The sequence below is a fragment of the Echinococcus granulosus genome, assembly GCF_000524195.1.
Source record: "Echinococcus granulosus chromosome Unknown EG_S00054, whole genome shotgun sequence".
Classification (NCBI taxonomy): domain Eukaryota; kingdom Metazoa; phylum Platyhelminthes; class Cestoda; order Cyclophyllidea; family Taeniidae; genus Echinococcus; species Echinococcus granulosus.
The window spans coordinates 131466-202034 of NW_020170434.1; the positions used below are offsets into that span (position 1 = coordinate 131466).

Genomic DNA, 70569 nt, shown 5'->3' on the forward strand with positions numbered 1-70569 from the left:
CCCATCCTCCAGCCACATTTCCTTCATCCGGGTCTTCTATCTGGGAATGAGGGATTCTGGTCCCATGGAATATGCACGCAACAGCAGATCCTACTTCCAGCTGCTCAAAGTGCTAGTGGACCTACAAAGACAAATTCCGCCAGTCAGACTAGTCCCAAGATCTCAAGGTCATTTTCAGGGTATTGTGATGGCTCCGATCGTGATCAGCGACGGAAAGCTTTTAATGAAATAACAGATGACACACTTTTAAAAGATGACGTTGGGGGCTCGTTGAACGCATTCGATCAGGGTCTTGGAATGTGGTGTCTCAACTCAGCCCGATGTTTGAAGGCCTGTAGTTCGGGAACCTGTCTAGATCAGCATTCCATGGGTGGACTTCTAATCCACAATCAGGAAATGTCTGCTTCTAGACAACAGATGGCTTCAGAGATCTCGGATGGTGAAAGTCAACAGGCTACCATATTGGCTAAGCCTTCAGGAGATAATTTCGACCATGATGAAACCGCCTCCGGCGTCCACGAGGGTGGGTTGACGATTATGAAGGAGGCGTCGTGTGAAAGCTCCTCTGAACCGAGTGTGAGCAACGCGAACCTGCTAGCGCTGTCCAATTCATCCGCCAATTGGCTGCTTCCACGATCCCAGCAGCTCACCTCGACGTGGAATTTTCGACCTCCTCTTTGGAATGACATGCAATTGCCACCTACAGGATTCAGTCTCCCACCAAGTTTTATATTCCAACCGGCTTCCACAACCACCTTTGATCCTGTTACTATGGAGCACGCGATGGGAGGCTTTGGATATGCATTTCCAGTCCTCTCTGAACGTCAGTCCTTTCGAGATGAAGGAACGGTCATCAATGAGCCTACCTCAAATCCCCTTCTTCCAGCAAATCCCACTCTTATCCCCTCACACTTTCAGCCTATATCAACAACTGGAAGCCTTCGACAACGGCGATGGGAGTCTCCCGAAGCCCCCAATCTTGTTGAAATGCATCAGCGTCCAGGACCCAGACATCATGACACCATGGGCAGATGGATGCCGCAAATGCACATCAACATATCATCCACGTCGGAGGTGGGTAAAAAGACGACGACGGACGAATTTGGTGGCAAGGGTGGCACGAGAGGCGGAGGTAGAGGCGCGGGTGGTGAAAGTCTGTGTGCCGCGGAGAAGACCTCAGTGGCAGCTGGTGACCACCATGCCAACAATTTCAGGAGCTTCCGCATTTAGAGACGTCAAAAGAGGCTTGTCAGACTAGCGTCGGCAGGAAACATCCGACGTTGGCTTTTTGCACACTTATCTTTCAAATTGGAGTAAATTAACCATCCAGTAGCAACTGAAGCAGTTGTATCCGCCTTATTGGATGGAGTAGCAGTAGTAGGGTTGAAGTGTGTTGTTTCGCAGACCGGTTAGTGGTGTACCCATATAATCAGTTGATATTGCCAGTTACGGTGTTCCAGGACTTAGCCTTTATGCAGTAGATACCGTAGAATACCTCTTCTACTGCAGACAAGAAATACATTGCTTTTCAACGTACACTGCTTTCTTCCATCTGTCTAGAGGAAATAGCGTCACAGTTCATCGACGAGTGGGTGGATTTTGAGACCACCTGTTAGGGTTAACTCATTTGAAAAAGAAGTTTTGAGAGAATTAGTAGGTCCGAACTGTTAAAGTGATTTACCAAAGATGTGTCTATAGCGGGATAGACGTTTCGCCCTTGGGCAACTCTACTTGTGCTTTAGAAATGGTGGAATATTAGTGCACCAATCAGCAAAGTATGAAGCCTAAAGGCTGCATTTTATTTAAGTTTGGAGGGTAAAAACCTCGGTTTCCGGCTGTAGTTACAAGCTTATTTTTCCCGTTTTAACCAATGCTAAGAAAGCTTTGTCCTAGAGGGATTCAGTAGTACTGCCAAAGCAGTCTAGAGTTGGCTGGTTGGCTTTCCCAGTGCTCAGCATAAACCAGCCTTCCTAAATCTCAGCTATACGTGAACTAATCACTAAAAAAATTAGTCCCTTATGCAATCTCGGGGTAGACTACTTAATAATCAGCCAGAATTAATGCTTCGCAGATCGGAGAGCACCGCGCTGGGGGTCATCACTGACATATAGCAGGGCGTCAAACGCATGTCTAATTGTGACTGAAAGTCTGCGCAACACATCATGCAGCACTTGAGGGCCCCCTCTTGAGGTGATATCCTCTAATTACAGATTTTGTACCCTTTTGCTGTTCTATTCACATGAATGCACCTGCTACCACTGGTCTCCTGCCTTAATTACCGACAGGTGCTCCATCTGTTGTCAAGTTGTCAGCTGCCACAATTTTAATCCACCACCTCAGCTGCTTGTCTTAGACAGCACTCGTGAACCACGGAAATACGAAAAGTCAAAACCAATGTTTACAAGTCCACAGTTTTTTCAAGGTCATTGAGTCAAAGGGCGTGACAATTTCTAACTCAAGTTTCAGAAGACCTGGATGACCTAGGTAACAATAATGAATTTATTTTAGGAATAAAATCCACTATTCTTTCTAGCTGGTTAGCTTTCCTTTGAAGCATCAAGCAGAAGCTAAACCAAGGTGCATTGCAATGTGCTTTTCATGGTAGATTTTGCAGTCTCAAAGTTGCAAAAAGCCGAAGTAGTTGGAGAACATATATTAGTAGCGTTTAGCGTGGATGAGCGGCTGCAGACGTGATCCGAAAGCCCTGTTGCAGAGCGGATCAGAAGTCCGACCTGCGGAGAGGGCGAAGCGTCCACGTAGGTTAACACGCAGCATCAAGCCCCTGCAGTTCCATTGAAGAAGCTGGAAAAGTTATGATATTTGTTGGCATTACGGCAGCGATTGGTTGATTGAGACCAGTCACTGGGGCATTTTATTATAGATAACGTGATTAAGCCTATCACTTTAAACATTTTTGTCCCTACTTTTAAATTCAACTTTGTTTTTGCCCTAGAGTTCTTTAGAGAAGCATTTTTAGTTATGAATTGTGTGTGTAGATTAAAGAACCTAGAAAATACTCCTATGTGGGTTATTTGTTCATCTCTTTCCCCTTGAAGTTCGAAAAAATGGGAGAACGTCATTGTTGTGAGTAATCCCTTAAGTCATACAACAGAGGTGGCTTTCTCCTCCCTTATAATTGCATAAGCTGGATCAGATTAGGACGAGGAAGAAGAGGGTCAATGGAAGGTCAATGTCTGGGACTAAAAGGTGCACGAGTGCACCCATTTTGGGAAGTCTTTTTATAACATTGTGCCTACCTGATGTCTTTTCTAATTGCGTGGGTATAACTATGCAGAAACTCTGATTCCTTCCACTCTGTGGCCTGGCTTTTGGTTCATGTTTGTGGTCTTCAAGTCCCACTGCACGTCAGGTAGCGGTATCGCCTTCCACTGCTACCTTGGCTTATTAATGCTCTGAGGAGGACCGGAGGCGGTACATCATAAATTTTTCACAGATATTTTCATGTCTAAATCGTAAAATTTAGGACTTTAGACACTTTAAAATTTTTTGCTATTGATGCATTTCAAAGTATCAGTGGATGGTAATGTTCCCTTCGTCAGATTTAGTAGCTAGACATAAAATTGAATTCCCGCAAAAAAAATTGCTAAGGATTTTTTAAAATTTAGACCAAGCTGTAAAAAGGAGAGAAGCAAAGTCGACCCATGTGTAGGGCGTGTTGGTTTAAAGAATTATTTTTAGGTCCCTGGCGAGCAGGTTACTGCAGGTTCTTGGTTTAACGAACGTCAGCGCTCGTCAAGGAGGCGACGAGCATTAAGTCCTCCCTCTGCTGTCAAATTACACTTTTAAATCTCCCCTTTCCGTTCCTGAACAACCATAAAATGCCCTTTTTAAGTCAGCCCTCTCCAACCCGAGATTTGCAACCCGGAGTTAAGAGTAGAACAGTGAAAATATTAATGACGGTCGTGGGCAGCCGATTTCTTTTCTAGAAAATGAGGAATTTAGACCTTTTTATTTAGATAGATAACCCTATCTACCCTCCGGCTATTGCGGATATTAATCAAAGAATAACTTCTCCCTGCCTTTGTCAGTGCCAAGTGGCATGTGATAAACAATGCCGCTTCATGAATATCGTCTCTAATCCAGTAACCATTTATCAAGGTCTGCCAATCTTGACTGGAAGCTATCAGTCAGAGCATCGGAGCAACAACAGTAGCAAGGAGTTGCAAAGGTGCCCTCGAGTCAGATTCACGTGACGATTTTTCTGGCTGGGAATTATTTTGGAGGAGTTTTAATTGGTTTAACACTTTGAACACGTGATTGCTGTGGAAATTCGTTGCAAACCAAAGTTGACGGAGCTCTCCCACACAAAAACATCGAGGTTTGATCATCGCAAGATGCCCACACCTTGTTTTGAGATCTCTGTCCAGTGTTTCCAGCATGTACTCTTCAGCTTAGGGGTGGGACGACATTCAACAGCAAGGAGAACTTGGTCTTTGCCTACTTTCAGTAGGTCCACTTGTACACTAATTTCTTTTCCCAAATTTGTTTTTATCCTACTACTGCACTGCCTTCCATCTAGAGTATTCTGAACGTCCCGCAGGGCAGCAAGAATACCACAATTTTGAAGATTTCTCAAAATCTGCTCTTATGTGTAAGTACTGCAGCCATACCTGTCAAAACAATTTTGACCCATTTAATCTTAATCGCCTTTCGTCTCTAAAACTTATTTTGGACCGTCTAAAGTGACTCCAAGCAAATTTTAGCTTTTCATCCAATTAGTAAAAAGTTAGGACTGTTGTTTAATTTGTACCGCATTTGCTTACCTTTTATCATTAAAATTAGCGTCCAAGTCCTATCCGGAGACGTTACAAGATGCACAGCATTAATTGCAACTTTATTAGAAGTCAGTCGAAATGTTGGCCAGCTGTTAATGGAAAAGCCATGGAGGGAACATCGAAGCAACAAATTGAGAAGCCCGCGTGTCCGAGCGTATGAGATAAACAAGCACCGTCCATCGTTTGTCTTTTACTTCAGTCCCAGCAGTCCTTTGAGGCATAGCGTCTAAAATATTCCCCAAAATCGTAATAAGTAGGCGATACTACTTGCCTACAGTAGGTCCAGCTAGCTATTAGCGTGACCCGAAGGCCATACCACACAGTGGAAGCACAAACTATGGATTCTACAGTCTCCGCTTAGTTATTCAGGATGTTGATTAAAGAATTTGAATACAGAATTGGCATAAAAGCGTACGAGTTTTATAAGTCACCCCGTCAATTAAGTCGATGTCAGAATAATTGCCCACTTTTGTATTTTGATGAAGGGCTTATTAAAATTTAAGTAAAAATTTTGGAATGCTTAAAAAAATCATAAAAATACAGAGTTGGAACATTAATTGATTCTGTCAAAATACATTGGATACCCTAAACCATAATTGTACGTGCTTACCAGAACAAAAGTAGAATGCTACTGAAACTGTTTCAGTAAGGCAAGGCTACACCACAGCACACTTTAGACAACTTTTACCCTCTGGACACTAAAACTGACCCCACCCACTTCGCACTGTATCTCACTTTGATTTCCAAATTGTCTGATGGCGTAGTTTTCGGGCAACACTAAGATGAGATGTTGTTTATAATTTGGAGAAAGCTGAAAGCAATGGGGAAATTAAGGCTGAGTATAAGGACGAGGAGGTATCGCACTAACTAACTTTTCCCTGAGTTAAGAAAAGCTTTAGCCTGTTTACGCATAAGTTTTACTCCATTGCGAGGTATGACGCCTCAGATTATCTACAAAGTCTAGGAAGCGGAATTTCTTTCATATCAGTCAGTTGATAACGCAGTCAAGCTCCAATCGCATTAACTGTAATTGGTTGAAAAGTAATAGAGTGGACAAAAAAGCGCATTAAATACGAGGCACGAATCTGTTTTTATTGCTTACAAGCATTTTGCGATTCTCTGCTAGCAGCAAGAGGCGAACAAAGTCCGATGTTTCGAAATTTTCACTAATTGTCTTGGACACCTGATAAAAAGCCGGTTTCTACTAACTGTGCTGTTTACTTGCTATGCAATTTTTTGCAGATTTTGTGCTTATAAATAAACAAATTTTGGTCTCTAACACCAAATAATCAAAACCCCACTACGCGTTAAACATTTGGTGGTTATTTTTACCAATTCGCGTATCACACTGACAGACAAGTGCCAATTCTTAAATTAAATCCATTTATCAAATCGACTTTCTCGAAAAAACACAAAAACTCACATGGAATCCAAAATCTCTCAACGGATACAGTCGAATTCATTGCTTCATTTAAAACATCATTTTTTAATGATTAGGACATTTAGTTAAGTGTACCCTTAATTGCCCGGGATTTTTGGCTTTCTAGAAGTTTTAATTCTACCTTTCAGCATGATATTCAGGTGCGGTGATGGCCTCCTGGCTAATTTGTGCGTTAGTAAGTAGCACAAACTTCGATAACACTTTGGCTCGTTGTGGCTTCTGAAAAACTCGGTCAAAGCAGACGAAAGGCAAAGTAGTGCTTTCATTCTCTACATCAAAATATGCTATAAATCAGATATAAGAACACACGAACGCGGTTTATACGTGGATGAATTTCTAGATGTTCTTAATCCATACTAAACAAACCTATTTTAAAACAAATCCTTGTGTATTCCAGCAACAATAATGTGCATTTGAATAGCAATTGCTCCTGAGAATGTTGTTTAATCAAAGATAATCTTCATTTTAGGCAACTTTCTGGAACTTATCCACAAATTTGTGAGTATCGACAGAAGATTCGGATGTTTCATTCCTTTTAAGCAAGTGTCCAAGGACATTCTAAAAAATTATACTTCATTTCTTAAACGATGGATGCATAACCTTTCTGAACTGTTTTGTGACTTTTCAATATATCCAAAGTTATTTTATTTTCTGATTCAACCATTTAGCAGTGCATCGATGTGAAATAGATATAAGCTGTGGCATAATTAAAATTTTTGTCTGTACCTTGGGCAGATTTTTGTATCAATGCTATCATTACAAACATTTTTACATTTTTACAAATGCTACCGATGATTTAGGAGGTCGTGGGCTACTCTCCAGCCTCTCGTCGTTTTGGCCTGAGAGTTCATTTGCCCCTTCTTGATGGCACTTTCTGCTGTTAGAAATACGTTAGAGAGGGCCTTAGACAAGGACCTTTCAGATTTAGTTAGGGGAATAAGGTCACACAAACATAATGAGGTATGCGATAAAGTGCATCGCTTTTCTATTTTCAGACCAAATACATCAATGAGTGCATCGATGAGATTAAAAATGAATTGAAGACAGGGAATATAGTATCTAAGGCCAATGCTATAAATAAACTGGCATATGTAAGAACTGTTTGGGGGCTAATTCTTAGCTTCAAATGCTCGGATATGACATTTCTTGGGCTGCCTTCAATATCATCGAAGTTATGAGCAGTTCAAAATTTTCACACAAAGTAGGTTGCTTAGAAGGCGCCTTCATTTTTTTGTTAGAGAATCGGTTATTTGGCTGCGTCTCAATGTTTTGGAGAGCAAATTGATGTGTTAATGCTCGCAACGAATCTCATACGGAAGGTAAGTTTGGGTGGTTTTTCATTTTAATTTAAATTAGGACTTAAATGGTGGAAAATTGTACGATACAAGCGTTGCACTTTCTGGTCTGTCCTGTTTTGTGACGCCTGACTTGGCAAGAGATCTCTGCGATGATATTTTGGCTTTGGTAAATTGGTGTGCCTCTAGTAACTGAGCCTCTAGACTGCGTCGCCTAAGCCCTATATAGCCAGAAAGGCTATTCTTCTATTGTACAAAGTATTTCTTAAAAACCCAGACGCACTCCGGACTGCCTTTCCACGACTCCGCAAAAAGTTGGAGGATCCAGATCCAGGTTCGATTTCTTAGCTACTTTTTCATATCTTTTTATCTTCTTCAAGGCGTTCAATCAGCCGCCGTGAACGTGATATGCGAGTTGGCCCGTAAAAATCCCCAAAATTACTTGTCACTCTCACCTGTCTTCTTCAAACTTATGACCACGTCGACCAACAATTGGGTTCTTATTAAAATCATCAAGCTGGTTGGTCTTTTTTAATTAATTTTATTCACTCCTTAACTTAGTTTGGTGCTCTTACTCCACTGGAACCGAGGCTGGGCAAGAAGCTCATCGAACCGCTGACAAATCTTATCCACAAGTGAGTTATTGTACTCTTTATTTGCGTTCTCAATACCTGTCGAGTTTATTTATTCGTTTGCTACTAAGGTCTGCCTCAGGGGTAAAATGACCGCCACCCTAATATGACATCGCAATTATGCCCTAGGGGATTGACCACTTCAACTTCGTGATTGTTCGCAGGCCATGAGTGTTCTACATCTAATTTGCTGTTTAAAACACAACAAAGTTGGCTGAATTAATTTTCATGAATTAATTTACAAACTCTTCTCATGTGTGTAACTTCCAGGCCCAGATAAGAATAGTGACGTCAACTACAAACAATACTGGTAGTGAAAGTATCAATCTCGTGAATAAGGCTGATGGGTTAATTTGAACTGGTGTGAGTGATCTCCAAGAGGGCGTTCTAATTTGGATAGATGGAAAGCGATGTAGACTAAAGTTGCCTTTGTGTGTGACCGCTTTCAACCTCATCCCTTCTTTCTCCTTCTATGCGCGTACAGCACTTCTGCCATGTCACTGCTCTACGAATGTATCAACACGGTTCTAGCGGGTGAGTCAGTCTCTCATGAGTTGTGTATGTGTGTGCGCGCATCCGCTCTCTTATTCTAAACTAGGTTCAGTTAATTTTCCTTTTTGGCTTCTCATCACTTTTGGCAATTGCTACGTTTCGGTTTACTTCTCTAGTAAGACAGGCGCAATGATTTCAATGCCCGACGGAGGTTCTCGCTTGTAATGTGTCACCATAGGGGGATTTTTGATAATTGTTGCTAAAGAAGGCCTGTTATGGAGGCTTAGCTGGTCTTTTGGGTAATTAGATTCTCTTTTTAATTGCCTACACCATAAAATTTGTCGTATGTCATTTACTTTGGTAATGTTCTGACCACGAGCTTAGTTTATGGGTAAAGTTAGTTGCAAAAACAGGTGTAGAATCGCACCTCTCCGGAGTTTGTGATGCCTCTAAATCTACGCATTATTTTGGTCCCCAAATTCCGCGAAATTTGACTTATTTACTCCTCAGTTAGAAAGACTGAATGACGTTGCATCTTTTTTTGAAGAAATGGCGCAATCTTTATGAATGCCATTAGGGAGCATTGCATGTCATGGCGAAAGTCACTTGCTGACTTGATCTCATTAGATCGAATTGGGGCTTTATTAAACTAACCGCTGCCAGCACTCCTAACACTGATGCTGCCTTTTTTACCTCTGTGCCTCCTCCCCTCTTCGAATGGGTAAATCTACGACCTTGGGGCTATATCTACGTATTTGTATTCTGTGTGTGACGTCTATATTGCTGTGTCTGTTGTCGTCTTCAAACAACTAACACCCACTTGATCCTCTCTGCATGCCTTTGGTGCAAATTTATGCTTTGATTGCTCCCTCGTTTGCACGTGCATGTTTATTTACTTCCTCACCTGAAGTACTCCTTTCAATTTCTTCAGGTGTGCCTGATCATCATGCCTCTATCCAGGTGAGCATCCCCATTTGTTATGACTGCCGATAGTGGGAGGAGGAGGTGGGCGGAACGATCGGTAAAGCATTAAATGTCCGATTTTCTTACGGACTAACAGTCGTCTGGCCTTCTTTGGTCTTTTTGAGTTAATGGGTTAGTGTAAATACGACTTGCGGGATCATTGAACTCAGCAAGTTGCATGTGAAGTTCTAGCAGACGATTCTACTTGTACAAATGTGTAAGCCTAATTATGCGCATTCATTTCGTAATGCTTATTGTAGTTTATCAATCGGAACAGGGAGATTTGTAAATGAATTGACTTTGTTTCCGTGGTAAGGAAAGGCGTTTTACTCTTTAGACCTACTTTAGGTAACCTAACATTGTTGCAGAAGTAGGGACCTGAGTTAAGTATTCCTCCCAAGCCACAAATGGCTTCAAATGCCTCCATACCTAAATTTGTGAACGAAATTTGGAACTTTTGCTGTGCTATTGCTCCGGGACACATTAGGCTGTGTGGAATTCGATTGTCACATAGTCTTGCGGATTTCGTTATAGCTCTCTCTGAAATGGATTTCTGTAACATGTAGCGCCCTGTATACTGGTACATTAGTCTTGTTTACTGTTTCCTCTACTAGCTCCTCCCCTTTTGAGTTCTTGTATCATTGGAGCTTTGATTGAACCGGATAGACGTGCTTTGAACTTGTCTACTTTGCGAAATTCACCTCCCTCCTAGCGAAGTTGTAGAACCTTCTCATCATGTTTGTTGCATTAGCATTCGGAGCAGGTGCTTTGTGTGGTAGCAAAAGGCACCGCTCACAAATAATCTAGAAATGTAGTTTTGGTAATGAATCACCTACAAATACGTGGGTCGTAAAGATGAAATCAAAAGACTTCTTTTTGACAATATTGACGAAATATGGGTCTCAAGGATTGGATAGCCCAAGATTAATCTGCCAAGAACAGCCCTCACCGCATTTTTTGTCGCGAGCGGTGAAATACTTTGTTTACTCCTCAATTAACAGGCTAAGTTGTGGATGCCAAACCAGTTGATGTCATATGGCGTGCACTAACAACAGATAGTAGACAACAGACCTCAAATTCCATCAATTTTTGGTTGCCTTTTTGGAGAGGACTGTTTGTTGGTTGACTGATCAGCGATGAGAAACGGGTTTTTGTATTTAATGTTAACCTTCAGTTACTCCTAGACAACCTACTGACCTCTCCACACTTCTGCTGTGCATACCACTTCAATCCCGAAGGACTGTGCCTCTTTCATGCACGTGCATTGCACTGCCGACGCAGTTGTTCATCATGAACCGCCCGCTCGCCGAAAGTAAACTAATCACGGCTAAGTCCCACACTTGACAACTCCAACAGGCGAGGGTAGTTAATCGGAGGGGCAGATTATTCGTACGGGAAAAGACAGGACATCAAACCTTGTGGTGTGGCAAAACTTGAACATAATGCGAAATGCCTCCAAAGTGGTGGTGGTGGGGGAGGTGATGCTTCCTGCTCTACCTCCTCTTTGCATTCCTCCGTTGCCATTTCTTCGTGTGATGGCCATCCCCTTTCCTTGATACTGCGCCGTCGCATAGTTTCATGCAAGCAAAGTCAACAATTAAAGGCTAAAAGTGAGGCAGAAAGGCCGACAAAGCATTCGGTAGAAGTGGGATTCTCAGTTTGCGGGAAAGGTGATGATGATAAGTCCTAATGATGAAAATTTTGCTGAATGCACTCTTGTAAGAATCTTTCTGCACGAAAGATAAGGCCTCTTAAATATATTTACCCCCAGCCCCCATCCCCTATAGTTCGTCCCAGTCAAATTCCTTGCTATTTCGCCACGGCCGCCCATTGGGGGCACGCCAGATTCCTGTGGGTTTCATCTTTCTTCGTTGTTCGATTTTGATTTGTTCATCCCGAATCACTTCTAATGACTAAAGTAATCGCTAGATAGTAGTTCTTTTCTCGAAAGTCTTCACAGGCAACCACTGACAGCAAATTCGTCTCTCATCAGTAATCTCGCGATTATCTGCGTGCAGGCCTCTCCTCGAATCCGTGCTGAAGTTAAAATATCACTCTTGAGGAGCAAAAGGAGTCATTGTGTTGCATTATGGTTATGAAAGCAGCCTCGTTGTTAACAAATGGAAGGGTTTTCTGGGCTTAACTGCAATGTGCCCGCTTCCATTGTAGCTGCTTTCAGCTCATCTAATTTTTTCATTACTTCCTTGTTTCGAAGATGATCAACCATAACCCAATGTGATCTGAATGGAGTATTTCGACTTCAAAACTAGCCAGTGGAACGTCCGTTCTCCTCACAAAGGACTGTTTCTTTGCGGCGGGTGTATTCTTAGCTGATTCAAATCCTACCATTGTGGGCGTATTACAATCTTGTGAATTTATTAAATATTCTTCCCTATTCTTATTTGTAGCTCTGCGTTCAAAAACTGCGGATTCTCATCGAAGACTCCGATCAGAATTGTGAGTTACTTGTAATGCCATTTTACACCCCTCCCTTCTTTCCCTTCCATGGTGACACTTAGGATTTAGATTAGCTGGCACTTCCGGTCGTCAGAAATGCGACTGATCCGAAGAGGGGATAAGGTCCAGTAATGACTTAATGATCTCTCGTGTAAATTGTGCCTTCACCTTGTGATATGGTGTAATGTAGACCATTCCATTGGTGATTTTAAGTTTTTAAGCCTTCTCATTGGTCTCTCGGTTACGAGCCAATCATCCTTAAGTCGGTTTTCCAATCAGGCAGCTGATTGGCTAACTGCAAACGGATCTTTTTTTATTTATTTAACCATAGTGCCGAGCTGGAAAGATGTGCAATCTATGGATTTGGTACTCCTTAAACAGGGTCACGTCATATTAGCTTATGAAAACGCAACCATATTTTGTGATATGCCAGTCAAAATGATTGTTTAGTTGGTGCTTTTTTAAATATTGTAACTTGTGAGTGTCTCTTCATTCACTTCAATCAGATTATCAAAAAAATCCGATTTCTTTTTCACTTGAGCTCATCGCTATAAAATAATTTGTCATTACTTGAAATCCCCCTATCATGAGATGCCGGTGTGGACTTAGCTTGTCCACTTTATAAATCGGACTTGAATCGATTCCGGAAACCACGGACTCTTCTCGCTGCATTTGTATGGAACTTAAAAGACAGAAAGAACCACCCGGAAGTTATTAAAAGAAGTTGATTCTTATGATGAACTACTCAAAGACAAACGTATGGCGTTCAGACAGCCGCCCTCATCTAAAAATTACCTGTTGTCATTGGTTAAAGTAACTTAAGGTTGGCATGTGAAGCAAATTCTCCAGCAACGTCTACCATAAGTGGTGAAATTATTTACACCTAAATTAACTCGGAAGGGAAAGCTAAGCATATGAGCTACGAGTATCATGCATTATCGTCAAATGACAACAAACTTTAGGAAATCTATCGAGTTATCCCCCATTTCTTTCATGAACGTTGTAGAAACAGTTCTAGGATTGTTTGTTAGTTAAATAGTCTGTAATGGGAAGTTAGGCGAATGTATATACCATGGATTGTCTCCAAATGGTTCATTGCCTACCCCCACAATGCTAAACCACGCACCGCTTCATCCGTGCAAGACTGCTTGCTTTGTATAGATGCAGTGCGGTGGAGGTGCCATTCTTCAGACAACAATTGGGCCTGTGGTCTTCTCAATGCAACTCTTGGCCGTGCATGAAAAGCTTGTTCTTTAGAACGACTCAGGATTAGCAAGTAAACTGGGGGAATGTTTTGCTCGTAGAAGGCAATGCAAGCCCTCTTACGGCATAATTTATCCCGGCCAGGGTCCTATGGATATGGCGATACTGCTTCTTTTTTCCCTCTGTATTCCTCCAGTGTTATTTCTTCTCACAGACGGTCCTCGACAATTGCGTGCTCACCTGTAAAACAGAGTAGATAGTTGAGAGGTAAAAGTGGAGTAAAAAACGGAGGCAATTTTGGTTCTGGAGGCAAAGGCTTCCATAAAAGCGAAATTTGCATCTCCTGGCCATTTTTTGTTTCTGGATCGACCAGACAACAAGGGAAATCAACTTTAGCAGCAATCTAAATGTAAGTGAAAGGTGGCGATGCACACGGATATGCCTCTGCAAGCACAATTGGAGAGTAACCGATCCGAATTATGGTGTCTGCACTACGCAGAGTGCTTTTGTACAGGCCACGGCTCTCCCGGTTAGCTGCTGTGAGCACTGACGCTCCCATTTGCGGGTTATGTCGGCTTTGATTAGACCGCTGTTTCATGCACGTTGAAGTCGGGATAATTTGAGGTCGTGTAATTATGGGCAGCCGTTTTTGCGTCTTTTTATTAGCTCAAGGGACAATTCGGCATATTGTCTACGTGAAGCAGTCAAATAAGTAGTATCTGGCAAGGAATGTAGTGTATTTTAGGAATTCAGAAATCAAAATAGTGTTCTGCGTAGCTTTCATCAAAGGCAAGTTGATTTATTGTCTGCGTGCTACTACCTGTTAGATAAGTAGTTGCCTGCTTGCACTTCAGTGAAGTACCTGGGACTGTTGGCTATGGGCAAGATTCTTCGCCATCACCCAAAGAGTGTGCAAGCGCACAAGGATCTCATCTTGGCCTGCCTCGATGACCGCGATGAGTCGATCAGGCTGCGAGCATTAGATCTCCTCCACGGGATGGTAAGTCGAACCAATCTGCTGGAGATTGTGCGTAGCCTTGTGCGTCACCTCTCCGCACCCGAAATTGGTGCGCATTTTCGGGCCGAACTCATCACCACCGTGGTCCGTATCTGTTCACAAGGCAACTATCAGTATGTCCTCTCCTTCGAGTGGTGAGTTGCTAGCCATTTTCGGCCCGCCCTTTTATGTTTCTTGGACTTGTGGGTGTGAGTGGAATGCCGAGTAGGGCTTGAGCGAGTGAGTGACCTGCCAGATGCATAGTTCGCTGGAATTTTGGATGAATGAACTACCTATAGGGCTATTTTATGGTCCTTTAGCATCGTAGTATAAGGGATGATTCATGGGATCCGTGAGTGATCGGTTCGTTGAACCGGTTGGTGGTTCAATTTACAGGAGGAAGGAAAGGTCAATTTATACATGGATGAGCGAAATAGGTGCTAGGTAGTGAATGACTAGCCGAGTGATTATCAGACCCATTAAATACGTCGTCGCTTTTGAGTGCTGGATGGCTCTTTGCCTTTCCAGTGGGACTCAAAGCTCTTCCCCTTGTCAGATTGATGGAAGAGTGGATGAGGTGATGAATAGGCAGTCCAGATGGGTTTTAAAGATGTAATCCGTTAAATGGATAGTTCGCGCGATGGGATAGTGGCCGAGTGAAGTGAAATTGATGAATAAGTGCTTAGACAGTGAATAGTGAACTTGATGAACCTACGGATACGTGGGTCTTTGAAAGGTTGTATATCTGGCTGGATGAACGGATGGCTTCTTGAATGGTTAGTTGGGTAGTCTCATGAATGACTAAACCCTTGGCTCAGTGGTAATTCAAGTGATGGTCTGATGGATGGACAAATTAATTGGTGGTTTTTATACGCCTTCCACATAAATTGACAAACAGTTTGATGGCTTGGTAAATAAATAAATGAATGTATTGTTCAAATAGGCCGATGACTGCAAAAACGCTGGATCTCTGACCGAAGTGTAAGTCGACTAGACAGTTCTATGTATTAGGGAATGTTTCGGTTTTCTGGGTGAATATCCGGATAAATTGATAAATCCACGAAAGGATCAGTGGTAGCTGATGAATCTGAGTATATTTTTTGGAAGGTGAGGCGAATGGATGCTCTAACGTTTCATTACTTGAAGGCAGTTGATTGGACAAATGGAACATTAGACTGTTATTGCAGATTAGAAAGATAGAGACAGATTTGATGGAGGACTAATTGAACTTAGAACGTTGAATTAATGGATGACAGGTGGACACGTTCGAGCTTGGCAGATACATAGGCGGAGTCTCATTCTCGATCTGGCCTAATATTATCTCATCTCCTTACTCTTGAAGGTACATCTCCGTCCTCTTAGAACTAGCCCAGTTGAACCTCAACCGAGACGGAGAACTTCTGGCTAATCAACTCCTCGATGTGGCGGTTCGTGTAGCCTCTGTTCGGCCCTTTGCTGTTAGTCAGATGGTAGGCCACCGCACTTGCAGTATTTTTTATGCGGTTCAGCCTTTCCTGTTAGTGGAGTCCTCTCTACGGTAGTTCCTGCCAAAATGCACCCCATTGTCCGATGGAACCTCATAGTTTTATAGCGTTAGTGGTTTACTCTAGCCAATCGGAGTGAAGTTAAATCGCATCCCGTTTGATTGGCTGTACTAATTATTCCTAATTTTTCATCACATTTAGGCAATATTTTTGCGTTCCTGTAAGGGTATGATAACCCACTCTAATCAAGCCAGTCTCCACGACGTCATCTACGCAGCTGCCTGGATTTGTGGCGAATACGCTGGGTATGTGCTGCTTACCGTTTGTAGGTAGCTTTATTCAGGAGAAGCGGATATAACTACGATTACTTGTTCTCACTTATATATTGTGAGTTGCAATGATTCCATCATTTATCAGGTTCTTGGAGGAACCGCGAGAAACGCTAGAAGCTATGCTGGAGACCGCAAATTTGGTGGATCTTCGCGGTCACATTCAATCCGTGCTTGTGTTGAATTCGCTTAAGCTCTACTGCAAACTTGCGGCCAAGTGGTTCACCGAGTCGACAAATGGTTGCAAGTTGGAAAGTCCAGTGTTGGAAATGGGGACTTCGGATCCATCGCTATTAGAGCTTCAAGCCCTTTTGGATCGTCTAATTGGACTCACAAATTTTCTGATGGATAAAATCGCCCTCTTTGTCCATTCCGCCAATCTGGAAGTGCAAGAAAGGGTGAGGGTCAATATGATTAGGTGGCTTGGCTCCTTTAAACTTACTTAACGACTTCATTTGATTGTTTTTAGGCTGTTTCAATTCATCAGCTCTTGCATCTCATGGCGAAGAGGCTATCAAAGTTGCGAGTTCAGGCTGGAGATTCGGTGCCCAATTCGACTACAACTGCCGAAATCGTAGATTTGTTAGGAAGTGATGGTGATGGCCAGCTGGATCCCCTTGGTTCTGTGCAATTCGAAATCAAGTCGTGTGCTGGTGCGCTTCAGTTTCTTTTTGCAAACTTTATGCTTATTTGGTCTGGATAGGTACTCGTGATCTATTTATGAGGCAAATCGGCCCACTCTTTGCGGTAAATGCTCTAAATGCCTCATGCCTTTGTATTTAAGATCTTCTGAAGGCGTCAGGAGCCAGAAAAGGGCTTGTCCAAACCCACCTAGTATGCCGCAGAGGGCCAATGTAGACTTCAAAGGTCCGCATAGTTGTGTGTGCAGCTAAACCTCGTCCTTTAACGGACCCCCCTAGTAAAACTGTTGCCCTGGTAACGATAGTAGTCTCCCTATAGATTTCGTTCATTCTTAGCTGTTTTGAGGTGCTGTTATTTAGCGAGTATGTTTGAGGAAATTTTGATCACGTGTAACTTGAACAACACCCGAAGCTCCATATTGTTCAATAGCCGTTACTGTTATGAGTTGATGCAGATTCATCAGTTCACAACAGACGGCTTTTTTCACACAGTAACCACTTGTTGATCCAAGTAGCCACGTTAGTTGTCATTGAAATTTACAAGGTATAAAGACGTTGAACGCGTTTGTCTACTCCTGGTGCTAGAGCATGAGTAACTCCTAGAGACGTGTCTGGAGGTTGTGTTGCTGTAGGCTTGTGGAAGCCTAGTAGCGTGGCCTAAACGTCGTACCTTTAATTTTGCGGTGATAAAGGCTAGTCTTGAAACGATCTAGCTCCTCTTGGTTTGAATGATACGTAACGCTGGTGTTAGAGGTTTTGCCCAAAGCTGTCCAAAGTGCTCCCCAGTAGTTTTATGGGGGAAAAGTGTGTAAAGGGCTCGAGTACGTAGTTTCACCCTACATTCGTTACCCTGAGGTTGTTGTCACCTCAATGTTACTTGACTCAGATTTATATCCTTTAAATGTGAATACATTTTTAATTTGCATTTTAAGCCTACTAAACAGATACAGATAGATGAGCCAATTTATTTTCTTTCCAGAAGCGCCGCAGCAGGCATCACCAGCGCATGACCTTCTCGTGGGACTACACGCTCTCCTCTACGAGTTGTGCTCCCTTTTTGAAGGTGAGTTGAATCCAGTGGCACCGAAGGCTCAACGCAAAGTGCCCGTACCCAAGGGACTCGATCTGGACGCCTGGATCAACGAACCGCCGTCGCCACCATCACAGCTGTTGGTAGCTTCGCCCAATGCCCTCTCCTCCTCTCAGGATATGAAGTCTAAGAAGACCAAACGTGGCAAAAATGTGTGTTTTTATTTTTCGTAGCAGTTGTTTTACACTGATGAGTTTAAAATACGTCTACGATACACAGATTACTTCATTTTTTCAAAAAATTCCGGGATTTATAAATGGAATGCATCTATAACCAATCATGGCAGGTGGAATGGAATGTATTATTCATTTCTGCAAACTTCGATTGAACGAAATTGCGTTGCCAAGTGACTTTTGTCGCTACGTTTGAAATGCCCAGGTCTTTCTGTGGCTTCCTACTTCTAACGATGAAAACTGTTTTCTTTCTTGGTTATTAACGTCCTCCAACTTCTTTTGAATTGCGATGAGACTCACACCGTCTGCTTTCGATTTTGCAGGTTGACATTAGGCCATCTGGCGATGGCATTTTCTCCGGTCTAGTGGAGCCCGAGGGACCAAAGCCCGTTCAATTATCACAGGCAGAGCTAGACGAGGTTAGTAACTTGATCCAAGGGTATTCCGCTACTGATTTGGAATTAAGTAGTTAGAAGTTCACCGCTGTTTTTCCTTTTTTTGGGGAATGCATGTAGATGCGAAAGCAACGTTTGCTGATGCAGGAGTCAAATCCGCACTATCTAAAACCCACGAAAAGTAGTTCGCATAATCTTACCGCCCAAGATGAAGTGGCCATCCCAACTCCAAGCGAAAATGATACTCCCGTGGCGGAACCCCCCAGTGGCGGCGGTGGTGAGTCTGCTGATATGGTGCTGAAAAGGATGGTATTTCGGAATTTCTTCTGTATGAAGGAATGATTGGATTGTAGAGCTGAAACTGGCGAGTTCGGACAAATTTGCGATGGAGATGCAGAAACAATTCAAGGAGATGAGTAAGGCGAATACCAAAGTTTCTGGGTGTGTTTTTATTTCCAGCTTCTCAATTACCAATTTTTTCAACTTTTCACTTAAGCCTACACTTTTAATTTTCCCTGAAAACTTCCTGAAATTGTGCAATTTACCTCAACAAATTATGAGATGCCCTTTTTGCTTTTTGACGGAGGTGGTGAAGCCGCACAAAAGAATATATCAAACTCTTGCTAGAGGAAGGATTTTTTTGTTTAATGACGCAATTCTAATTTAATCCGCTAGGTTAATTACTCTTTATATTGGTTAAATACTTATTGGACGTGAAGCCTAGTTAATCTCCTCGTCATCGTTTTATTAAACCATTCGGTGAGGCATACATGTTGCGCTGACTGTTTTTAAGTAGTATGTGCAGGGCTTAATCTCTCGGTACAAAATGTGGCATATTTTCCTCCGATTTTTAGGACAACTTGCTGATACAAGTTCGGATATTTTACTTCATAAAAGATTCTTGCTTGATTAGATTTCATCACCATCTAAGTTATTTTCTAAGTATTACGTAGGGAGTTTGATTTCCAGCCTGATTTTCATCATCAACTTTCAGATTTAGCAATCCCATCACCTTGTGCGACTAAGTTGATCTGCATCCCTTTGTCCTTATTGCAACAAGTCACACCGCGAAATCGACTTGATTTGCTGAATTCCCAATTAAGTAGTATATGACGCGCTTAGATTTGTATTGATCCTATCCTGTCTGCAGATCTCGCGGCAAGGCCACGAAGAAGGGACAGCGCTCGAGAAAGGCGGCTGTGGCTGAACAAGCGGAAGGTGAGGAGCCAAACGAATTCCCCTCGAATGTCACTGTCAGCAATGTCATGGACCTGCCAGAGGTAACGGAATTTTGTCCAAACATGCGTCCGTATTTTGAAAAAGTGCTGAATTTTTGAGGCTACATTCCCCCAACCTCAACTTGTTCAGAGCCACCTTTCACTTCTTGTTCACCATCTCAGGCATGGCGGCTGTTTTCGGCTTCCGATTAAGTGCCTCCTGTGACTACTTACTGAGTCTTAGCTGCGTGGAACCTGTCTGTTTTCGTTGCCCACGTCTGTGCGTTCTACAACTGCCGAAGGTAAATGAACGAACCTTTGAAGGTGACACTCTTGACCTGTCGGTTGTTAGGATAATTATGTTCCCATTGGTTCGGTTCGTCACACCAGGTGTGATGGAAGAATCAAGCTCGTCTGCATCGCTTTATTGGGTGTTAACGCTGGTTCATTTTATGGCTGTGGAGTTGGTGGAAATTGCGCGTTCGCCCCCTGGCGGAGGTCTTCACTGATTCGGTTATCCGCAGTGGATGTCTCTCTTCCGTAGTGACTGGACTTAAGTGAAGGTGAAAGGGGACTCGAGCACGCCTCGCCATACTGACATCAGTGAAAGGCTCGAGACGCTGCAGAGCGTGTTAATCTGCAAGCAACTGACGGAACTCCATGCCACCATCATAGAGGTCTAGTCATGGCAGGCTAACGTGTTTGCTATCAGGGTCTTAGAAGAAAGCCATCCATCGCAGCCCTACCTGTTTCAGATGGAATTGTTCTCAGGTTGAGAACGCTCTGCATCTCCTTTTTCGTTCGATACTCGGTCGTTCAAGTTGCGATACGCGATTTGATGCAACTGATTGTCGTCAGCTGATGAGTACCACACGTCACATATTTGTGACACCGAGCCTATTTAACTGCAATATTTCAACGACGGTAGCACTTTCTTGCAGGGTGTCACACCCAACGAGTTGGATTCGCCTGACGAAGAGAACGATTTGGACCCAACCGATCCTCACCGCCTTCTGAACATCCAGTTGGACATTCAAGCTCCGGAGACTGTGGCCACCGTCACGTCCAGTAATAAGGCTAAAGTGAAGAAACGGAAAATGAAAGTCCAGGTGGACGGTGAAGAACGATCGAAAAAGGACTCGACTACCTCCAATGTACGTTTGAAAGCTGAGGTCATTTACTGCTGCTACTTATTTGATTGTCAGTAGCGTGCGCTTTGACACTTGTTAAATCGCTTGTTCGAAGGGCTTGAAACAGATCGTGGATCATCACCAGCCTCAGCAGGGCATTTCGGAGGAAGCCTTTTCGAAGCTGCTGATGGGTTCCACACTCACTGCCGCCTGCCGCGTTAAGGTTCGTTGTCCCGCGACTGCTGAGGCTGTGAAGGGTTCCACTTTGGTGTCTGCCGAAGAAGCCTTTGTCGCCCTTCTGCACAACCTCGCCGCCAACGCTGGAGTATCAAGTTAGTTGGTTGGACTTTCGGCTCATCTCCTTTAATGCCTTTTTAACTAAGCGGCTTTTTTACTTGGAGTTGTTGAATGTGTTGGAACCACCGCGTCTCTCTACGCCGAGGTTGCGGAGATGGCAGTTTGCGTGTTGGTGAAACTTTCGGTGAGTTCCATCAAATGAAATGTTTACCTCTTTCACTTCTAATGTCGGATTTCTCCACACAGGCGCAGACCGGATCCATCCTGATTGAAGCGAAGTCGAGCCAGGAAGCGTCAGCCAACGAGGCGGTTCGGCAGATCAAACAGTGCGTGAAAAGCTTCAAAGGTGATGACTAGTGCTCCTCCCTCCGTCCCTCCTTCCCTTCCTCGTTGCGTTGTTCGTGCGTCTTTCTGTCCACTTGTCTTTTGTCCTTGTCTCCAACACATTCCATCCATCCACCTGTCGACGTCATGCATCGTGACTCGTCGCAGGATGATGACAGAAACCCATACCCTCACCCCCTCCCCTTTGCGATATCATGAGGTTGCCTCAACTTTTTCCTCGAATTATTTCAGAGTATTTGACTTTTCTTGTGAAATGTCCCAATAAAACTGATTCCTAAACGCACATGCAAATCATCCAGTGTGTTTGGGGATCCCGCGGGTGTAGATGCTCCTTTCGACCCAAAGCGTTTTGAAAGGTGCCGGGCAGGAACCAAATCCGCAGACCGCAGCTCCACTCTGGTTCGATCTGTTCAGGCAGGACCAGACGATTCCTCACCCCCCCCCCCCCGACCCCTGTGATAGAGCAACAAATTGATGCACTGCAAACGTCCACTGCACCCAAAACAAAAGCCAGGTCGGAAGACAATGCACGCCCACGAAAAGCACAATTACGAGTGCACACATTAAGCACCTGTAGTAACCACGCCTACGAATACACTCTAATGCGATGAGGCAGATGAAAAGCGCAACGCCGAAGTAGCGCTCGTTTCTTGGGCTCAAAGAGATCACCAAGTGGGAGGAGACAATCGATAAGGATAAAAAGCCTTCTATTGATGTAAAAACAATAGGTTATCGACTTGTGTTGAGTACAAAAGAAATGCACAATTAATTGAATCACTATCTTCACACTCCCCGCCTCACCAGTAGTAGTTCTCCATTTCGCGTGGAGCATCGTAGCGGTCATATCCGTCGTCAGAGGCTAAACAAGAACATCATCAGACAGACCAATTCGACACCTACCTTCCACTTTTGAAGAAACAGATGACGATGGCGGCGGCGCACCATAACCACTACCACTCTCGCCCCGGCGAACATCCCCGCCTCCATATCGGTCGTCCACAGGCCCCGAAGGAGGAGGAGCGTAGCCATAGTCACCCCCGCCAGTCCCATAATAACCAGCGTTACCACTACCAACATCATTAGGCGAATCGTAGTAGCCACGGGATGGAGGTCCTCCAGGAGCTCTTCCGCCTCCATTATACCGCCCAACCGAAGCAACCGGAGCACCGTTCGCACCACCACCAGGCGTGGGAGGCGCGGTACTGCCACCGCCGTAAAATGGCGGGCCGTAGTTCCACGAGGTGCCGGCTGAACTGCCACCACCGCCAATATAACCAGGTGATTGCGGAATTCCATGGGAGGGGAAAGAATCGAGAAAGAGTTCAATGTAGCGCGTCCCGATCTTTTCACGATCCTTTTTCATGGCCTCCTTCGCCTCGTCGTGTGTAGCAAATTCAGCATCCGCTTCACCCGTTGGTCGGCCCTGTGCATTGTAACGAAGAGTAATGTTGACGGGTTGCACAGGGGTGAAGAACGCGGCTATCTCATCAGTCGTGGCTTGGAAGGGCAGACCGCGCATGTGGACCACGTGAGGTGGGACACCGCCGCCACGAGGGCTACCGTAGGGACCGCCGCCTCCCCCAGAGTCCATTGAAGGTGGACCGTAGGGACCACGAGGGCTCGGAGGGCGCTGGTCGTAGCCATAGGGGCGGGAGTAAGGACAAGGCCGAGGTGGACCACGAGGACCACCGCCGCCGTAACCATAGCCGCCATCACCACCGTAACCGCGATAGGGTGGACCAGGCGGTCCTGGTGGTGGCGGTGGATTGCCATAGTAACCGCGATCACCGCGAACTCCGTGTCGCATCATGGGCCCAACGCCACTACGTTCCTCTAGAGATTTCGGTTACATTGGAGAAGGAAAGAAAGGGAACCTACTATTTATTTCGTGCTGCTTCCGAATCGCCATTGAGGCCTCCATGCCAGTTGCGTCGAAAATTTCGATGTATCTGAAGATAAAAGAAAACCTCACGGTCAAAAGCAGTCCACAAAGTAGGAGACCCAATTTCATCTCGAAACCAATTAAAATTGGTAGATGCACGACGGAAACCACCCCCAAGACGATCTTAAAGGCGGAAACCCATGTAACTATGAAATGCCAGCGAATGGAGGAATGGGGAGGGAGAATGTACGGGAAGAGATGAGTTACACACAGAAAATATCACCTTCGCCCTATCTTCTCCAAGTGCTTCTCCTTTGCCCGAGCTAGCATTTCGGCCGAGGTGAACTGGACATAGGCATCCCCCGTGCAACGGCCCAGATGGTCGACCAAAAGCCCGATCCCGTCTGGCGCTATTGTGAGATCTGAAGGCCATCACCACAGCCGCAACGACACCCGCCACCGCAGCCCCCATCACCACAAAATTGGTCGACCCGTCCAGAGAAGGAATAAGATAGAAAACCAATACGTATCATTCACCAAATACAACCAGCACACATTGACAAATAAGCATAGCCGAGAAAACGCACACAGGAGAGCACGCACACACCTAGATAAACAAATCACCAGAAAACGTTCACCCTTGACCAATGTCATCGACCCAGGACTCATACGTCGACATACTCGCCGCCCCAAATTTCGCAACAAAGCCCGACGACAATAAAACACGCCCATCCTCAGTTTACAACCTGTTACACCAAACCGTACCGCAGACAAACTAGCCGAGTGTCTGATCCGAGAATAACTGCATTCTCCCATTACTCGGTCAACGTGCCCTTGAATCGAACAAACTACTGGTAAACCGCGGTGTTCGATTTCCCCATAAAACCGTAGAAGCGGATGTGTTAACTATCAAATCACCGCAGTTTAGAGTAGTTAGGAAGCCACCTTTACGATGCAACACGCTTAGGGAACCCAAGTGGAAAGAGCACAATCACTATGAGATGCAACCCATGCTCAGCGATCAGCAAACCCAGTGATCTGTAGCGACTTCGAGCAAAAATGAATTCCTCTCGATGGGAGAAATTCTAAGCCACAAGAACTCAGAATGACTCAAAACACAGATGCCAGATTATCGAGTACGCCGGAAAAGAGGACAATGAGATAAACTACCCTTACAAGGCAAGGCAATGCAAAAGAAGCTATTCACTCACCGTTAAAGAACCTGAAGATGTCCTGCTTTTCGGTGTCATAAGGGAGACCGCGAAGACGAGCGAAGAATTCCTTCCGATTCCGATCTGGCTGCCAACCCATGGCGCGCTTCATCTCAGCTTCATCGGAACGGAAAACTAGAGGAGTCGTTAATAATAGCAACAAAGTACCCTCAATGTATCGACGCCCCATATGTTCTTTGTGGTGCGCCATTGCCCGCTCAATGTCGTTTTCATTGTCCAACTCAACAAAAGCTTCTCCGTTGGATCGACCATTCGGTCCTTGAGGAAATGATATTCCTCGCTTACCACCCTTTATCGTAACATCTACGTACGGAAGGAATGAGAAAAAGAAAATACTACCTTTGAAGAAATCGATTACATCATCCGCGGTTGCAGAATAGGGCAAGCCCCGAATCCGTAATATGGGAGCCATACTGGCCCGAATGTGAAAGCTGCAGCAATTTGAACAAAGCGAATTCAACAGAAAACGTCACATAGGTTCAAAAACCTAAAAAAGAACAAATGTTGTACTATTAGCATAACAATTAAAAGTTACTACATTTTGTGTGCTCAAATTTATAAGAATTTTTTGATTCAGCTTGAAAAAGAGAAATTAACGAGTAGCCAAGCTTATCGCATATTAAGTTGATACAAGAGGTGTTTTGCAACAGACTACTGCATTGCTACTAAGCGTATTTGTAAAACTTTAATTTTTTTAGCTTTGCAACGGAAACTCTGCCGAAAGTACTATGTGCCTGCTTCTTATCCATCGCCTGGTTTCACATGAATTGACCTTTTTTCAAGCCTAATGATAGTTGAGGAGGAGCACTCTACTTTATCATAAAACTGCCATGGACTTGGCCGGCAGAAGGAGAATTCGCACACTTAAGCAGAGAATTGTTAGGAAGTTGCTGCAATAGTCGCAAGGCCACGACGCAGGGTGGGATTAGATCTCGCAGCTTTGGTAAAATCCCAATTATTAAGGAAATTGCTTCAGATGGTAGCAAATGGTAAAAGCACACTAAATGATCCGAAAATGTGGAAATGATTACTGCGGTGGTAGGAATGTATGCACCTTTGGCTTAAATTAACATTGTTGCAGTAAACAGACAAAACATTTACGCAGCTTTGGTTTTTAAGAGCAAGTGTTGTGGGCATTAGCTGCATGGTAATTCAGTTAGTTCGATGTTGGTTTACTAGTTAAAATATTGCAACAGTAGACTAAAAGGTTTTTTAGAATTTAAAGCCGACAAAAAGTCTGTGTTGATTTATTTTTGAGTAGTACAATTGTGTTTAATGCAATAGACTGTAATGAGTACGGTTGCTAAATGATTGCAACAATGAAACTGGTCCCTACGTAAAATATAAATTTCGCCTGAGCACTACGTTTTAATGTAAGTAAATTTTGACTTTTACTTGCGAAAAATTAAACTATAATTTTAACTATCATAAAGCCCTACTACTCATGATCCTTCGTTCTTTAGTCTCAGAAATTTGGTGCGAGTGTAGTCCCATTTGACCTTGGCACAGCCACGTTTCACGTCCACCCATGAGTCAAGCCGACGGGGCTTTGAATGGAACATTAGCAAGTAATGTCACTAGGATATTTACACCTGATGTTGGACTAACTACGGGAGCCTTATTTCTCATGGCTATCATTCCCATATACATTGGCGCACACAAATCAATTAAAGCTCTCAAGGAGTCCCTTGAACCGGATGCGACTGATATTACCGTTTTCCGTCGAGATGAAGCCGTTATGCTCCCAATCTATGCTAGTTGTGCTCTTTTTGGCATTTTCTTGGTGTTTAAGGTATTGTGGTCCCTCCTTCTCTAAGCTAAACTTAGATATTTGCCGCTGAGCACATCAACATGCTGCTATCGATATACGCCCTCCTTATCGGCACTTACACTGTGTTCTTCCTCATCAGGTAAACGGTTTCATCGTGCTTACACTGAATTTCAAGATCACATGCTGTACGGCTGTTTCCGCGGCATCTTCGAAACACACACTTCACTTTAATACTCACTGAGTCGGAGAGTGACTCTCCTATACCACAAAAAGGTAAGGCGAGCTTTCTGCTTTACTCCTTTTCCTTCTCCTGCAGAATCGGGGCGATTTCAGTTTGAGAGGAGGGATGCCGTTCCCCTGGCAATCGCACTATCGGTCGGGCTAGTCTATGTGTGCTCTAAAGTAACCAGTTTTGTTAGCTTATCTCATTCCCTATTCTAGCACTGGGTCGCTAATAATATCATAAGTATTGCGATCGCTATCGCGGGTATTGAGCACCTTCATCTGGATAGAGCTATCAATGGGTGCGTTCTGCTTTGCGGTCTCTTCGTCTACGATGTTTTTTGGGTCTTTGGAACTGGTGTCATGGTCTTTGTTGCCACAAATTTCGATGCACCAGTCAAAGGTAGGGAGAATCTGTGGAAGTCCTTTTCACTTGTTTCGCTTGTTGTTTAGTCGTCTTCCCGCGAGATTTTTTGACAAACGGATTCTTTTCAAAGGACGTTGGAATGCTTGGTCTGGGCGATATTGTTGTTCCCGGCATCTTCTTGGCCTTGCTCCTGAGATTTGACAATAAGTAGGTTTTGTAAAACTGTATTCATGCGTCCCTAGGTTGGATCGTAATGGCAGTCGTCTCTATTTTTGGACCGGTTACGTGGCTTACATCATTGGCCTGCTAGCCACTTTCGCCGTTCTGTACATCTTCCGCCATGCCCAAGTAGGAAGTGTTTCTTTCATCTCAAACTTAGGGAATCAAATGAATTGCTCTTTCTAAGTTTAGTCTTGTTGCGTTTTTTTGTTAAGCCTGCACTTCTCTACCTCGTTCCTACGTGCTTGGGATTCCCTCTCGCCATGGCACTCATCAAGGGTGATTTTAACGAACTGATGGCGTAAGTTTCTTAATCCTCCGTGTTGTTGTGTTGAAGTTCGGGTTTTCCGTTGATCTCCCTTTATTTTAAAGTTACAAAGACATTCCTTTGGAGGTGGAGGAACGCGTCAAGGCTAACCGGGAGGCTGCTGAAAAGAAGGGCGAGTAAACAGTTAGGCTGCTCCATACCTTTGGTCTTGCCACTCCTTCCTTCTTTTTTGCGCATCTTTATTGACTTACCTGTGTTATCGTTTTTTTCGTGCGGTGTTCAGTTGCTTGTCTTTCTGTCACTCGTTGACGCATTGCAGAATGCAAGTGCTACCTGGAATTGGGTTGCCTTCCTACTCTTATAACGAAATTTTTAGTTAAAGTTAGCCCTTCTTAACTGCTGATGATTAAGCCACTTACGTTTGGCAAAAAACTCATCACTGCAGTAGCTAAGCGAACGAGCCCGTGTAGTTACACAGGAAACCTACCTGTGTTTGATTTGGTTCTTCTTTTGCGCGTTGTCTTCTACGTTGGTCATCATAACGAATGTTTGAGCTAAATCAGGTCAGCCGAGAGGAGCAAATGTCATTACTGTGACTATCCATAAAAACTAGGGTGTGGATGGGGCTGTTCACCTCCAACAGTGAAGGCATTTCTCGAAGATTTCAGTGCGCTATGTGCAGTTGTCTCGGTTTTGGTTTATCTGAGGCCGGCCGGTGGTCGGCAGTCGAGGCCTCTCTCGCCCGAAAGCAGCACAACCCGTTAAAATACGGGGCAGCCTGCCCTCATTAAACTATGTTTCACGTTTTTTTTCCCTTAAATACAGCCGCTGTCAGATCCAACATTGCCTTGTGGATATTGGGTCTACTGTCTGCTACAATGTAGCGGTCAAACCATCTTCAGAAGCTAAATAAGGAGCATCGTCTGCTTTACTGACAAAATTTAAAAGGATTGACAGAATACTGGCACAAGCGGTATGAACAGTACCCCGTAACACCGTGACCTAGCTGCCCCTTCCCACTGCAGCAAAGTTACGAGGTATTGGTCGCGCCGCTGGGAATTGAAAAAAATAAGGTCAAGGATTGTTAAAACAATTTTTAACAAAGAACTGACAACTACTTTTTCTCCCCATCTCTCCGTCGTTTCCGAAGCTCGTGTTCTACCACGCTGGTCCAGTTAATGTTGGGGTAGAGGTTTCGCATGCGATTAATCTCCGTTACCTCAGTGGAGGGGTTTATTGTTTCACTTTTGATTTCAACGCTGCCACGAATCTTGTCAGATGGCTTCGTTTCAGCTGGAATTTCGATGCTAGGATGTTCCCAATCCCCACGTTGGGGGTCGTGTTCTGTTCTTTTCCGTCGTCTCTCCTTAGCGATCACCTTCTCCCAGTTAATATGCGGATATTCGAGCCTTAATCGAAGTATTTCCTGCTCTGCTGTCACCTTGGACCCTTTTACCCTCTTCTCCATCTTCGGAACAACTGGTGAAACCTCTGGAAGGGTTACAGGTTCAATGTTTCCTTGGCCAAACGTTTCACCTTCACAAAGGTCGTTCTCTTCCAGGACGACGGTCCAGTGAATGTATGGATGCTCACGTCTCATCTTCTCCACGCCGATGTTTTGGAAGGCGCTCCAGTTGACGAAAGGGTAACGCAATTTGAGTCGATCAATAATCGCGGAGTCAAGCTTTTCTCCCTCCTGCATGGATTCGCCTTCTTCGCAGTTTATGATGTAGTCCCAGTTGATGTAGGGTGATGCATATTTCTTCTCCACGAAGTAGCGCCAATCTACGCAGGGATAGAGTTCTTCTAGACACGTTACGTGTTCTCTAAAGCTCTTGCACACCTCCGGATTCTTAAAATTAACCGATTTTAGAGTGATGGGTTGAAATATGGCCGTCGTGATGGCATTCCAGTCGAAATAGGGATATTCTCTCCTCCAACGTTTGATCGCACAGTCACTCAAGTCCTCTGTGATTACATTCTCCCAGGTGACATCCGAAAATCGCATATTCAATCGTTCGATTGCCACTGTTTTTGACAATCGCTTCATGCTTGCATCCCCACCGCGTACAATGCTCTCCCAGTCTAGTCGTGGAAATCGCTTTTTAAGACTTTCGATCTCTTTTTCACACAAGTTATTGCGAATTACGTTGGACCAGTCAATGCACGGGTAGAGATTTCTTAGTCTGACAACCTTCTCCTCGCTCACAATGTTCTCCCAACGCACCATTGGGTGCCGAGCCTTCAGCCACAAGGCCCGCTCCGCACACACAATTGCCTGCCAGTCAATTTCGGGATGTTGTCGCTTCAATTGTTCCATCTCCGCCTCGCACAACTCATCTCGGACCAGTTGGTCGAAATCGACATCCGGATAGGCGGAGCGCAGTCTTCGAATTCGTTCTTCACACACAATACCACTCCAATTGAGACAGGGGAACTTTCTCTGGAGACTTTCAATCCTTGCCTCACACAGTACTGTAGTCCAATCCATCTCAGGGTTCTCTGCTCTCAAACGGTCGATCTCTCTTCCACAAGCGTCCTCAGCGGCAATTTGACTCCAGTTTATGAAAGGATATTTGGCGCGGAGAACGTAGGGTAGCTCTGTGCGTAGAATCTTCTCCCAACGAATGAAAGGATAATTGTCGTGAAGGCGACGTACTTCAGCTTCGCAGACAATTTTATCCCAGTCGATCTCGGGATGGAGAAGGCGAAGACCCAGGATCTCGGCTCGACAGAGCTCCTGTCTCGCCAGCTCGTGAAGATCGATGTCAGGGTAGAGTTGTTGAAGTCGAAGGATCTCGAGCTCGCAGATTTGGGAAGGTCGCTTCTTTTGAACTGTCCGTTCTGTGTAGGGAGCTCGAGCTATCATCACAAGCATAAAGCCGATGGCTTCCAGATAGAAGTAGACAATGCAGACCAACAGACCGATCATGCAGAGGCAGATGAAGAGGACTCCGGCTGTACTAATTGTGTTGGTTCTTCGGAGCTGTATTGTGGACTGACCCGTCTCTGGTGGAGGGATGGTATCTTCTGCCGAACCTCCTAAAGTTATCGGAGTTGGAGGTGCTTCCGCACAAAAATATGGGTTCTAAAGAGCAGAAATTTTTTACAGACTACTTATATCAGTGAGATTTAGGAGCTACCACCAACATCTCTTTTTGGTGGGGGAAAATAAATCCTTTGTATCAGTGGACCCTTACATAACTCGTAGAGCAGTCGATGCACTTAGTCTGACCGGGCTCTGGTTGGTAGGATCCTTTGGGGCAGAGGTCACAGAGGTTTGCGTGAGGAGTGTTTAAGTCAACTTTTTTGCTTTCGGGGACATACGTGGCCTTACCAATGGCTTTGTAGACTGTTGCCTTAGTGCCGGGGGGACAGGGCACACAAAAAGGTGGGTTCGCTATGGCCAAGTGTTGTCCCTCAGCGCACACTGGCCATGAGTTTTTATAAATGATCTAAGTTGATAAAAAGTTATGAAAAGTATATTTCGAGTGAACTTTTAATATTGACACCAATGACCTACAGACACATTCTCCGAGGCTGTTTTGAATTCCATTCTCTCAAACCAATCACGAAGATCCTCTCTCGAGTCGGTTAGGTCGGATTCATTCCAGCTGAGTGTAAAAGTGCGAAAAGCTGTGAAATGAAGTCGATTCCCGACCATTGGCCGAATTGGCGCAACTCGATTGTTAATTGGTCGAAGGGGAGGAGCGGACTTCCTGCTCATTGGCCACTTAAGGGGGATGGAGGCTGCGCCCCTGCGATCAACGTAAAGGCTTACAAAGCAATCGATACAGGCGCCTTGAGGAGGTACCTTAAATAAAAGTTAATGCAATTCATTGACCGACTGCTAATGCCTTGACATCAGTGGCCCTATTCTACGGTAATCAAATCGTCAAGAAATTATAATGGTGTCGTTGTTCTCCGCCGGCTAGTCAGGTAGCCGAGGCAGGCATCAAGTCAAGGAGATCCGCAGCGCCCACGAAAAATTCGCTCCTCCGATCACATTTTAGGCTGTGGTAATCGTTTAACACAACTACTTTCTAACAAACTAGATGTTAAAAGAAATGGCAATTTCCGGTTTGCCTATTTAACAATCTGAGCCCGGGGAATGCTGGATCTTGTCAGGGCTGCGGTAGAAGTTATTACCTCCGTGACCAATTCGAGGCCGTTGTCCATAGCGGTTGCCAATGTAAAATGTCCGATAAATTGTGACGAATTGTCCTTCCCAGCTGTAAAACTTAGCGACAAAGATGTACCGCCCTCACTTATCTGCATTGTCAAGCTGCTCTCGATGATTTTTTTTTCTTCGAGGGAAGGGATTCTCAAGGTCGAATTTATGTGATATGCAAGGTTGCCCTCATAGGTAGTGCACTGACTAAACAGAAAAAATAAGACACACAAAGTAGTTGTCGTTTTGGCTCTGAAAAAAAACGGTCCTTAAGCCAAACCAAAAACTCAAATCTTACCAGTGCAAGCTTGGAAAGGTTTCTGCTTAACTGACGGGGTGAATATTTATGATGTTTTTGCAATTCAAAATTGCTTTTAGAGGCAAGATGATGGTCTTGCAACTCTAAATTCGTCACTTATTGATTGAAACGGCATCTTTACCAAATATGGGGATTAGGGCTTTAAATATTCAAGCAAAGCTTTCTATTGAACGGGCTGCTGAAGCAGAAGGTAAAAAACAGCCTACTGAAAAATAGCAAGTAGGAGTTGTGCTGTAAGTCGAAGAGTTTTATGGTTATTAGGAAAGCTTCCAGTAATGTTTTTTGGAGCTTTAGACTTGTCAAAAATGGAAATGATAACCTCACTTATAATTGACTAAAGTTACTTTTTATCACTAACAAGATTTAATTAGGTTTGGATATAGTAATTTTTGTTAAAAGTAATGTGTACCTGAAAAAATTTTCAAGGATGCTTATAATACGAATGTTTAAAAAATTTAATGCTCCTTTGCAGCAAAATAAAAAGTTTTTTAAGGCGCAAGACGAACATTTCACTACTGTTCCATCTAATTGTCAGCAGCTCCGCGATTTCCACCTTCGGTTGGGTCGATTTTTTAACCCTGACCAACCGTCCTATCAACCGAAGGAGATAGAAGTCTTCTAAAGTTTGTCGATTCATTAAAAACGAGTTCACCTTCACGATGATTGATAGGCCACTGCCACGAGGCACCTTTGCTACGTCACCAATCAGAACGGTGGTGAAGGTAGTCGCTTTTTGCGTGCAAAGTTGGTTGTGCACGGTTGACACAAAGCCGTGCCCAATTGCTGTCAGCGGAGGTCCGCATGGATGTGATCGCCAATGTCTTAGTGGTGGTGCTGGTGATGCGTCCTCGTAAGGAACCAGTGGTGCACGGTCTAGAACGGCCTGGGGATCCAACGCCTCCTCCAGGAATACTGTCCTGAAAGACTGCAAAATGGCGTATAAATAGTCATTATTTTAAATGACACTAGATGCCACGGTCAGAGTGATGCCTCAAACCACCAGAAAGGCATTTTGTTTATGTGAGAAGTTGGAAAATTTCGTTACTCTTATCTGTTCACACTTTCCTTGTCCAGTAATTAAACTCTGGTTTAAAACGATGCCATAAAAGTTGGGACACGCTGAAATGTGTTGCTATGACAATCAAAATGAAGCGAAATAGTAGCATTTGAAGAAAAGAATTGTCGACTAGCTCCTTCTACCCCGTCTTCAATGCTTTTTCTCGGTGGTCGTATACTACTGGCCACACTTACGGTCTCTCGGTTTTCTCTACAAGTGCTTGATAAAAGATTGGGGAAAAATTTTAAGGGTTTTATTAACTTTAATTTAAATTTCGGGAATTTGGTTTGTCATTATCTAATCATAAGCGAGTTGTGAGTTCTGCAACCAATGCAGTCATGAAATGAACACAGAGGAAAAACTCACGCCTCCCCCGCTCTGGTGAACTTGCAAACCATCAAGAATGTCAAGGTCACCCGGGGAGAATGCTTCTTTGAAAGGTATGCGAAATCCACCGGTCAACTCAGCATAGCCCAGATACACCTCCAGCACCATCCAATTAAATCGCCTGCCGACTTGATGAGCTTCAACACAAAGGCTCTCCTGTGTCATCTCAAAACTGTTTAACGTTTTTGGATGGTAGTCATTCTCGCTGCTGAAGTGGACGAAATCTAACCGAAAACCCACTTGAATCTGTTCGAATCGCAACCGTACTGTCCGATCAAGCGGACCAGTGTGAATGAATCCTGAAGTTGTTCTTTCCAGTTGTTTCCTTTTCCATTCATACTCATCCCATTGTCCTATGAACTTGATGCAACTCCAGGTCTTTGATTCTTGTACACACTCAGGATCTGCCGCTGTTATGGTCTGCGGAACACCGTATCTACCGAAGGAGATCTTTGCGAAAGACAGTGGATTCGAGGCCGCTTCACAACTGACATAAGAAGTGGCAGCAAGATCCACCTGAAGAACAACGGTTGATTGTTGGTAGAGAAGGATGAGGAAGACTCCACGTTGAATCCACTGACTCTCACCAACATTTTCAGCACAGGTAAAGTAGCCGACGGTTCCGGTTTGAGCCACAACCTCCACCACCTCCACACCGAATGCCTTGTGGCTATAAAAGCGACGCTGGAAACAGCTGTTGATAGGAAGGGGAACTAGATCGCTGGCTAGAACACTAGAACCAACCGGAGCTGTAGCACTGAGGTACCAAGCATACTTGGAGCCCCTTTGAGTATGGAAGCAGCGCAGTGCAACGCGTTCGCCGCGGAAGGCCTGACGGATTTGAATCTGAGGTGGTGGTACTGTGACGTTAATTCGAAGACTCCTCCTGGTGGTGTCTTCAAGAACGACAATCTGGGAGCGTTTGTAGTTTTCGCAGTGTGTAATGTCTCCGGAATCCTCTAGATCTTTTATGTGGAGGCAGGCGGCCAGACAGACGTACTGCAGAAGCAGCAAGCACTTTACAGACATACTTTTTTAACTACTCATCGATTTATGACAATTTAAATTATTTCTTTTCTCTTCTCAACCAATAACAGGTCGGAATTGTAGGAAGCTAACTGAAAACAAAAAGGATTCCGGCAAAGTAGATTTGTGGTAGGGCCGAATCCAAAACGCCCGATCCTAGGCTATAAACATATCCCGTAAATTTGCTCAATGTCTTGATGCCGACCAAGGGGGTTATTTTCTGTACATGTAAGGATTGCCATGACAACAGAAGATGCTATTGTTTGAATGGCATATAGGTGTTAGAGGAGACGGTTTGAGAGTCAACGGACATCAACTGGGTTATGAGCAGACGTCGAGCAAACCACCTAGCCAACCAAATAAGGGACCAATTTGTAAATGCCCCGCCTCAGATTCGGGTAAGTCGGGCTTCCCTCAACCGTAGAACGTGCGATGATGGAAGGTGATTTTACAGGTAGGGGTATTCAGGACTACACTTCCTTCTTCTCCTTCAGATGACACTCGGCTCCAGTTGTGTACCCACTGACACCTGAAAAGTAGCCTCGATGACAAGAGCTGGTAATGGTAGAACTGGGTCCGCCTTCAGCACTGATTAAAGGGAGAATGCTGTCTTGATACCTAGTGTACAATAGTGGATTAGTGGGTGTCTGTCCTCACCGCTACATCTTGATTGGGTTTTCCACTAGCTGACCTAATGTCCACAGGATAATAAACGACTGGGCCGCTGGCTAGAGGTTGGAAGCGACCGGCCAGACAGGACTAGCTTACGACAGTCGCACCGATTGGACGTAGTAGACGGCAGTCCCCACCTGCCACCACTAGCCATTTAGATTATTCCATTTCTTATTTTGTGGAAATAAGTTTCGGATAATCAGAGTCCCCTTAAAACAGATGCAATGTCAATTTTTCCCTAGAATTACCAGAGGGTGTGCTAATTGTACTTGGCTTTCTTGGTTGTCGCATTTGCAGATTGATTTCTTGCGTAAGAATGATGAGATCTTTGAAACCGAGTCCAAAGACTTCATTCAAACCCTGGCCTCCTTTCAACAGGAGTTGGGTCAAATAACCTCCATATTTGACAGCAACAGCAGCAAAAAAAGCATCAACCAATCTGTCAGAGGTGAGTTCAAACAGGGAGTGGAGTGCCAAGTAATTCTTGAAGATGTAATAAGGCATAACAGTATAAAAAAGTTCCATACTTCACGTTTCGAGTGACTGAGGCGCTGTGAACATGGGCAGCGCATCATGTCATCAAGTAGGAAATCCAAGTTTTTCTACCTCTCTGTTCTCCACCTCAGCAGTGCTCTTCTTGGCCGCCTTCGGTCAAGTGTTGACTTTTCCAGCAGTGGATTTCGAGGGATCGACATTTATGCCTCCTTCGATAGTCCCATGTGGGGAAAATTGTCGTCTTTACACTGCACCAGGCTAGACTGTCCTATGTGACTTAAATTTGATCGACTTCTTAAAGTAACTTCACACTTTTAATGGCTTGTGTAAATCTCGCCTCACCACCTTGTCCCCATGTTGGTTTGGGTTCCATCCATTTGCCAGGGCCGTCGAGAACTTAGCACTCGCTTACGTAAAGGTGCCATTGACTGCACCATAGTAAGCGATTTTACAGCACTCAAGTCTGGCATCACTTTGGTTGTTGCTGCCAAAAATGGAAGTGACGTTGACAGACCCTCTGTTGTGGTCCTTCACAGGTCTATTCTTCCTTCATCTTTAACCTTTCTGCTAAGGCGTGTATTTTTGGTGTCCTAATCACGAAATCCAGAGTTTATTTACTCGGCCCTACGAATTACCCCTAAAGCTATAATAAGTCTCATGACTGCAAAAGGATATCGAGAATGGATCTAAGGCCATAATACAAACGACGAAGGACTAGATCTAGCGGAAACTGAAGAACTGGCGTTGACAGATGTTAAATTTAAACAAAATAGCCTTTTATTCCGTACCTCACATTCGTTATTCATTAGGCATGATTTCTAACATACGAGAGGCTTCTATTTTATTGGTTGTTTTAGCCCCAGAGACTTCAGAGTTGGCCGATTTGGAGAAACCGGATTTGGAAGGAATGCTGAAATCCATGGTGAATAAATACACGGCTACAAAGGTGGTAGTGAATCCTGAAATCACTCAGAAGGTTCAAGCTGCCGAATCGGCAGCCATTGCAAAATACCTTCAGTGCGTTTGTTGTTTGACTTGGCTAGTCGCTTCAGTAGTCAATGAATGGACCAATTTTACTGGTTTCCCCACGTTTGCCTCTTACTTGTAGGCTGCCTAAGCTAAAAATTAGTTGTTTATTTTACCTCTCTTGTGTTTTTAGCCAGCTGGATTTTCAAAAAAGGGTTCTGGAGGCAAGCGCTGCCCTCAAAACGTATGCTAGACCTGCCACTCCAGCGTAAGGGATTGCTACTTAAGTCCTGGCAGTAGTAGTATCACACACTATAAGTGGAATTTTGCCGTGACCCTTCCTTGTAGAAGTGCAAGCAGTTCTGCTATTCGGCGGCCGCCTCTAACCGCCAGAACCAGAAAACAATTTTCGAGCAGTCTAGATGACATGGAAAGCGGGGTTGGGTCAGACAACGAAGAGATTGCTGCTGAATTGAAGGAGATGAAGGTGAGAGAAGCTTTTGGCTAAGACATCTAACAAAACCAGTCTTTTTATGAGGATCAAATTTTGTGGGTAGTGGGGAAGTAACTTTATTACTGACTTTTAGAAGGATTAGGCAATCATCAGGAAGTACCACTCGATTAGGGTTGGTTAAGTCAAATGGTAAATTTATGCTGCATTGTTCGCCTCTTGGTAGGATGAAATAATGGACAGATTGATGAGTCACGATCGCTTGATTGAAAGCGGGCGGGACAGGCTACAGAAGCGGTTGAATGAGCGCAGGATGGCCGCCATGGCTGTGAAAGAGGATACGGAGCGAAATCACGCGCAGGCTATTCTCTCCAGGCAGGATGAAGTTGAACACAAGTGAGTAGCGTCGGTCGTCTGTTCTCCTTCACTTTTATAACGCTCCATTCGCTCGCCATTTGATATCCAGCAAAGTATATGTTACTGAGTAATCATTTAAACACTCATGGCTTTGAGTAGCTAAAGCCTTACTTTTGTTAGTCCTCACACGAATCCGCCTCTCATTGCCCCGAATCTGGAATGCATTTACTTTTAGCGTTGACAAGGCAAAAATGGATATGCAACGCAAACTGATGTCGCGAATCGAGGCGCAGATGCAGAATCGGAGTGAAGTGCCTCAAGCACGAAGGTGCGTTAAGTAAGTTAACTGCCTATGTGCAGCTCGAATAATATTTAACAGTACTGTAGGAATGCAAGTCATGCTTGAATTTTTAGTAGGTCTCACCATCACGGAAGATTATTTGCCGCTAACGGAGGGAAGGGCCGAGGGGCTAGAGGCCTGACTGGTAGAATTTGCTGCCAAGCCAAAGTATAACCCATAAACATTAACTAACTAGAGCAGCTGACCGTGATTTAAAAGGGAGTACCGAATTACTGTTCCGTGTTAATGCTCATGCACAGATTCTCCGACCGACTTTAAAGCCAGTCCAGAAGGGGCTTTTTTAAGGAAGTTAAGTAAAAGGTAGCTTAGTGATCATTTTGTTAATTTTGCATGCTCTCATAACTTGTTATTTTTTCTTAATTTTAGTGATACTGAACAAGACTAACCTGGAATCAAACTTCTCAAAACATGTAAAACAAATGGATGCAATGCTCTTTAATGGTGCTTTGAATACTTGGCATTATATTGTTAAACGCACAGTCAACCGGGTGCCTAATTTTAGAACAGAATATTAAAAAAAAGTTGGCAAAGGACTGGGTTTTTCAAGGCAGGGGGGTTGCTTAGTGTTTTGGTACGTTAATTTAATAAAAACCTTCTTCCTAAAATTTCAGATAACCAGTTATACAGATCAGAAAAAGATTTTTTGATACAATTAAAAAATTATTCGATTAGTTAAATTTAAAGGGTCGGAAGAAAGGGGATTAATTAGGAACTGTTTTGGATCATTCATTCTCATTAAATTGGAGACAGGAATGCTAAGCATATGCTGAGTTACTTTTAAATTGCCTAATTTATTTTTATCGATTTAGGCATTTTACTTTGAATGCTAGTAAATGTTTTTATTTGGGCACAATTCTAATCAAAGGCACTAATTGCCTAGTTTGTTTTAGTATTTAAATCGCATAATTTCAGGCGATTGCTTTAAAAAGCGCCTGATTCGGACGCAAATATCGGCTCTTGTATCTTTGTGGTGTGTTGTGCGTAGGTTGGACGTTAGTTTTGTTTGATGCATCGATGTATTTTAAAGGAAATGCTGATTCGTTTTGTGGGTATAGATGAGATTGTGTTGCATAAGGTTGTTTTGGTGTTTTTGAACCCATTTGGGTTTATAGGGATGTTTCGCATTATTGTCGAATTTCCACATATTAGAGGCGTTCCATTCGTTTCCACCAAGTTTTATTCTTTACAGGCTTTGAACTGCTTTGCACCGGATTTATTGCCATGTATATGCAGCTAGTGTACGAATATGTCTTCCCGAAACCCTAGTAATTTCTCCTACGTTAGCATTTCGTAGGTTAGTGCCATGACATTGAGGCGTCTTATTGTTCCTCCATTCTAGGCATCTGATATTTTCTTCGAGGTTGCTTTGACTTTTGCGTTGTTCTGCTGTCGCGAAGGTTCTGGTCTGAATATTGATTTGCATTCAGAACCCAATTCTCCAACTGCATGATCTTTTTCAGTAGCCACGTTTATCTTTGTCATTACCGCTTATCTGCTTCGACTTTTTCATTGTTATCAATAACAATAATCCTGCCCTTACATGCCAAAATTTGTGTAATTTATTCTAGGCGCCAATGTCCGGTGAAAATTTTACTAAGGCAGTAAGTTTCCATTGTTTCCGTAATGCCCTATCAGTTTGTTAAGTTCTGCTTGGATTTGCTATTTTATGCAACTTTTCTTTGCATTCTTTTCCAAACGCCGCTTTCAGTATACCGCGCAGTTAGTAGATTCGATTGGTTAACAAATTCGCCAATGGTTACACGCTCCCCTTGCAGGCAGGCAGCAGAAATTCAGGTTCTTGGTCGGGTTGTGAATGCGCGTCTATTGACGGGGGCGGTGACGCCCTGCCGTCCACCTCAGCGCAACGATCTCAGTGCATCACTACCACCGAGAGCATCAACAGTCTCGAGGTCGTCTTGCGAGTATGTGACTGCTTTGGCGTTGGAGAATCATTTAAGATATTAGCGAATGCCTAACGCGTTTACCAATACCGTTGCCTTTAGATGAATTACAATTTCCCTATCCGATTTTAGCAATACGGATATGTGACACTTATTTTTCATTTATTTATGGCAAATGATTGAACCAAGCTGCTGGAAGAAGCCATAAAATATAGCAGTGGACAATTGGATGTTGGTGTCATATTGGAACAGTAAAACAATCGGGCCGTGGTGGGCGATTTTCCACTAGAACCTTAGAAGCGAACATATTAATAACTCTGTTCCACTGGAGACATTGTAAAGCAGAGCGGATGTATTCTTCGAAAAATTTATTCCTTTGTATTCTCCTCCTCTTCACTCAGATCCCAAACGCTGAGGAACGGACAGATGTCCACGATGTATACGATTCTTCCAACAGGATTTTTAGAACGTTTTTTATGGTAAAGTTTAAGCAAACTGCTGGCGGAGCTACTGTTTACGCTCAGGCGGATGCACAAGTGGTCCTCTCACCTGATGTCCAATCTGCTCCTGGTTCTACCATTGTCACTTCTGTGCCTGGCAGTGATCATAATGACTACGGTGATCAACTTACCTTCCCGGTGGACAATGCAATTATGAATGGTGGTTTTAGTGATGACGATAAGATTGATGAAATTATACAGCATTTGGAGCTAACCGAGTAAGTCTCTTGACATTGATTTTTTCGACTTTTTTCCACTCTCTAAAGACGGTGTTGTAAATTTTTCTGGTGTGGATCCTGCACCTCTATTACTATCATTAATAATGAAGGGGTTATTGAGGCTGTTCAAGTTAAATCGAGACTTCCGAGGACGCTATCATTACGGTCAGGGTTGTCACTGTCGTACTGGTGCCCATGAAACACTGATATCATTCGGTTTTCTTTCTGTTGAGTGGGTGAGCGTCCTTTCACCGATCCGTACTCCTCTTGAAGCCCTCTGTAAGTGAGGATGTTTGCGCATTCGTCAAGATCATTAATACCTCAATGGATGGTGTTTGCATTGGTCAACTAATTGGGTGTCGACTGTTAGTAATGGGGCATACCGTTTGGAGTTACTATGGTCAGTCGTCCCATCCCTGTGGCTTAGCGCTTTTGAAGGTGTCTGTACAGTTGGATTTCCGTGGTTTTGCAACTTGCAAGGAACTTCATCACCACTGGCTGCTCGTGCGTGTTGTCACATGGCATCTTGATTAACGGTGTGTGGACTGGCACCAGCTGTCAGTACTCGTGATAGAAGACACTTGCGTACAGTCCCGTCACGGCAGCATCCTTTCGAATGTTCCTCGTAGCATTAGTAGCACTATCAGAACTCCTCGCACGCCCATCTATCTAAACACATGCGTGTTCAGCATGGAGGTGGACACGATTTACCGCGTAGTAGCATGCCTAATTAAAGCAGCTACCACCACGTTCGTCTCATTTGGGACGTCTGGGCTCTTACCTTTTATGTTGGCCATCGAAACTACGACGATATGTCGTGTGGGAATAGCAAATAGATGTCTCCGATTTTCAGCCGTAACAGTGTATACCTTCATGAATCAAACGCTTTTTGCATTCCAGTATAGAGCGCCAAGTGGTTGATCGGTTGATCTCACTGGGTGATACCATTGAACAGCATTGCGGAGAAGAGATTGACAAACTTCTGGCCAGTCTTCGGGTCATCCAATCTCCAACCGAGACACTTCGCAAAATTGCCGAGTAGTGAGTGCTCCTCTTCTATCCTCGACTACCCCTCTTCCCTTTTTTGGCGCTTTTTTACTAATTCTGCTGCACTCAGCATTTTTAAGGAAGCTCAATTAAACTGGGGTCGAATCCTCGTCTTCTTTTACTTCGTCGTTCGGTTCTTTCTGCGCTACGCGGCGGAACGTCTGGCGCAAGGTCTTGCCAACCTCGCTTCCATAGTTGCCAATGCTCTCAAGGATATCTGCACTGCTCGAATCTTCCAGTGGATAGCTGACCACGGCGGTTGGGTATGAAGAAGCCCTTAAGTTTTTCTCTAAAGTCTATGTGGTCACTTCTGCTTTTTCGATCATTACGATGTGGTCGTATTCATGGGCCAGGACTGCTTGTCATATGCTGATTTTCAATCGAGGCGATCACAAAGCCAGCAATCCCAGTTGATTCGGGTGTACACATCGTTTTATTTCCCATATTCGAGTGAATTTTACGGGCTAGTCACTGCTTGTGGAACCATTTGCCCAAAGTCAGAAACATGTGGTGTGAAATGTTATTTGTGTAGCTTTACTAGGGTAGTATGTAATTTCGACTCTCGCATGGTGCTTACTTCTCACTCCAACTTCTTTGGGTCCCGAGAGCAGTGGAAGGTTCATTTCTTCGCGTATTTCTTATGTTTAGGACATCTTCATAATTGACGTTTGTCATTTGTGGCTTTGATGGACTTGCTGGTGTGGGGGGCACGTGTGGGTGGATGTAAAACCAAGGAAAAGTGGTTATTGGAATCCTCTTCATTTCAGCGTCGTCTTACACCCATCGGAGGCGCTATTGCACGAATTGAGAGCATCAAGCCCCTTTTGTCCTCCTTGACCTTCCTGATCCTTGCCCTTGGCACAGCATTTTTCTTGGCTCGGGCTCGAGCCTTCTTTTGAAATTCCGTCGAATTCTTTTTATCGTACCATCTTCATACCTTTTCCCTTCCGAGTACCTAAAACCACAGTCACCAGCATGGACCCGTGCTTTTTTAATTGGCCTTTTTTGCCCATCGCGATTTTAAACTTTCATACCACCTTTTTCGTATGGCCGCTTCTATACTTTTTATTGGTTAGATTTGCTCATGGCAATAAAAAATGAGCAACTACCTTGTTTTGTAAAGTCGGGATAGCGGTTTGCTTGAAGTAAGCATCTGGGTGTGGCCTGTCGGCATTGGGGACCAATGGAATTACGTCCCCTGGACTGATCAACAGATCTACGGGCGTACCCCGACGTGATGCTGCAGGTGAGCAATCAAGCAGCTTCCATGGTTGTGAGGCAGTAAAATTGGCATTTGCTGGACGCTCAGTCCGAAAGAAATCACTCTTGATGTAGTTGGTGCTCTGACTTTGAAAAGCCTAGGAATTAGTCAACACCGGCTACATGATGACAATTAAAGTGTTCCAATTACTCGCATAACCATGTGGATGTTTACTACTCGTTGATTTTCCTCAGAACAACTTGTTGAAAGGGCAATCGGCGGTCAAAAGTTGGCTTCTCCGTCACCACCACAGGTAGAGGTACACCCGAGTTGGAATCCGATTTACTTGCTCCTGTTCGTGCGGAGGCCGCACGCACAAGCTTTCACGGTGCCAGACAAAAGTGGTGAAAGAATGCTCTTCTGCTCAACAGTGAGACACCCGAATGGGGTTAGTGTTTCAAGAAGCCCTGTGCGCTACTTTGCCCCGCAATCAAACCGGCTGCAGGCATGTTAAGGCTGATGATGACCAGCTTTGAAGCGAAGTAGGCTATACCGGCAAGTCTTTGCAAGCCAAAGTCTTATGGATGTTGGTGAGGCTCTGAGTTAAATGAGTATGTGCCGACGTAGGGGATTGAGTTGAAAATGAGTGTGAATTCCATGTCGCGAAGTGCCTTGTATTCTGCAACCTTGGAGGAACTTTTGCTTTCAGCTGTGCACGCTTTTCCAGATTCCCAAAATATAGTAGAAGTGTTGGTGGCGTTGGATTTGGCTGAAGTTTGACATCTCGGATTACGCCGTTTGAGGTGGCGTGGAAGTCTATTTGGGCGAACAAACTTACTCCAAAAGGGATGGCAGTTTTAATCCTATTGGTTGGATACTCGTCTTTAACGTGCTGACGTGATTGGCTGCACTTTTGGCGACTTTTGACACCTTCTTCAGGTCAATTGTCAAATGACATCACACTTGTTCGACTGTCAACACTACTGGTGAAACCTCCTGGTTTCTCAATACTCACCATGGGGATTTCATTCTCTTCTTGCGGTTGATTACATTCCTCGAAGAGACATACAACCACCGGAAGCACCACGAACGTCACTCCAGAGGAGATGCGCATGGTAGATTGTTATCCCTCTATATCGTACAATTTCCATGAAAGAGATTTCCGTCCTCCTCCCCCCAAGCTTTCGTTATAAGCGTGTCTCTAAATAAACGCACCAATGTGTGGATCGGTCAGTGCCTGTAGCAAATCATCCACTGGTTGTATTTTTCCGTCTCTTCCAACCACCAAACCTTTACAATCGTTGGATTCCATAATTCCACGGAGTTAAGTGAGGCATTGACCGGACAAAATGTACCCGACCACCACCGCAACTCATTGGACAGCCTCAGATTGTTGTGCAATTCCCGTATTTACATTATTTGCAACAGTTTCTAAGATCTAAAAACATTTTCATCCATTAGTAGTTGTGTTGACCCTTAAGACGGGCAGAAATGACTTATGACAAGCATTTACTGCCCTTTTACCCATCCTATGGGACACAAGGGGTGTATTTAATTTTTAACACAAAATATTCGAATACTACTTGCAGGAAAATAAGTAGAGTGCACATCTCGATCAAATGCTAGGCATTTTCGACGGACTGATACGCCCGCACGATCGTGCGTCAGTGACGGTGACTGCGCCCGCCAACAAAGCAGTTATCCAGTGCTGTGAACACGAGTCCATCTCCTGGAACGTCTGATTCTGACCACTAGATCAACGCATGGCACGGAGTGAAATCGCACAGGACCCGAGTCTGCCCGCTGGGAGCAGTGAATGCAGTCACCTGAGGAAGAATCAACCGAATTTGATTGCCAACGTACAAAGCACAAATTCACGCTTCTCATCTCACTATATGCACCCTAAAGTGATTCAGCTGAGAAGTATCACCACAACCGCACTAACCTAGCCCCGAGTAATTTCCACCTAAATGCAATGCCTCAAAGTTCACAACTTCCAAAACTGTATCGAAATGGAACGAGGCGAGACGATATATGAACCACCAAGTGCAGTTTGAAGTCCTTAAACCCTGAGGTCTCTGTTGGATTTGAAATCACTTCACAACAACCACGACGCTGGTGTTTTGCAGCGACCGTACTTCTTTACCCAGCCGCTGCTATAGGAAACTTGCTCATATGGGGAACCATGACTGCATGCGATAACTTGAGGTCATTGAAGTTGGTTCTACCAACGCCTAGTTGCATTAAATAAATTGCTTAGGGCAAGGAGTTGCTATTAGAAAACAGTGCAACCCAAAACTACAGCGAGGAATTCATTTTAAAAGAGTGTATGGAGACATAAAAACAAGTGCTTATAATCAGGTAACACCCGACCTATGGTCTCAGCGCAACTACTCAAATAGTGGGAGTAGCGAGTGAACTGCAACACTTTGTCTTGAAAAAAACTGAATAAGTGGACGCGGGTCGCGCCGTCATACGCACAAAAATAAGTGGATGCGACTTATATCACAAAAATCAGTAATTTGAGCTGTACAGGAAGACGGAGAGCGGTGACTTCAAAGCGAATGAGTGAGAAAGGAAGTGGTGGTGGTGGTGGTGGTATCCGGGGCAGGCGATGGGGACGGAGAGTGTTGCCAGGGTAGAATCCTCGAGACCTTGAAAAAACTGCTCTGATGCGAGAAGCAGGGCCCAAAAAGAGCTGAGATGGCTCCCTTCAGGCGCAAAGCCACCTGACCGATTAGAGTTACTGTGGCCGTGCGTGTGGCACAAAAGTGTTGGCGTAGCCAATGAAGACATTCTTGCCTATTCATGCAGTCGAGTTAGGGAACTTGTTTAACAAAAGTAACCGCTAACATCGGAGAGGCGAAAGTTTCTAAGTAAAGCAGCTGAGAATCCCTACAAGACCCTCTAAATGAAACAGCATCCAGCCCGTTACATGCATTAATAGCAGCAGGATCGCGGGTCCTGTTGTTAAATGTTTAAGTCAACTAAAGACTAGATTCCGAATGAGTTTTACAGGCAACCAAAGATTCTATGAACAATACAACAGAGAATTTTAGAAAAAAAAAGTGGTGCTACAGAACAGTAAATGGCAAGGATACGTAAAAGAGCGCTGTGGGTAGCCACCGTTGCAGTAAAACACACAGCAAATGCCGTCAGCAACGCGACCCTCGATGAGATAGCACCGCGGTACGAGATGATGTAGACTGAAGCCTCGGTGTCGATAGAAACACAGTGCGACGCGATTGGTGCACTCGGTGTGTAGATAGACCGCACGACAGGGCAAGTAGGTTCGGTGTTGTTGCCACAACCATCGAACAAACATGACCTGATGTGGACTTAACTGAAGCGCTGATGACATCTGTTGGGATAAGTTGCCAAAATGTGTCTATTTAATGCACTCAAAGTGGGACAATATTCTGAAGCCAATCTCACTGACATACAGGGTCATCGGATTCGAGGAGTGGCTGATACTGCAAGGTGCTATTGACAGCGGCGGCGCAGCTTGAAAAGTGCCTTTGCCTTTTTGCGTGATTAAGAATCACGGAGAGGAGAAGAGACCCTAGGTGTAGAGAAGGAACACTTTACAAGACCCAACACCAAAGCCGAATGTGGACTAATAGTCCGAATTTTACTCCGTATCAGTTATTACGCAGCTGTAGTCGCAAGTTCCAATGCGAGTCATTCAGTGCTTCCTTCTAGTAGAGTATTAGATTACAGGTCTCTTTTCCATGCGTGTTCTTTAACACCTATCCAGAAATTCGTAGAAATGACAATAATTGTTGAACTCAGGAGTCAAGTTTGCCAACATAAAAACGGAAGCTGGCATCTAACAATCCTAGTAGTGCTGGTAAATTATGTGAGAATTGAAGACGCATTTAGAGCTTCTGCAGCATCATAACAGTCCACATTCGAGCACCGAAGCGGGTGGATAGATAAAAAGCTGTATGACCATGCAATTCCTAACACTCAGCACTTTATTTCACCCTACTTAAACCTGTTTTATTGCTGTCGGTGACGTTGTGAAGGGGACAAAAATAAGCGTGCCCATAATTTAAAGAGCTCATTATTGTCCGCGATCAAAAAGAAATTATGATTTGCATGAATAAAAGCCACATTAAAGAGCAGCAAGTTCATACAGGAGATTTCATAGCTAATGTACACATAAAATAACTTAAAACCAAATTGATAACCCCATTCAATAGCCAATGCATAATTAACCAGTAAGGAGCATCAATTAGCAATTTAAAAAGACTATGTGAGTTGTAGAAAGTACAAGACAAACCTACCAATGCCACATTTGCGATACCGTGATGTGACAGCTAAACTGAGGATGTACATTACAACCGAATCAGCCGCTAATCGTGGATGAATGATTGTTCGATCCTAGCGGAAAAGAGAAAGAGTAAAGATAAATGATTTCGAAACAAGGCCGGGAAGTGAGAAGAAACTCACAGCCACTTTGCAACTGCTGAGGGCGCGATACTCGGCTACGATAAGACCAACAATATTCTCCTCCTCCCCTCGCAAAATCTCAAATTGACGGTAGTTGGCGAGAGGAAGGCAAGCAAGAAGGGTGAGATAGCGGCCGGTGCAGACTACTTCACTGTACCATAGATCCGGATAGCGCACAGGGAAACACTCAATGCAGAGGCGCTGAATTGCCCCGATATCAGATGGACGCGCCAAACGTAGCTCAACTGCACTAACTACATCTGACATCCTAGAATAAATTGAAAATTTGGAAAAAAACAGTTTGGCGAAATTAAGAAAGCAGCATAAATTTAGACTGACACAAATAAGGCAGCAGACGACCATCAGGATAACATTAAAAACAGGAAATAATGACTAAAAAGGCCATTTACTCTAGAGGTGATGCCCGGAACAGGATTATGGACTTAGAAAATAGCGACTGAATTCCATGCGAGCACAAATGGAGCAGCGCATCATTTCGTGCACACTGCCATTCGTCAGCATAAGAAATCCATAAAACCCGGTATCATTGATAGTAAATGGGAAAAAAAAACACTCATAATGTCATTTAATACTAGCCTTTTAGCTGTTGTTTTCTACTTAACGTATTTTACATAATCAAAATTTAACTAGCATTTTAACTAGTAAATAACTATTTATAAAATTTAACAAGGATGGCAAGAATGCTACTTATCTTCCATGTTAAAGCAAATCACAAAGTGTTGAACAAAAGCAAAGCATCTGATTTTTGGTCTTCTTCAGCCAAGCCTTACTACTCTTAACCCTTCACTGTATGCCTCCTCAAGCTGTGCACCCATCTGCACCAAGTCATTTCCACCATCCTGCACCATACGGCAACACAATCGTGCATCAAGGTGTTGTAGTAAAATCGTCCATCCCAGTTTACATCCATCGTAGCTCCACCATGCCATCGACTCTGCTTTCCTCTCACCCATCAGCTAGTTTAGCTCCTCAGGCAAGACGGAGGGCCAAATTTGCCTGTTCTATGGCCTAACACAGAACGCCAAATCCATCCCCTGACCAAGCGCACCCTAAATCCTCATTTTTCCTCCCGCTAACATGTTCACACGTCGTTAAAAAGGTCCTGACGGCCACTACTGCATAGTCCACGACAGTTCGACAATTCCCGAGAGGCCACTTCCACAAATCTCCCGATCTCGACATCGACCCCCGCGTCCAATCGCGGACAGAGACGCCCAACTTCGCTAAATGCAGGTAAGACGTCGCAATGCGGCTCCAGTATGCGCACTTCCACGAAGGAAAACTGGAGGCGCATGGATAAAGCAGTATAAAATGACAGTATATTGTAGACGTGAGAGACCCAGCTGTCAAGTAAAATGCATACACAATTAGGAGAGTCAAGAGATACAGGACAGACACACAGAGAGAGAATTAATAAAGGAGGAAACAGAGAAGAGGTAAACGACGGACTTTATCGGTTGGTGGTGGTGGCGGTGGCAGCGAAGGCGGAGGAGGAAACGGGAGCAGGCGCGAGAGGCGGAGGCGAGGGGAGCGGAGGAGACTCCGTAGACGCACTCTCGACAGCAGCCAAGGTAGTAAAGTGATGAGAGGTCTCCGACACTCCCACTGAGAGGGAAGCCGACGCGCTGGAGGAAGGAGACGGTGGCTCCGGTGTGAAGTATTGATCTGCAGCCGACATCGTGTCCACTGAAACACATAAACACACATGCAGACGTCAAGGCAAGTACAGGATAAGCTGCCAAATGGAAGCAATTCCAACCCGCCCAATAGAAAGCCGTTGAAATTTGGGGGAATCATGCGAGTGCAGTCATGCGGAAAGGCGGAGGAGTAGCATGCATAAACAACACCGACGCAGACGACGTAGACTTGGAAGCCGAAACCGACGACGAACCTTGGTCTACGAGGCTGCAGAAGCTGGAAGAAGCCACCGAAGCAGTCTCAGACGCCCGTGTGGCGGGAAGGGAGGAGGAGAGGGGCAGGGCAGCTGCCGTTGTCGATGCAGACACTGACGAACCGCCCTGTGTTGTTGCAGCCCGACGTCGAGTTGAATGCTGGTGGTGCTGCCGCTGCTGCTGAACATCAGACGTCTGCTGTTGCTGCTGCTTCACCTTGGAAATCGTGAGAGAGGATGTCGAAGAGGACGAGGTTGAGGAGGCAGCCTCATCCCTTGACATTGTCGTTGTCGACGTAGTCCTCTTCTTGGCCTCGACGTCAAGAAGTGCGGCAGGAGCAGCAGAAGGTGGCTCGGTGAGGCCTTCTAGTACAACCAAAAGGCTTCACAACTTCTAAAGCGACACACAACTAACGCACTCTACCACGACAAACCAACGGATGTCATTCCTACATGTAACAGACGGCACACAATTCGTGCTCCAGCCCGCACGCCACTAATCAAGACGACAGGCGGTGGCGGTGGTACGTGCATGCAACAGCATGTAGTGAGGAGCGAATGGTTCTGTGAAAATGCGCAAAAAAACCGAATTCGCAGTCATCTGCCGCAGCACAATGCAGTGCCACGTTTCAAGGACAGCTGTATGCGAGAACCAATAACAATCCCCGTTCGCAGCTTCTGCCGGCAACGTTCAACCCGTGCGTCGAAGACGCCCGATGGATGCATCTTCAGGAAGTAAAACTTCCTGTGGGAGTGGTTCACAAAAATTACCCCATACAAGGCACCAGGATGCCTTTCAGCACTGTAGCGTTGATGGCAAAGTGAATCAGACTGACCCAGAGTCCATCAACCCAGCTGTCAAAACTTCTGCACCGCGACTGCTTTGCTTTCCAACTATTAATTGAACACTGACAAGCAACCGCGCAGAAGAGACGGCGCTTGCGCTCCTCTCAGTTTACCACAAACGCCATTTATAGATAAGAAAGGGAGAAGGCAAACGTACCCGCATTCTTTTTGCCATTGGCTACAGGAGCAGCAGCTGACGTTGGTTTGGAGGTGTCGGCGGATTTGAGAGAGAGGGAGTGCATTTCAGCAACTGGCACTGCTGCTGTTTCGGCGACTTTGCTGCTCGCCTCGGCGACGGGAGAGGTTGCAGCAGAGGTCACAGAAGCGGCGGCAGGAGACGTGGGCGATACAATTGGACGCGACGGGTAGGTGTGTCGTGGTCCTGAGGCATGAAATGCAAAACCCCGATGGGAGCAAAATTCGCCTCCAGTGAGGTGGAAACAAAAAGGTGGTCAGAGCGACTAGTCTAGCTGGTTAGGTCTATGCACTAAGATTTGCACCACACTTACTCCGCCTAGGCTGTAGTGGCAAGTAGTGGGGCATCGAGAAACCTAAAAAAGTCAACATTTTTGGAAAAAAGGAAGGTTAGTTAGTTCTCCAGTAAGAGGAGGGAAAAGGGGGGGAGGAAAAGACAACAAATTTGCTACAACTTTGTGCGTGTGTGCACGCTCAGTAAACGAAGGGGGAAGTGGTGTCAGCAACGATAGCGTTGAATGAGCCGCTTTTGTGGAGCAATAGCTTTAAGCACACAGTGAGGAGAGAAAAGACGAATATGTTTACATAAGGCACGAATACAGCTCCTGGGGGAGTGGAAGGTAAAGGAAGACAAATTTTTGCACAACTTGATCGAGCCAATGTGATGCCAGATCCAAAAAAGTAGCTGGAAAAACCCTGATGAGGCATCAAAAATGGACCAGTTAGTTTTTAATCACAAAGATAACATCAGTGTTGTTTCATGGTCATGCAGATGGAACCATTCATGTGAGACACTACTCAGAGGCGAATCGATGAGGTTCTTTGTTACAATACAGGCGACACTAACGTGAGAGGGAGGTAACCCCGATGAATAATGATGACTAAATAAGTGAAAGGATTGACGCCAAACCCCATTAGCCGCTGCTGGTGCATGTTTTCGGTGCCAGAAAATGTCAACGGTGAAAAGTTTCCCTCTAACTCAAAGGCAGGACAGTAGGATTCAAACTCGCATCAGTTCAAAGCGATGCAACCAAACTTTCGCGGTAAAACTTTTACCTTACGATAAAAAAACAAGAGACTCGCCACTTGTGTAGTTGATAAACACGACACTACCTCGCTTTCAATCAGGTAGGACCCAATGACCGCATTTCGAAGCAGATCGAGGCGACCTCACTTAGAAGTTTGCGTGAAGAAGAATGCTAACCGACACGAGGCATCTCTCACGGCAAGTAAAAATTCCATACAGCACCTTCGAAGACTAACCCAAATCAACTTACGATTTTAAAGGTACTGCTTGAGACATGAAATTGCTGAGACCTCAGTCCAGCCCTATGTAAGCTTGTGATGCGATAACGCTTACATTTATCGAATGAGATAGCTTCGACAATAGTTCCCGCATTCGCCGTTAGTTCACATCAGAAAAGGAATCACATTCAGAAGGCGCGATGAGGATTCACTAAAAGGTTCACTGGACTTAGCACCACTAAAAGTATCCACAAAGACTTTTCGGAAGTGACCAACATCACCTAGAAACCCAGTAACTGCTCTATTCTTGGACGTGCTCCTTTCTGCCTTTGGTCCAAAAAGTAGCAACAATCACGACTACAAGTTGAGTAGATCTATTAAATGAAGGAATACCACAAAAAAAGCCAGCCTTCGATTCGAGACACGAATACAACGAGGAGTAAAGTCCCTGCTTTGAAGTAAATGAAGTCATCAATTCGCAAAAGATAGTGTTTTGACTCAGAATACTTTCCTAAAAGTAATAAACTATGATGACACGACTTCCCCCAAAATGGCATTGCAAAAGTCTGTACAACATCTTTTCTTTATTGAATTTAACTTAACATTTTTTTTGAAATCCAAATCAAGGTTTCAAAGGTAATAATGAGGCTGCGGAAATAAATGGACGAATATCTGGTAGAGACACCCACAAATGCATGACGTAGCAATAACCTCGCTCCGGTAATTTCGTGCTTTCAGTCTCCTAACCATACCCAAGACGAGGAACGAAGGGACACTCCTGATGCCTCAATAATCTATACAGGTTCTTCCAAGTTTGGAAATTCAAGACCTAATTTTAATAAGACTACTATAATAACATGTACATGACAAAGTGCAGCGGGATAGCTTGAACTACGAAATATGAAGCGAAAACGACAAAATATAATTACAACAAAAAACTAAATCGCAAGAATAAAATCCACAGATGGGTTCTTCGGACCCTGTACATGTAAGCATAGATCTCACCATAACAAAGTTCCTCCTATTACTTCAAAAAAAGAATTCAATAAATCTGATGTTTGCCTTTCTCACGATTTAATTAGAAAACAAAAGGTAAACTGTCAAAAAAGAACCAGTAGCAGTTTATGATGCTGTAAATAGCAAGTACGTATCCAAAGGAAACAGATCGATCATGGCATGTCCAGAGAAAGGATTGATAGATTTGACAGGTTGCTGTAGTATGACTAAATAAGGCGGCTATGTCAAGGGTAACTGCGTAACTTCTGGATCACAAAAAGGAAATGGCATCTTAAAGCTAACCAAAAGCCCTTTGCATGATCCTCTCACAAGGGTACTCAAGACCTAGCCAAAGTGGCGGCTCAATTACTGCGACAAAGAGCCCCGCCTACTTCAGTAATTCCTTCAACGACACACAGCTTTCCTCAATACAACACAGCACCCTAGCAGTTAGTAGTAAGTCGTTAGGGTCGGTACCGATCAACAAACTTAAAGAACCTCACTAATGAGGCATAAAGCCTCCAAGATGAAAAAGAAGCTTCCATTTGTGGTGGAGCCGTACAGTGCCACCACCAAAACGCCCACCATCAGATATATACTTATGACTACAGTTACCACGGCTTCTGTGCACCCCCAAACGGTAAGAAAAGTACCCCCTGGGGTTGCAATCAACGTCTGGACATTCCAAAATTACCTGTGGGACGATTCAACGTGTTGTTGGGCGAGTTCTGCCGATTTGTTAGCGTGCTGCGTTGCCATGGTTGATTGCCTGGAGGTGGGGGAGGGGATGACGAGCAAAATCAGCCATCGCAGGCCACCAAAGAAAAAATTTTGGAGCAAAAGAAAATCCCATTTACCTTGCAGCAAGGGAGAGGGAGCATGACCACCACGATGGTTATGGTGACGCCTAAGAGACCCCGTGTTGGAGTGATCACCATTTTCGGAATATTTCCGTCCATTCCCACCATTGTTGATGGACCAATTATTTCCAGGGGAATTTTGGTGATTGTAGCGGATGTGTTGTCCTCGATGTGGGGAATTGACGTGCCCTCCCACTCGTGGAGAGGTAGAAACTATTGGTTGATGCTGCTGGTGTTGGTGGTGTCCAGAATGCATCACTAGCCCATTATCGATCGGATCACCAGGATGAGTGCTTCGGTAGTTTGTAGAAAATTGATCCCATTCTATGGAAGAGGAGGACGATATAGCCCAAATCAGCAATAAGGAAGACAATGGTAGAGAATAAACCGAGAAATTTACCCTTCATCATGAAATCAACAAGGTCTTTCGAAAACGGAGGACCATGAATCGGTGGTGAGGTTCTACGATTGAGGTTTGGATGATGCCCACCAAAATGATTGTGTCCACCATAATACCCACCATCACCGCGGTATCGACCACGTGGAAAATATGGACGATGATTCTGGTGGTGTTGAAGGTGTGGAATAGGATGATGGTTAGTTGCGACCATGGAAGAATTCGGACTGCCAGGACCAGTGTTTTGAACTGGACTGACAGTTCTTTGAGCCGATGTGCTCGAATCAGGGGTGTCGCTCCTCTTTCCTGGGAAAGAGTTTGTTTTCAGCATTCTACAGAATGGGTAAACAAAGCGCCATTGAATTAACTTAAGGGAACACATGGAAGATTGGGCAATCTCATTAAGTCAAGCACAATATGTACCTCGCTGTAGGATCTCGATTATTACGACCGGGAACATTCGCCATTTTATGCGATAAAAATTGACGGTCGGTAATCCCACACGCACAGAAAGTGTGAACAGATGAGACTGGAAGCGATCTAAACAACGCGGGACTAGGTATTTCTAGCTAATGTAAACAAGAAAGCTATTTGGAAAAGATTTATTTATATAAAAAGCTAATTGCAGCCTTAACCTTTACACGCATGAACTTTGTCTCTATTTTACAAAAGTCCAGGTTCAAAAGTACTTCTTACTGTTTCCATGTGAGCAACAATATGTATTAATACTCTTTAACGATTTCGAGCCCTACTTACAAAAGGTCGAACTCACTTAACTATACCACATTTTTTTCTTTTGAGGTTTTACTACTGTTGCACGGAAGCCTATTGATGGGGGTGGTATTTTGAGATAGAATTCGGATTTCACCTAATTTTACAACAACTCTACAAGTATTTTTTCGCATTTAAAAGCAGATTAGTTTTTTAAGTATGCATCATGGTGCTTTGTTTTGAAATTGCAAAAGTCCAAAGTGGTAAGGCATGATGCTCCCTACTCAGATGATGAAGATTTAAAATCTGTTAGCTTTACCTGAGGGCTCGGACGCAGAGCGGAAGAACAAATTGTGGTGAATAAAGTGCCCACGCATTTTAACACACTTTAAAACTTAAAATCAACCTTGTATCCTATGTTGCTTAATATTCTACAGATATTGTTTTTATATTCCTCCTTTTAGGTAGTAATACCTTTCCGTATCTCTTGCAGTCGTGCAACTCCCTGAACTCCTGATTTCGAAGGAAATTGTTTTCCTAGGGCAGAAAGTGCATTGTCGACGCATGTTAAAGCTCACTGACAATGTCTGGAGCCCATGCAGTTTAGTGGAAGTACAATGGTGGAGACTTAAGCCACTGCGTAACCATGACACAGAGGGAATCGGACCATTAAATTACAATAGTACTTCCCAGCACCTGCTAAAGGTAGTGTAATTGCCTGTATACCTCTTCCTAACTAAATAAGCTTAAGGAACACGTAATGGCTCGAGTCTCTCTTAAAGGCCTAACACGCCCCATCAGGTTTATTTATTATTGACGTGTAATCCGCCAACTGTTTCTTTAACTCTCCGTCTTAGTAACAAGCCACTCAGGGGCCCGACCATTGTACCTCCTTCGAGCTGTTTGACCTTCGGTGCATAGCAGTAGTCCCGAAACCCTTCCGTAAGTCGACGCAACATATTCTGCCCGAGTCTTATATCTTCTTTTGGCTTCAGGGACGTCTCGGAGCGCTACAGACGAATTTGAAGGGTTATTCGGCCGTTGGCGTAGAAGGCCTGGATTTGCGTTTGGTTTAGCACCAAATAACTACAACTGTGTAGAGAGCCTAAACTGAAGTATTGTTTGTCAATAGTTGTTTTCAAAAACATCTATTTTAAGCAATTTTTTGACCTTTAAATGTATGCTTTTCAGTATTCCTTTTCTCCTTTCTCATTGTCATGTACTCCCTCTCATTAGTGAGGCAAGCAATATCCAGCGCCAACTGGGTGACGACCCACTCGAAACACACTTTAATTTAACTTTGTATCAAGCGGTCGTGGACAACTTTCGAAGTTAAAAGGCCCATTTCTTCTAGCTATCCTTTAATTCATCTATTTTTTACATCAATTTTCAAGAATAGAACATCAGAGGGGCTGCTTTTTGTGAGGAAAGATAACCTATGCTTTCCGTTATGTATCAGTGGGCGAGTCGAGTTAGCTGAGAATAAAGGGTATTTGCAGACGAGGGTTGGTTAGGAAGGAAGTCTGTTTTGTTTTTTTTTGTGTTGGTCGAAAAGATCAGAAATAAATTCTTCGCCTTGCGGACTCATATAAAATAAGCGGATGAATAGAAGCCATCATAATGCGTAAAGCGAATTGATGTTCGCTTGTTGCGAAATAAGAAGGAAGGGATGGAGAAGAGGAGGAAAGAAGGCGTTTTTGGAAGCCTAATGTATCTATTCTGATGTCATCAACTTCTTGAATTCTAAAACGGGAAAAATATTTATGGTATACGGTACTCTGAGCTAGTAATCCACCGGTTTTGGTGCCAACACCCACCATCAAAGTCTACAAATCCGGAGCCATCACGATCCGTGTCACGAATCATCTCGTCGATCTCCTCTTCGGTCAAATCGTCGCCCAACTCTTTGAGGATCCATCGAAGGTCGTCCACGTCGATTTCACCTCTGCGATTCTTGTCGAGCACACGGAACGCCTGCCGCAAGTCTTCCTCGTCCTGCTCGTTTTGGAGGATTTTTCCGTAGACCAGGAGGAATCCACTCAGATCGATGAAACCAGTGGCTAAAAGATATCAAATGTTGCATCCGAATCGTCTTTTTATTTCCCCACTTATAATAGGACTTGGTGAGTGCTACTTATATCTCAAGAGTAGACTCACCGTCATCATCCACTTCATCAGCCCATTCTTTGAGGAGATCAGGCTTGATGGAGACCTTGAGTGCACTAAAAGCTGGACCAAGGTCATTGGTGCTGATTTTGTCCTGCCCGCGCTTGTCGAATTTCTTGAAGGTCTCCGTTGCAACTGCGAAAGAGATGAGATTACTTTGTATTCACGCTCAAAGTAAAATGATATTTTCTGCCTTATCGAAAGGCCGATGCTCTTGCATCGGCGCCCTGGCCGAAAACACGCGCACACATCGGGTCGCGTGACCAATCGTCGCGCAGGTGCGTGCCTCCAAAGTGCAGGAGGGAGCCAATCAAATTTCGCTTGGGGAAACCACGGTCACGATCACCTAGCTATTGCCCCAGGGGAATATTGACCGACCAAATATATGCAAATGTTTATTTCTGTATACGTAAAAGATTTTCCAAGAAAAAAAAACAAATTGCAACCTAAATGTACCGAGAGGTCAAATAGCGGCTGCAGAGTGATGGAAATTTAAGATGGTGAGGCTCGAAGAGCGATGTATTTATTGAAAATGCATTTCCAAGTACCGGCATAAAGATTATAAAAAAGGGGAAATGAGCTGGAGTTCAAAAGACCTACCCCTAACTTGATCGTCGCTGATCTTGAAACCCTCCATTTCCAATCTCTACGAAATCAAAACAAGTGGGATAAAACTTAAAATTATACAGGAGTAATACCACAGAGAGTAATAAAAATTCAATTTAGTCAAATGTAATACAAATTTCCTAGTAATTTTTAAAGCTTTATCTTTCTGTTAAATACGCCAAATTTTTGCATTTCATTCCAGTTCCAAACCCAAGCACAATTTAGGGACCATTGTTCTTTTTCAAATCCACGTAATTTATTTAAAAATAAAAGACCTAAAAAGGTTATGCTGGTTGACAAATTTCCAAAAGTTGTGTCACATAGTGATCGGCTATCAACAAAGATGAAAGCTGTGGATTTTTGGTTGGGTAGGCGCCTTGTTGCTTGGAGGAGTCAATGGTAGCTTGAATACTTGCGTCCAAATATTAAGAATGTAGTTTCAAAAGGCACCCTAATACCCACAATCCATTGCTTTTGAGCAATAATAATAATGCCTTAAATTCTAAAAGGGCAAGGCGGAAGAGGGAGATGGGGCCACAGATGTGGGTAACGGGGCGCTCAAACACTCACCACTCTGTTGAGGTAGAGTTTGCGTCGATGCGAGAAGACGTGTCGGACGCTGCTGCAGCCGGTAGTGTCGCTGTGCCTCCAATGCCGACGCTGGCGTCGAAATAGGGGACTGAGCGCGTGGACAGACAGGCGCAACCGTCGTACACGCAAGCCCCCCTCGCCCGGGTTGCCGCGGTAACAGTGCGTGGGTTGGTCCGCGGGTCGATGGGACGATTGCACGCTGGTGCGCATTGGTCGGTAGCTGAAGACCTCTATGTCCACCCGAAAGGCCTCGTCATTGGTGCGTGTGCCCTGTTTGCTACGGTGAACGGCGGTGGCGGTGGCTGGGGGGATACACTCGTTTCCCCTCCAAGGTACCGTAGTGATTGCGATTGGTGAAGGGAATTTGGTTAGGTGAGACATGGGACCAGACTGGTCTGTGCAAAGAGAGGCGCAGACACACATAGACACCTCAAATCATTATCGTCAATGCGTTGGAACCTAAAATTGACTGTGAATTGAAAATGATAATACCGATGTCTGCCTAGAAAGGCGAGATTATCGCCAATGGGAAAGCTGAGAAAATTTATAATTTTTCCATTTTGCAATTGAGTCAGTAGAAGTTCTTTTTGTAAATCTTACGATCCTCATAAAATCGTCAGCAATGTTACAATCTTGCACTTCTTGATTTAATTTCATGAAAATTCTTCAGTACCTAACTTGGATTGAAATACATCCAGTGTGATTTCGTTGGGGCCAGTGGTTAAGTTTTTTGAGCGAGAGAGATCTGAAAATCCCTGAAGTCTATTTGACGGACGCCCAAACTGGTTTATACAAATGAGACACTTAAGCTTATCCTGGCTATAAGTCTTTCGTCTTCCGGAGCATTTCACATCCTCAGGTTGTTCATACATATGATGCTTCATTCACTAGAGAAAGTCTTGCTGCATCGAATCGTGTCAGAAGTAGAAGGGCTTAGAACAGTAAAATACACACGGGATGTGCTTTATCTAATGAATTTTACCCTTAAGACTAGGGTGGGACAGGTGGCAAATTAAAAGCATCTTTTATGAGTCAACTGCGCCTTGAATCTGCCTGCCTTTAGCTCGCCTTCCACCAAAGCAAGCAGTATAAATTGCTCCATATCGAAACCTTCTTCCATTTACGTAAAAATGCTTATTCTGATCGTCATTTAAAAATGAACAATCGTAAATAATTAATAATGATAGCAGTGATTGCACGGAGATTTTGAATTGGCGATTTTCAGAGCCCCAGAGGTGAAATTTTACACTAGAACGCCTACTTATTAAATTTAAGTACAACGCCAATATTTTTTAAAGTCCCGCACAGGAACTTGTGCCCCATTTTGCTGGTCTATTATAATAATTAGCATGCCTAAGCACCTTTGTCCCTGCAGAAACGGAGGTTGTCTTTATGCCTAAGCAAAATAATAGTGATCATCCATAGTTTCCATAACTGCAGTAGCCTAGAAGTAATGGGGGTATGCATCCATAACCTGAGTGCGGTCGTGCAAATGTCAAATCATTTTAATGGGTACTTAAGGCGCCTAGCATCTCGAGAAGAAACCGTTTACAGCGCTTTGGCATGGATTGTTCCCATAATTCTCAAAAAAAGTTTTTTTTTTTGGAAAAAGTGGAAAACCCAAACTATTTAAGTGTTCATGTGATGAGATCGGTGAATAAAAAGCAAATATTTTGGATGATTTCATTTTAATAAAAATAATAACTTCAATTAACGATTAAAAATTGCGTAAAAATAAAAGTTTAATTCCCTCTATCTGAGTCATTTATCGTGATGTGTGTTTGTCTCAATTGACGCCTTTCTGGTGGCAAGCGGTCAGTTCAAGCGAACGTCAGCGATTTCTGACGAGAAATTGAAAAGTTTTCACCCCTTACCGACACAAACCCTTGACACAATGTGAGATTTTGTGTGCTAGGCGGTCTGCTCGACCCAAAGGTCTGAAGCCGGAAATGCAGGAGGGGTGCAACAAGGAAAATATTTTAACATAGGCATGTAATTCGTTTTATAATTAATGGGCCAAATTTCTTCCCCTTTTCTCCGTTGCGCTACTAGGATGCGCAAATGGCGGACACGTTTCCTTTCCTGCATTGAAAAGCGGAAAAATTTTGCTATTTCTACTCCCAGCAAAAATGGCAATCCCGACATCTAAAGTGTTCCTGCTTTCTTGTTTTTGTGTACAGTAATGAAAACACATTCCTACTCTGCTGGCCTTCTCACGAAATCTAATGACTCCTTTCCCAATTTGATAGATGGAGGCAAACGAAGTTCCCTCCTCCCACGCCCAATGCTACTGCGGACGGTCATTCTTACACCGAATCTGTTGCCAGTGCGGGTAGGTCAAACTACTCTAGAAAAATTCCGAGATTAAACTGATGATGGAGAGGTCTCCTGCCGTGTTGCGGAGACTCTCTCCTTCCAGAACAGTTTGCTCGACTCAGGAGTGGGTAGCCGAGAAAAAATGTCAAAGTCATGTCATAGCCTCGCTTCCCTCCTGCCGCATTCTGAGTGTCATGGATGTCTGCGCCCGGTGCAAGACAAACGTGATTAACGCGACTTTTGTTAATTCGCCCTAGTCAGTAGTACTTGGACTTGATGGGCCTCGGTTATCTCATTGAAGCAGGACGTCACTAATACGTGACATATGGTCACTGCCTGATTTTAACTGTTGGGTGCAACAAATCGCACCCCAAGGAGATTGGTTTAAAAGGGTAGAGAAAAATGTGTCACCGAGACAAAAGCAATTAACAAGTTGTATTCTCTATAGTGAAATAGAAAGGAAAATTGGAGTCGTCTTGAGCAAACTTTGCGGTTCAGTAATTGCAACGGCGATGGGTAAACAAATGTGTGTTTCTATTAGCTATGAGACCGTAAAGAAGGCCACCACATAGCACTACAAGGTCAACAAACTATTGCGTGCGTTTTTAACCACGCAGATGCACTGCCTGAAAGAAGGTATCCCCATACAGCTTCCACGAGCACGTCCTAGAAAGCATGTGCATTCCACCACGGTGTGTATATCTCGTGCGCAGAAATGACATTCAAAAGATCGCCTTTACTTCGGCTTTTTTTCAGCGCATAACAAACCAGAAATAAAATTCCGATTTCTGAATTTTTAACGTTGTCGACTCTGTTGAACGCAAAGGGCAAATGATGTAAGACAACTGTTACGAGAGAGTGAAAAAAAAATATGGGGAAGTATGACTAAATTTCAAGCACTTTTAACGGAACTTTCTGTATTACATTTTAGGCGTCGTGAGATCAATCTCAGCACTGATACATGTGCGTATTCAAACATCTTCCTAGTTGATTTGACAAATGACACTTAATCAAAATATAAAAAAATCTGAATTTGCTTTGGCAATCATAATTTAGAAATAGCAAATAAAATCTCTTACATAGCCAAAATTTGTTTTGAAGAAGACACCCTAGTTGATAAGGAAAATGAAATTGTTTTTAAGAGCTGACTCCTCTAATTAAGAAACATTAGAGCATGCAATTGTAAAAAATTAATTATGTTTATCATGTGCATTTATGAGAAGCCTAAATTTGAATTTCTCTTTATCTTGATGCCTCTATTTAATTGCTAGAATTCCTCCGGGTAAAAATATTGCTTACAAAGAGGGAGAGGAGCCAGAGCAGATGAAACGAAATTTCCACGAGTCGAAAAGACCCACCTTCCTCTACCCATGCTGTTGTGACGAGAAGGGGTTGTGAATTTATTGCCAAATTTCTATAGACCGTTTCTTTCCTCCATGCGCCTTTTTTTAGTCCACAAGTGGCCAATCGCGTATTCGGAGTCGGCCTACTGCGACCTTGAGGTGTGACATAATTATTAATTTTCTGGGAGGGGTATTTAGAAGAAAGTGCGGCTTAAATTTTTGATGAGAACCTGTCAAAATGTTAAATGAATAAACCCTCATATTCTTGGGTTTCAAATTCTAGTCTGCAATTCACCCCTTTCACACGGAGCGGTGATGTGCCCACTTAACTCCACGGAAGCGAAATGTAAACAATACAAATTTAATGGGTAATCGCAGCGTGATCTTTTCATAAATTCCTACAAAAGCAACAATGACGGGTAGGATTTTAACGCAGCAGCAGCGTTGCAGGACCGATGGCAAGTAGCATTCCCCCGCCTTGACATTCCATGCCAATCACAGGGCACTTGAAATGTGAAAAACAACCCATTCCACGGTGAAAGCGAGAACCATTTTCCGGATAGTTCACATATGAGGGGAGAAAACGGATTTGGAATGTTCTATTTTGTTTGGGGAATTTTGTAGTAGGTCAGTATGGGATGGGATGAAGGAAATAGGATTATATAACATCAGCATAAAACAGTCTACATAATAAGTCGCACCGTGGTGTCAAACAATTAGGGATATATAACGACATTTTCAAAGAAAAAGGGTCTAAAAATCCGCCCTTATCTTTCAAAAACTGCCGAAGTATTGCTAAATTAAGTCAATGCGTAGATTGTCTAGTTTTGGTTTAAAAACGAAGGTTTAAAAACTTTTGTGACTTAAAAGTCCCAGTTCCTCCACTAAATATGGCTCTTTAACTGAATAAAAGAGGAGCAGCAATCGGTTGTGTGCCGAAGGTCTCAATCTGATTGGTAGAGAGCGAACAATCCTTTGTCTCCTAGCCCACTTGAGCATCCCATGTCAGGTGCTTAAGGCTTCTAAATAAAGCAAAGCAGCCCCAACACCAGAGCTCTAAGAGTACTTCTTTATCCAGCTCTCTTCATTGTTTTGACCTTACTTAATCCGTTTGAAAGGCAAATTTGACATAAGCTGCTTCACGAACCACCAGCTCGTGTTATAAGTTACCTTGCCTTGACAAATAAAGTAAAGAAGAAATGCCGGACAGCTACCAAATTGGAATGCCTTATAGTTCCAACTCGTTCCATGGTCGAGAGCACTCAAGTATCCTTTGCCTATAGTGTCGTAAATCACTCCAAAATCTAGTGGCCACACCGCCGGTGGTCAGCCTGCGAATGTCTTTTGGACAGTTCAAGCCAACTGTACTTTTATTGTGCCAAGTCAACCACCCAAAAGAATACTCCAAATTCCGCATAAATTGCGCACTCGCAGTAAAACAAAATGTGCTTTTCTCACTATAAGTCCAATCATGAGTCCATTCATAGAAGCCAGGAAAATTAATTGATACCATTTAAAATCATTCCTCTACCTTTGTGGTAAAATTAAATTTTTTATACGAGAAAAAAGAATTTTGGATTTAACCAATAAATAGTGAGAATGCTAAACAACCAATCAGCGTTGAGGTGATTGCTTATTTCACACTCGGACAGAGTTTATCGTGTTCATGACTCGGCTGGCTTGAAAGACTCTCCTTTTCAAATTTGTTGACTAATAAAGTAGGTGAAGTTAGTAAATCCTGCAGCAAGACCGTCTAATGTCGGGGCAACAAATTCCCTTTTAAGTGCCGCCTGTTCGATTGGATAATTTTGTGTCCACCTCCTTAAATACCAGAAAAAATTTCCTTTTAGTATGCTATTTTTAAGCCATATTTTAACCCAAAAGCTGGTTGAACGATTCGCAAACAGAATGGGATAGGAAAGGTGGGTGGTTATGATTTCATCTCGCCACAGAGGGGATGGTAGTAAATGGTGCATAGGAGGGAGAATTCTTGTTGAGCCTGTTAAAGGGGAGGCTAAAGGAGCCAATTTCTAAAAGGAATTGCTTTTAATCCTTCTACAATATTTTTAGCCAGTGTTGTGGAATTTTTGGACCTCCGACTGTATTGCGTCTCCTGACATTTTGAAGCGGCCGTGTAAATGAAATGGAAGAAGTCGCATAGCGCTCGTATCAGACGGGTTAGAACATATCCTAGCTTTTTTTGGAAGTAAAAATTAGCACTTTTTTCCAGAATTTTGTAGCAAGCAGTTGCTTCAAATAATATCCTTTTAGGTGATACATGGGCCGTTAAAATCAGCCTCGTGGACGTGGGGATCTCATTAGGTCCCAAGGATGAGACAAACGCCGAGTCTTTCTCATCCATATGACTTTGGTGTTTTATACGACTTTTTTTTTCTTCCCACACTATACGAATATGGGACGTCTTCTTCTAACCAAGCTTCATGATCTGGCACTTTGGAACCGAAGATGAAAGGGGGCAAATAGGGTGAACAATATTGCACCAGTCTGCCTCATTGCCAATCAAAAGTCCACCTATTGCAGCAAAAGTTCACAATGCTATTAAAAGCGGTGAAGTGTTACGCTGGAATTACAAAAATGTCGACTTTGTAATGATAGGCTCTTCAAATCAGGATGCTCTAACGCCCTAAGGAGAAAATAAACCATTACAATGTCACAAAAGTCTTACATGTCAAGAAGTGGGTACTCCACCTCATTTTTGATCAAGAAGAGAGCAAACACCCTTACCACCTTAGCAGTTTGGATTCAGATGCAAGTGGATGCAATCAAAAACTTAGAAAGTACAGATGTCACATATATGTGACACCGGGTTCAAACGCGTTTCTAGCTTATCTAATGGCAAAGAAAGGAATTGTTGGGAAAACCCATTAGCGGAAAGGAAACTAACTTTTTGATTTAAAAACCCTTTTGTCATTTTAAAACAAGCCTAGAGAAAGTACAAACGGTAATATTGGATGTGGCTGCCACGCAGGAGGTTTTAAGCCTGCCGAATTCAATTACGTGGTGTCATTGACTAGATAGACCGAGGACTTCAATCCCTTTTGTCACTGTGAAGAAATTTTGCATTTTTATTCAAAAACAAAGCAAACTTACCACTCGGACCAAAGGGCCACGCACCAGTTACCTCCGAAATGTCGTGGTACATGTTTACAAATCGCGGCATTGGATGAAGGCTGTCAGTTTATCCTCCCCTTAAGGCAAGCAGCTCTGAGTATCGAAAGATTGTCCACTCTCTCCGGGTATGTCTGTGTGCATGCTGTTGGTGTCAGGGTAGCCCCGAGCCGTTAAAGGCTGACCAATGAGCTGCACTGGTGGAATCGCGCAGCCTGCATTTGGACCACGCCTGTGCCAAGAGCTAACGGCCCGGTTGGCATGCAAAGTCAAGCTGAGGGACTTCTTTCCTACTCTCTTGACAGGCTGTCATGGGAGAGCACAGCGTGGCGTCTTCAATAATGGAGTCTGTTCAACTCAACAAAGAAAACGCTTTTACGATGCTCAAGGTATTGGCTGTAGGCGGTTTGGATCATCGCAATAAGTAGGATGCTAATGTGTCCTCAGCGAACAGACGAAAGGAGCAAAATTTTCTAAAAAGAACAATTGACGCCCTACAAGTGAGTAAATAGATGTACTTAAACCATTTCAAGGGGTTTGGTGGTTTACAAAATTAAAAAAGGACGAAATTTGACCTTTTGGTTAAATTTACAGATTAAAATTTTTTGCTAATGGTATAAAGCATGGGTTTTCTAAATCTTAAACATTGTTACGAATTCACTTTCCCGTCCTACAAATATTTTTTGAATAACAAAACTATAATACCTAAATTTTGCCTATCCAAATTTAAGAGAGAAGGCAAATCAGATGATCAATGATTTCTAAATTTCTACTGAAGTAAATTAAGTAGGTGGTATATTGTGCGCAACTCTTTCTCTGGTGTGGTCTTACGACTATGATTTTAAAGAAGAAAATCCTTTAACAGGTTTCTGAAGAGTGGTAATATGTTTGATACCCACGAGACAAGGTTAAGCACACAAATTTGTTTATTTGAAAGTTAATGAGTAAGGCCAACAAATTGAATTCAGGGTATGTACAAATCACAAACATCCAAGTTTTGCGCCAAATGCGCCCTTATTAAAGTCGTCTCTATCACATTGCTAAATTTGCTATGATTACCCAAAGCCTTGAGTTTTTAAACGCCTAACAATTTGAGATTTTAATTAATCTCCATCATGCTAAAATGAATTGCTTCGACTGCCCGCAAAAGTGTTACTATTCGAATTGCAGTCGTACCACTTTTAAACTATTTTAAATTTCATATTTTAAACGCAAACATAAAATGCAGAGGTAGGAGAATGGCTAATCTTTTAAAAAATACAAATACACCTAAATCGCCTAAGAATTGGTGACAAGTAGTTTGGTTCATGTGCTTACACTGGAAAAAAAGTATTGCATTACAAAACTCGGACCTACGTGCATTTTCTCCCCCAATTTTTTGATAGACGTTTGGTGGCTAAATGTCGATTACTCACTGCTGGAGACGGCATTTTGCGGAGTAATACGTTACTCAATTAAATTAAGTAGCACTTGTTTGGCTGAATTTTGATCTTTACAAGTTCAATCTTAGGTATTCGGCAAGTCGTGATGAGATGGAGTATTTTACTATTATTTTTTATGATTTATTCTATCTTTGAGACTTTACACAATATTTTAGCATTTAGTTAACACGTTTCTTACTAACTTTACATATATGTGACGAGTCCACATTATCACTTTAGTATAACTAGTTACACCAAATGTGAACGTCACATTTTCCAGAATTAAAGACGGTTTTTATGTAATTGCATAGCAGTTTTTTTCACTGATCTCTATAGTGCTAACTGTTTCTAGTGAGGAAGCCATTTTCGACCACCTTCATGGTATTTCATGCAGGTAGGGCTCAGATGCAAAGGTTGTTTGGCCTTGAGTGAAAAAATTAGGGCGACCACTTCTTCATGCAGGCCAACACAAACACAAGGCAGCATTTTCTTGCGGTCTGGCAATGCCACATCCCAAAGGCGTATGACATACGTAATAGGTGGATAATTAGGCTGTAGAGGCTTCTTCTTTCCGTTAGCGTTGCAATACAGCAGCCAATTCTCATCACAAGCCAAACATCAGATGAGCTGAAGTGCATAGTCTGTTTCTACGGACTTAAAAGAAAGAGAAAAAAAGGATAACAGCTTTTATGTTTATCACCTGTCGTTAGTGCAAGGCATGAAACATCCATTTGTTCAGCAAGATTTCACAACTTCACCTCTTTTGTTAATGTGGGTGCAAGAGAGTTAATTCATCCTTCATGCCCAGAAATGCCCTCAGTCGAGTTCTGGACACGTTATCCCGAAAGTCTTAATTCAGACCGAGGAATCTGAAGTCTTCTCAAATGTGCTGCATCCGTTTTTGATGTTTTCGCCACAGGAACTTGACAACTGAAGGCATTTCTAAACGAGGTATTCCAGACACGCATTACCGCCTACCAAATACCGCACCTCCCAAAATTGGCCTTCCCAGATGCGACAAGAGTCTGCCGTCAACCAACACTTAACGATACATGAGGTTAAACAAAGAGGAAAGTGGCACAAGGCACTCCCAAAGCCTACCGCTGCCCAATGTGGCACCTCTTACCTCTCCTCCACAATGCTTGCGTGTGTAAATAATAGCATACGCTATTCATGTGCCTCTTTGTAACAACACACATGCACAGAGCACACGGAGCTTTTCACAGTCACCTCACACAAGGGGTCAACACATATCCGGGATGCTTGAAGCAACTTTTCTGAGGCTCCATACCTATTACGCAACTGTAGTGACCTGGTACTGTGTTTAACTGTGTAGACGCTTCAGCTTTGCCGTAAAAGTACTTGTTGACATGACTACCTCGCTACCTACTGTGAAATTGCAGATGTTCATCAAGATAAGCCGCTGTGCTCTACGGCAAAATTTGTCCACCAGGAACAAAGCGGCTGCTCTGGGGTGCTTAGCTGAGGAGGGAACTCGCCCTTCCTCCCACTGAGTTAGACGCACACACTTGACTCCACTGAAGTCTCTTGTGCGCTCTCGGATCTTACACCTTCGTTAGGCATAAAGCTAAAATATCACCATGGCTGTTACAAACACCCAAGCGTTCACTGTTCCTGTTGTTGTTCCCTCATTTCATCTAGCTTACCGTTGTTTAGAACAGACTTGCCCAAGGCAGACCGTCTGCTTTGGCAATATTTGTGAACAGGGAGCGAAGGAGGCATGCATACGTTTTAATTGTGAGTCCGTAAAATCCATAGTCCCAGTTTGATGTGAATGTCTTGATACGACCTTCTTGTTGAGGAGCTCGGAAGATACGGCATAACCACTACCTCTCCCAGTCCATGCAAACTTGTACACACACGGTGGACCCGACTTTGCTGACCCCTTGAGGTCACTCCTCCGAATAGCCAGACAACACATGACCCGCGGTTGAGAGGCTGACTTTTATGACTCCATGGGTGGTCATTTCACTCGATATCATCCAAGGTTGCATGAAGACTCTATCTGTCTGATTGGCTGGATTACGATGAACACTGTCCTCTTTAAACTTCACAAAATTCTTAGCTCCATCCTTAAATGTCAAATCACAAAAGTGAGCTTTTTAAGGCAGCGTGGGGTAGGAGATAGTGTCACCATTTCGACTTTCCGTATGACGTGCTAACCAGCGTCGTATTGACATGGCATTGTCTGGCGCACAATTACTTGTCGCAACGGGTTCGAGCTATGTTACTTTATTCCTCGAATTTATTCATAAACAATACAACTGGACTAAAAGTAGATAAATTTCGCTTTTTGTTGACTATAATACTACTGTTACCAATATCGCAAAGATAGCGCAGGCTCACAAGGGGATTTTTCGACTCAAACTCAGCGCCACAAATTTGTGGCATACATGCTTTAGTAATTTATTTAATCACACGAGCTTGATTGGGACTTAAACGGCTTGCATAAAGTGAATTTTTTGTTCTGCTAATCAGAGATCTTGGTCATTTTAACACAACTACTTATGCTAAATACTGTTTGATAATTTGTGGTTGTTTAAAAAACTTGGACTGGTGAGCACATTTATAAACACCTGATTGGTCCAATATCCCAGATGGAAGTTGATTTTTTTCAGTTACTGCGCCACGTGCTTTTAGTGCGAATGTGGTGAGGCAATTTGCTTGCACCTGATTCGTGGATGGGAGCAACCAATAGCAGAGCTGTATGTCATTCGGCACACGGTGATTGGTTACTACCGGCAGAGCCATCCAGTGAGCTCCCAGGTAAACATAAGACCCCGCGTACCGCGACGCATCACTTGGTGCGCGTGCGGGTCAGCAGTGGTTGCGTACGCCTGTCGTTACAATCCCCAATTAACACGAGCGCATACTTTGTTTCTCAGCCTTCTCTTTTCATCTCTCGTCTTTTCATTCCTAACCAAGAGTCATGGGAACTCTTATTTCCAAGCCTCGCAGCGGTGATAATCCACCCAAGAAGATTCCTACACGAACCTACAGTGGAAGTAGTGTGAACAAGAAGCCCAAACTGTTTAAAGCTCTCTCCAAACGCAAGGATGAAACGGCAAGGAAGTCTGCTACTCTTCAGCCAACCAGAACTGGGGATAACCTCCAAGTGCCCTCCGAAGCTGCCACAGAACCGATTTTGGTTTCTGCAGCCTCTTGCGAAGTACGATCATCCCCTGTTGTCCTCGAATGTCGAACTCCCGGAGTTGCTGATGGAAAGGTGGCTCAGGAGCCCGCAGCTCCGACGAAGGATGCCATTCCCGTGAAGGCTGATTCCATTTTGAAGGAGGAAGAGGCGGAGACACCTGCCAAGATAGAAAAACATCCTACAGGATCTGAGGAACAGACTGTGGTTGAGAACGCCGATGCTATTGCGCAGGAAGTCGCGGACGAGGTGATTGAGGGTTCTATGAAAGTAATTGAAAAGGAGGTGGTGGAAGTGGAAAAGGAAGTCTCTCCAAAAGACATTGAGGAACCAAAATCACAGATGGAGGAGTGCCAAAGCAAAGGCGAGTTTGATGAACCCGAACCTGAGCCCATTAACGAGGTAGTTCGTGACCATCAGGAATCCGAGGTCGCCGAAATTTTGGTGAACGAGGCTCTTAACGCTGGAGTTGAGGCTGAAGCTGCGGAGAAGCAGGCTGCTCTTTCAGCACCCATAGATGGTGAGCAACCAGGATCAAGCCTAGAGGAACAACGTCCGCAGTCCTCCGATCAAAGCTCTGATTATGTGGAAGCCCTACAACAGAGCCAGTCGGTTAGCGAAGCCTTTGGAGACCCTAACGAGGTTAGCGATGGAACAAAGAATATAGAAGTGGCCTGTCTCAATGACAAGACCAGGGATGGTGAATTAAAAGACGTTCCAGAGGATGAAAAGCATGAAGTTGACGTCAAAACCGAAGAAATTGCTCCCGAAGGAGAGGATGTTATTCCACCCGACAATAGTATTCTAAATGGTCATGATGAAGTGCAGCACGGAGACGATGCGGGTGCTGACAAAGACGGATGTTTGGAAGGTGGTCCTGAATCCGACCCGACTGCTACATCGAAGGCCTCCGTTGGCGAAGATGTTGAGCATAACAAGTCGACAGCAGTTTAGGAATGAAGAACAATCAAGACGGCAAGTTCTGTTCTGGGGCTAGTCATCCACTAATCCTCCTCCTCCTCTCTCTCCAACCCAAACCCTTTTTTCGTTCTTCTGCCAATCTCTCCCTCATTTATTTTTCATTTTTCATTCGACCACCACCACCTTTTGAAGCATGCAAAGCAATCTACAGAGTTTGGCCTATGCTGTTTCCATTTTTTTGAACAATTGTAACAGCTATTTAATTTTGTATTAACCCAAAAAAGCTGAACTTCCAAATGCGGATAGTCTCTCTCCCCCTTGTCCCCTTCCTCTCCCCCCACTCCTCCATCTATCTACAGGCCTTATTGTGTAAACATTTATTTCTGTCAAAATTAAATCCCTCTTATTATTTATCCCCTTTGTTTTATTTTTCCTTCTGAAAATGTGGTTTCCCTTCCGTCGGTTTCGCTCTCATGTGAGCGACCTTCAAATTGAGGGGAATTTGTCACCTGGTTGGCGCACGTGCAGCGATCGATGTTCCCCATCAACCTTGGGGTCCTACCAATGGTGGCCAAGTGGGAGTTATTTCAGGCATATGGAGAGTGCTTTGTCTTCTCCATGACCTCCCTCATGCTCCCACCTCCCTTGTCATTGCATGGCTCGGCGAGCTGTCAATTAAGTTGTGTATGTACGTTCGTTTACTCCTAAAATGGGGGGAAGGGGAGGTCTTGTCACCGTATTGGTGAGGAAGGCGGATGGTGAGGTGGATTTTGCAGACTTCAATAAAGTTGCTTCTAGGAGTGGCTACGACTAGCATTTC

The 70569-nt window shown here is 43.9% G+C and overlaps 9 protein-coding genes across 9 annotated transcripts in view; 5 read left to right on the plus strand and 4 right to left on the minus strand. All coding sequences in view use genetic code 11, as the record gives it.

The window, feature by feature from the left end:
- Positions 1-1230, plus strand: part of EGR_06266 (DAZ-associated protein) — a gene marked incomplete at both ends in the record, with an annotated part of 4315 nt that extends 3085 nt beyond the window's left edge. Inside the window, one exon of the mRNA XM_024495515.1 lies at positions 1-1230. This exon is cut by the window's left edge and continues 985 nt beyond it. Within this exon, the coding sequence (XP_024350038.1) occupies positions 1-1230 (1230 nt within the window).
- Positions 1231-7101: 5871 nt separating this feature from the next.
- EGR_06267 (AP-3 complex subunit delta) lies at positions 7102-21389 on the plus strand (the record flags this gene model as incomplete). The annotated part of the gene is made up of 25 exons (XM_024495516.1): positions 7102-7197; positions 7233-7328; positions 7358-7438; positions 7476-7556; positions 7594-7701; positions 7737-7866; positions 7913-8052; positions 8094-8167; positions 8649-8698; positions 9588-9616; positions 12028-12076; positions 14134-14431; positions 15619-15745; positions 15962-16065; positions 16178-16487; positions 16559-16742; positions 17710-17972; positions 18317-18412; positions 18509-18665; positions 18742-18829; positions 19539-19668; positions 20547-20759; positions 20851-21067; positions 21137-21216; positions 21279-21389. The coding sequence occupies 25 exons, from the start codon at positions 7102-7104 to the stop codon at positions 21387-21389; spliced, it is 3312 nt and encodes a 1103-aa protein (XP_024350039.1).
- An 847-nt stretch (positions 21390-22236) lies between these two features.
- On the minus strand, positions 22237-24903 carry EGR_06268 (Heterogeneous nuclear ribonucleoprotein F; the record flags this gene model as incomplete). The annotated part of the gene is made up of 2 exons (XM_024495517.1): positions 22237-23210; positions 24471-24903. 2 exons carry the CDS (start codon positions 24901-24903, stop codon positions 22237-22239), a joined length of 1407 nt encoding a protein of 468 aa, XP_024350040.1.
- Positions 24904-26019: 1116 nt separating this feature from the next.
- EGR_06269 (Minor histocompatibility antigen H13) lies at positions 26020-27518 on the plus strand (the record flags this gene model as incomplete). Its single annotated transcript, XM_024495518.1, has 9 exons — positions 26020-26283; positions 26319-26401; positions 26438-26535; positions 26579-26664; positions 26704-26887; positions 26938-27058; positions 27094-27199; positions 27286-27371; positions 27443-27518. The coding sequence occupies 9 exons, from the start codon at positions 26020-26022 to the stop codon at positions 27516-27518; spliced, it is 1104 nt and encodes a 367-aa protein (XP_024350041.1).
- A 934-nt stretch (positions 27519-28452) lies between these two features.
- EGR_06270 (hypothetical protein) lies at positions 28453-34301 on the minus strand (the record flags this gene model as incomplete). Its single annotated transcript, XM_024495519.1, has 6 exons — positions 28453-30380; positions 30574-30793; positions 30862-31152; positions 31488-31716; positions 32335-32753; positions 33252-34301. The coding sequence occupies 6 exons, from the start codon at positions 34299-34301 to the stop codon at positions 28453-28455; spliced, it is 4137 nt and encodes a 1378-aa protein (XP_024350042.1).
- A 320-nt stretch (positions 34302-34621) lies between these two features.
- On the plus strand, positions 34622-42165 carry EGR_06271 (Apoptosis regulator BAX; the record flags this gene model as incomplete). The annotated part of the gene is made up of 13 exons (XM_024495520.1): positions 34622-34696; positions 35268-35418; positions 35597-35689; positions 36323-36482; positions 36625-36699; positions 36780-36918; positions 37109-37278; positions 37475-37550; positions 39376-39522; positions 39903-40219; positions 41120-41260; positions 41337-41529; positions 42034-42165. The coding sequence occupies 13 exons, from the start codon at positions 34622-34624 to the stop codon at positions 42163-42165; spliced, it is 1869 nt and encodes a 622-aa protein (XP_024350043.1).
- A 2857-nt stretch (positions 42166-45022) lies between these two features.
- On the minus strand, positions 45023-48237 carry EGR_06272 (N-acetyltransferase; the record flags this gene model as incomplete). Its single annotated transcript, XM_024495521.1, has 6 exons — positions 45023-45269; positions 45569-45828; positions 45911-46029; positions 46757-46853; positions 46923-47190; positions 48029-48237. 6 exons carry the CDS (start codon positions 48235-48237, stop codon positions 45023-45025), a joined length of 1200 nt encoding a protein of 399 aa, XP_024350044.1.
- Positions 48238-48393: 156 nt separating this feature from the next.
- EGR_06273 (calcium-binding protein) lies at positions 48394-57828 on the minus strand (the record flags this gene model as incomplete). The annotated part of the gene is made up of 10 exons (XM_024495522.1): positions 48394-48629; positions 48835-49200; positions 49838-50062; positions 52811-52885; positions 52974-53300; positions 53377-53679; positions 55902-56144; positions 56242-56385; positions 56851-56896; positions 57427-57828. 10 exons carry the CDS (start codon positions 57826-57828, stop codon positions 48394-48396), a joined length of 2367 nt encoding a protein of 788 aa, XP_024350045.1.
- A 10778-nt stretch (positions 57829-68606) lies between these two features.
- EGR_06274 (hypothetical protein) lies at positions 68607-69782 on the plus strand (the record flags this gene model as incomplete). Its single annotated transcript, XM_024495523.1, has 1 exon — positions 68607-69782. One exon carries the CDS (start codon positions 68607-68609, stop codon positions 69780-69782), a length of 1176 nt encoding a protein of 391 aa, XP_024350046.1.
- Positions 69783-70569: the final 787 nt, after the last annotated feature.